The sequence below is a fragment of the Uloborus diversus genome, chromosome 1 (assembly GCF_026930045.1).
Source record: "Uloborus diversus isolate 005 chromosome 1, Udiv.v.3.1, whole genome shotgun sequence".
NCBI lineage: Eukaryota > Metazoa > Arthropoda > Arachnida > Araneae > Uloboridae > Uloborus > Uloborus diversus.
The window spans coordinates 242,230,591-242,302,679 of record NC_072731.1 but is presented as its reverse complement, the minus strand read 5'-3'; the positions used below and the strand labels follow the sequence as shown (position 1 = coordinate 242,302,679).

Below are 72,089 nucleotides of genomic sequence, written 5' to 3'. Positions count from 1 at the left end.
ATGAATAAGCTCGAGAATAAAATCAAAAATTAAAGGTGAATATTGAAAAATTATTTTCGAAACGGAAATGAAGTTTTTTATGTTACCATATGGGAACGTCTTTTACCCACTTTGATTGATTCATTACTTTTTTTTTTTTTTTTGTACTTTGTTTTAAACATTTTTAAAAACGCAAGGTAAATATAGTGGCCATTGCTTCAGTAGTGGCAACTTCAAGGTTTATAATTGAAAAAAATGCACGTTTGATGCAATTTTGAATCCATTGGGAGACCTGGGAATCCTATTTTTTCAAATATAAACCTTGAAGTGGCCACTACTGAAGCACTGGCCTCTACTGGTGTGTTTACCTTAGTTATTTTTGCAATCAAAAAAAAAATTTTTTTTTATTGAAAAAGGTTTAAATTCAAGTATTTTAACTATTAAGAAAAAATCATCCGCTTTTATTTTCTTAGCTTTTATGGAAAAAGTTTGGAAAATTATTAAAATATTGCTATTACAACTATCTTCCAATATTATTTAATTTTGGGAATATGTGTTATTTTATGTTTTGAGCAACGAAAGGAAACTTTTTTCCTCTTTTAAAATATGTCTAAGGCTGGTTTCTGTTAAACTATACGCTAAGTTTTCAAACCTGCCAAAAATATAAAGAGATCTTGATTTAGAAAAAAAAAAAAAAAAACCGCATAGTAAACGTTAACTGGTTCGTATACAGGCAAACCAAATGACCTTTTAATATTCTACTACGAGCAAAGCCGTGAGGGTACCGCTAAGTAAAAAAGCAAAGTTTTAATAATTTATTTTTAATGAAAAAATCTAAACTTTTTTTGGGTGCGATTTATTTTTGAAAAATAAATAAATAAAAGCCTGCGCTTTTGTGTATCCCTCTTCGACGCTTCTGTATGCTGTATCTCTCCTTACTTCTGTACAAATATATGATGTCACCTTTTGAAGCTTAAAGCTGGACAAGAGGACAAGGAAAACAGAACAATTGGTTTTCTTCATATTTCCTTCTTTTTTCTTTTTCCTCTCATAACTTACAATCAGTTGTATTGCAAAAGGAAACCTAAGTTAAAGCAACTAGCAGCGGTGTAACGAAAACCAGTTCTTTTTAATGTGTTATTTCGCTTCGCGCGGCGTTACTTACCAGTGTGTCTTATTTGCATGATCTGAAGAATTAATTCAGGAGGCGTTGATGAACTTGTCTGTTATGACGTGAAATCGGTAAGCTTGTGATTCAGTTATGTATCAAATTAGTTGTAAATTTCAATCAATCGGGTTGCGGGATGTTCACTATTTGAGTGAGTTTGTGTTCACTGATTTCACTTTTCATTCACTTTTTTTTTTTTCGATTGAAATAGCAAACATGTTTTTTTTTTTTTTTTTTTTTTTTTTTTTTTTTTTTAACGAAAAACGTTGTGCTCTTTAGATCAAAAGTTATGCATTTTAACTTCACTTTTTTATGGAAATAACACACATAATTTTTTTCACACACAAAAAAAAAGTTGTGCTCTTTAACAACTCTGCTCTTTAGATCAGTGAGTTTCAACCGGTGGTCCGGCGGACTGTCAACCGGTCCGCGGAAAAATTTAATTGGTCCTTATAGATTTTTGCTCGTTCTCGTTAAAAAAAATTTACTTAATCGAAAAAAAAAAAAACCTACGTGCCTTTAGAAAAAAAAAAAAAAAATGATCATCGCTTTCTACAATTGTTCTCGAATAATCTTTATTTACTTACTTATATTTGTTACGACAATTACTTATATTTTGATCTAAATATTTTTTTGTGACAGTTAATTAATAGAAAGCGACTTTTTTCTTAATTTTATTTTTAATAAGGGGGCAAAGTTTTAAACGGTCTACGTCTGCGAATCGATTTTATTGCTATTCGCAGTTCCAGAGCTCGAATACGCTACCTTGCGGTGATTAACAATACTACCGAAAAAGGTAAAACAGTCCATTCCGCGTGTTTTCTTTGGGATAAATTACAGCTTCAGACAGTTTGTGTTGTAATGTAATTTCAGAAGAACGAAGCCACATTGCCTGTTTGGTGATGTTTTGATAGTTGAAATTGTAACCGTAACTCCAGTGGATTAACCCTAAACTCCAATAGGTAGCGTTCATTGTTGACCATTTTTTCGTTTCTTCATTAACCTGAAATGACAGTCTTACCAGTAAAACAGTTAAGTGACCAGATCGAGTTCAGCCTTGTCACAATAAAGCCTTTCCCTGTACGTTAAACATTACCAAAACATCAAATTATCATGCCGTGGCGAGAGTTTCATTGCTCAAACACGCGCGTTATTACTAGATCAGCGGCTAACAGGGGTGCCCACAAGGGGGGATTATGGCGCAAGTTGCGCCATCAAAATTTTTGGGGGGGATTTTTTTTTTCCAGAAGGTTTTTTTTCTTTAGAACATGAAATTTTTAAATTTTGGAAAGAAAAAATATTTAAACTCATTCAACAAAAAATAGATGCATTAATAATACTTTTTCCACGTACTCTTCAGGGCAATCGCCGTAGCAACCCCCCCCCCCCCTTTCCCGTTTTTTAGAAGTGCGGCCAACAATTTCATTTTAGCGATGCAATTAACGAAGAAAAAGGAAAATTCTTCGTTGTTTAAAAAAAAATTTAAATAGTAATTATAAATGAACAAGTGAAATCATAGTGACAAAAGGTATTTTTTCTGTAAAATTTGAACAGAAAATGTAATTTTAAAATACAATTTAGGAACATCCATCATTCTCTTTTATTAAGAGTATCTAAGTAAGAGCCGCGGAAAAGTACACTTCAAATATTTTTATTAACGCAAGAAAAAGTATTCATCAGTACAGTACACTCTTCACTAGGCCGCAGAGTGCGTATGTCTGCCTAGTCGGAAACTATGGGCTCCGGCTCGAATTAAAGTATTGTGCATAGAGTAAAATTTGAATAATGGGAGGGGGGGAAAGACGACCAAACTAACGTGTTGCACGCTTTGTTTCTCAGCGGCCCTGGTTATGCAAAATCCTGCTTCATGGTTTCTGCAGTTTAAAAAAAAAAAATAAAAATAAAAATACATAAATAAATAGGATAGAGGTCGCCCATAGGATAGGGGTCGCAAAAATATTTTTATATATATATTTTTTTTGATGAAAAATGTTGTCCTGAAAATCATTGCTAAGTGGAGAACAATGTATGGATCGTCGAAATAAATTTGAAATAGCGAGATAGAGGGGGGAAAAACAGTTAAATGCAAAGAGAGATTCAAAGTATTATATAATGAATACTCACACCAAAAGGTCTAAATGTTTGAATGTAAAAATCGTAAGTAAATCAAATCTTGATCAAGAGATGCAGGTGGCATAGTTAAAATAAAATGGGTATAGAGACCTAAGGTATCGCAGAAAATTACCACACCCGTTCAAAATGTTAAAAGTCCTTTTTCTAAGGCCGCAAACGCTTGTATTGCAAGAAAACAAAAATATTATGCGGGAAATTGAAAACTTGATTATGGAAAATCCAAGCAAATAATCGTGTTTGGCAAAGGAAAATTGGAAAAAAATATTACCACAATATGTTTATCAATTATTGAAATTTACAATGAAGATAGGAGGGACGTAGCCAAACTGAAAAGAAGAGTGGGGAACTCTAAACCCTTCTTTTTACGTCCCCAAAGCTGGCCTGGAAGTGAGTTTTTAAAACTTAGGTTTTGAAATATCCCGGGAAAACATTCTCAAATCCCTTCCTTACCCTAAGGTCATTAAAGATGGCCTACACCTAAGTATTTAGGACTGCAATTTCGAAAAACCGTGAGAGTGCTCCCAACGTAACCTCCGAGAAACGTCCTCTCAATTAATCATTCATCATCATTCAAGATCGAATAAATTTCGTCTTTTGGACTTTAATTTAACAAAAAACTCTCCCCTCCGAAACTGTCGTTCTCCAAATATTACCGAAGATCCTCAAAAATTTCATTGTTAAGGCTTCAATTCAGAAAATTTTTCTGGGGAGATCTCCAATACCTTCTACTCTTCTAACAGTATTTAAAATCGTCTACGATTGCGTGAATTGAATTTCAATTTTGAAAATTTCCCAGGGGAGGACTCCGAATCTCTCCACCCATTAACATTACCAAAAATCTTCTATAACTGCGGTTTCAACAGATCGGAATTTTTTGGAGAAAATGCCTCTCTCTCGCCGACATCAACGAAAAATGTCTTAAATCTTGCTTTTAGTGCTTCAATTACGAAACATTTCTGGTCTCGACTCCCTTCAAAACTCCGCCTTCCCCCTTTCTTCGAAGGTTGGCTTAAATTACGGTTTCGGAGCTTTAATTTCAAGAATCTGGCGGTGCACTAAATTTTAAGAAAAAAAAAAAAGTCTATAATCGCATTTTTAGGGCTTCAAAATTTCCAAAAATTTCGGGGGGGGGGGGGACGCATCTCTCTTTCCTTTAATATCACTATCAGTGGCTTAGCTAGGGTGGGGCGGTTTAAAAAAAAAACTATTTTTTGAGGAGAAAGTTACAACAAGAGTAAGAAAAGTAAAAAGAGAGAGGTCTGAAATGGTGGGCAATTAATTACTCATCGGGGGGTAGCATAGCATATTCGGGGTAGCATTATCTGTTGCAAAAACTGCTTTAATTGGTCACTTATTACAAAACTTTTATTCAGACCTGAATGAATTTTATGTTTTATTTTATAAAAGTACTTACTCACAACTCAAATAATAACTACGTCTAATCTTACTGCTTTATATCAGCAAAATTCCTATAAACAGTGAGTTTCAAACTGCGACATTCATTTAAGCGGAAGGTCTTTGATTAGTGAATTGATGTCTAAGTATACCTTTCACATTCACATGGAAAGTAATGATTTTTGATGCACAACTTTTCCTTCTCATGAATCAGTATGGTTAATCGAACTTATAGGGATTATTAATCTTATCACCCTGTATCAGTGAAAAAGAAAACCATCCAAATTCTGTAATATAGCAGTATCGGATCTAGGAAAGCGGCGACTTCCGAGTTTTTCAACATTAAGGGAGGTACCCAAGCACGGATCCAAAAGGTAGTCATTATCCCCTTTGACAAGACCACAAAGAAACCATAAAATTTGCTTTTCTAGATCTTAAAAATTAGGAAAATTTCCTGCGCAGAGCACCGGCCCTCTAAGCTCCTGCCTGGTGTCACCAAAGTTTAAAATGCATTTTTAGGACTAATTTTGAAAATTTTTCTGAATAGAGCATATTCTTTATTTTTCTTCGTAATTTAAGTTCTTATTTTTCCTTTAAATACTTTTGACTGTTTCTTAACCAAAGGGCGGCAAATTGAGGAATCGCCCCGGGCGGCAGAAAGTATAGCTACGCCACTGATCACCATAGATCATCTAAAACTGCATTTTTCAAACTACAATTTTCATATTTTTCCCGGGAGAGAGCCCCCAGACCCTCTTTTACATGTCATAATCACAAATAATTCACAATTGGGAATGCGTACTTGAAAGTTTGCATTTTGAAAAATTAGTAGAACGATGACCCCGAGTCTCTTCCTCCCTTAACATCACCATAGGTCTTCTAAAACTGTGTTTTTTCGAATAACAATCTTTAAAATTCCCGGGGGGTGAGCCCCGGATCCCCTCTTCTGAACGTAATTAAATATAACGTACGATTGTGGTTGAGAAATTAAATTTGGAAAAATTATCGGGAGAGGCTATCCTGGACCTCCTCTCCCCCTTCATCCCAAACTTAAAATATAATCTAAAACTGCGTTTCTGTGTCTTCAATTTCAGAATAATGCAAGGAGGTAGCCCTCCGACACCCCCTAATTCTGACTGAATATTATCCTTACCATTTAATTTACATTGCCAGTACGAAGGTCTAGTAATATGACTATCCCTGCTAAACCAGAAGCCAAATCTTCTCTCTCTCTCTCTGCATATTGGAACATGCGTTTGAAACAATTAATGGGCCGCCAAAAGCGTACCCCCCCCCCTCCCCAGTTTCTTGACCTAGCGACGGTCCTGGTACTCTTTCCAAAATTTAATGACGTGCCTCTTTTTCAATGAAGGGAACATCATACACAGCATGGAGTTGGTGTCCGTTTCAAAGCTGGATCAGACGATTTGATTTCTTTTCAATTTCTTATAAATTTTCTGGAAGTAGCACAATTTTGCATGATGAATGCGTGTGTTAAAAATGATGAGAGGGGAGAGAGGTCAAAAATGTTTTATTCTTTGTAATAATTCTGACTAGTATGCTGTAGTCTTCCATTGATTCATTTGCACTCGACAATAGTTAAGGAACTAGTTTTGAAGTTTGCGAATAACATATTTTTTATCCCCTCCAATTGACAATTAATATAGTTTTTTCATTAACGAGCTTAAGCTTGTGAATAATTTTTCATTTCACTTTACTCCCATCTTCTCTACCATTTTTAAACTGATTCTTTAAATTTGTCATTAGATGATTTTTATTAAAACTTTCAGTGATGTTGGTTTTCGCTGATGGAGGTAGAACAGTCTGTTCTTAAGGTGTTTAAATTATTTTTCGTTAATCATATTTACTTGCTTCTATATCTAACATGTATTGAAGGATATTTGATTCATTCGAGTTCTGATTTTCAATGTGTGCTGGAATAGCTGAAACAGTTTTTGAGAATTTCCGAAGCATATCTGTCATGATGTGTCTGATCCATCTTTTTTGGATATGCAACTTCAATTTTCGAAAACTTCCAGGAGAGCGCTCTCCCCCCCCCCCCCCCAACTGTAGCGCCAGAATAACACCCTCTTTATCATCAAGAGTCATCTAAAACTGCGTTTGTAGTACTGCAATTTTGAAAAATTTATAGGAGAGAGCCCCTGATTCTCCCCTCTTTCCTTAACAAGATCAAAGACAAGCCTAGAATTGAGTTTTTGGAGTATCAATTTCAAACAATTGCCGGGGGAATGGGACCGAAATTCAATTTAACTAACATTATCAAGATCTATCAAAACTGCGTTTTTAAAGCTACAATTTCGAAAGTTTGAGTAGAGCGCTCCTTTCCAATCCCCTCCCCCCCCCCCCCATTCTCATCAACATTATTAAAAAATCGTGTTAAATTTGGGTTTCAAGGCTTCAATTTCGAGAAAATTCCGGGAGAGCTTCCGAAAGCTCTTTCCAAACGTCACAAAGGTCGGCTACAATTGCGATTTTAGAGCTTCAATTTCAGAAAACTGCTTTCCCCCCCCAACCATAAATAATATTTTTAAGACTTTAATTTTGAAAATTTTCCTGGGGTGAGCACTAGGATCTCTTCTTTCTCTAACATTATCACAGATAGTCTAAAACTGCGTTGTTGGAACTACAATTTTGAAGACAAAGGAAAGCCCTTTTTCACACAACGTTAGACTATCTACAATTGCGCTTTTAAAGTTTTACTATTGAAACATTACCGGGAAGGGCACACCAAACCTTTTATCCCCCTTACATCACCAGAGATCGTCTAAAACTGTGGTTTTAAAACTACAATTTCGAAAATTTTCTGGGGGAGAAACCCCTGGACCCCCTATCTAAGGGATATTAAAATAAGATTCATATTGTGTACATCTAGTAATGACTCCATCCCAAGCCAGAAAGATGAATCCACTCTTCCTGTAATTGTGTTCGTGCGTTTAAAAAAAAAAAAAGTAGCAAAATTCAGGGGTACCAAAAACTTGTTTACTCAAGGTGCACGTTGCAAAATTTGGGAAGGCAAGGCGGGTCAACAATCCAACAATATTTCAGTTCAAAATACTATTTGATAGCGCTACCAGCGATCCCTCCCCCCATGAATTTGACTGGAAATTAAACACTACTATAATCGGATTAAAGTATATTTAACCCGATTCGAAAGCGAGAAGACTTTGGGGGGGGGGGGGGGAATTTGCGCCATTGAGCTTGGGGGGATGGGCACCCCTGGCGGCTAATATATGAAAATTTAATTTAAAAAAAAAAAAAAAGAAAACCTTACGGGTCTGCGAAGTTTTTTCAAAATGTTTTGCCGGTCCGTGAGTCAAAAAAGGTTAAAAAACACTACTTTAGATCATAAATTGTGCATTTTCACTTTAACACTCTCTTTTGATGCGAATAGCTAACATTCTTACAAAAAAAAAAAAAAAAAAAAACGGTTGGGCTCTTCTTCACTTCACTACTCTTCAGCAAGGATGCAGCTCAAAATAGGTGATTATTCTGTCACGTTGCTCGTGTGGCACAAACTGGACTTAATTTTTACTTTCTTCTATATCTAATATATAGAAGAAAGTATTGGATTCGTGCAAAATTTCGAATTTCGAATTTTGACGGATTTGAACGTTTTGAGGTGTGCTGGGTCCATTTCGACTATTTTTGGAAAATGTCTGTCTGTCTGTGTGTGTATGTGTGTATGTATGTGTGTGTGTGTATCCGTGTGTGTGTCACGTCTGTGTGTGACCAGTTTTTTGTGGCCGCTCTACAGCAAAAACTACCGCATGAAATCGAACAAAATTTGGTACACATATGTGCCCCTATGTGAACTTGTGCCCATTGGTTTTTGGCGCGAATTCCTGCAAGGGGGGTGGAGCAATGGGACGTTTTTTGAGTTACGCGTGCTTGCTATTCCTCAGGAAGTAACTGGCGGAATCAAACAAAATTTGGTCCATATGTTTCCATTAACAGGAACAGGTGCTGATTCAATTTTGGTGTCAATAACTCAAACGGGGGTTGAGCTATAGAACGTTTTTTGTCGTCAATTGTGACTGCTGTATCTCAAGGAATAATGAACGGAATCAAATAAAAATTTATCGACAAGTAGCCGCTAGAGGGTATAAGTGCTGACTCTATTTTGTTGTCAATAGCTGAAAAGGGGGTGGCGCAATCGAACGATCTTTTTTTTTTTTATGTGAGTTCCGTATCTCAAGAAGTAATGCTAGCTTCTGGATGAAATTTGGAATAAATATAAATCCTTATGTAAACAGGCGTTGGTTCAATTTTGGCGCCAATTGCTCCATGGGGGGCTTTTTTTTGTGCGAATAAAAATAGCTTTATAAATGCAACAATAAGAAAGATAAATTGTAATAGACTGTCGTCTGCGTATTTCGCGTGATTTTAACTGTTGGAAAATAACCAGAAAATCGCGATGATTTAAAATTTTTAACTGTTGCCATCTTGCGTTTGTTAACAAATAAAATATCGGTAATTAATTCAAGCAAGGCTTTTAAAATAACTTTCAATTTTCGCTCTTTGCTTTGCTTTTGTAATAATTCAGACATTGGGATGGTCGTCAAGTTTTTGCATGTGTAATTTTGTTTTTGTTGGGAATATTGCTTCTTCGTCAAGCATGGGGAGGGATCAGAAAAAAGAGAAACATATAGAAGAAAGTTTCGTAATGGCCACAACATACTAGTTCTTATATATGTTAGTTATTTAAGGCTAAAGGTTAAAAGTCTGCTTAACTGTAGTGAAAGTACTTTACTTTTGCGATTTGTTAAGGAAAACATATACAGTATAACCCCGCATTATCCGGCATGCCGCAAAATTCCGGGACCACCAAATTTTCAATAACACTTGTCTATTCCTTTCCAGCATGCCGGAAAAATCGAGGTTAGGGAAAAAAATAGTACTATAAAAAATATATGTTCAGCTTAAAAATGAATATAATTTCTTACATATCTTTTTAGTATTAATAAACAGTTTAATTTTGTAAAAATATTTACTAACAATGTCATTTGTTATTTTAACAAGAAAAATATTGTTCAATAACGAATAATTTTATAAAAAATAAATTAAAACTAAGTAAGCAAACATTTAAGCAGTAGTAAGTTACCGAACCAAAACCAGTGCTTAAGAATTTACCATAACTATTCAATAAATAAAAATTAAACTTAACTCTCTCAAAGAAACCTAAAATAATTTATTTAAAAAAATTATGAACAAATCGCAGCAACGATGATTGTTTCTGAATTGATTACTTTATTATGTATAATTAAATCCATTAATAATGACCTATCATAAATAACAAGCACATACTATATGCAATACACATTTTTTTTTTTTTTTTTTTGAAAGAAGGTTACTTTCGGGATTTATTAATTTTTTCTGTACAGTGGTTTGCTTTCTGATTGGAACTGAATGGGGAAATTTACTTTTGTTTTGTTGCAAAATAAGACTCGAATTATCCGGCATGCCGGAAAATTCGAATTTCCCGGCATGCCGGATAATGCGGGGTAATACGGTATATTTAATACATACTTTTATTAGTAAATATCTTTTACGTCCTTTTTATCAATATTGAAGTTAGTTTTTCAAATATCTTTTTGATTGTTGTTTTGTTTACCTGTTACGTGCAGTTCACACTTTTGAACATCAGTTTTCGGCGTCACAATTCCAGCAAAGTTTCCTCCAAATCTACTGTTATTTTTAAAAATGTATCCTTCTATTTTCTACTGATTATTTTTCAGTGCTTGTTTCTTAGAGAAACAAATAGTGTGCCATTCCACAAAAAAAAAAAAAAAAAAATAAATAAATGAATAAATAAATAAAAAAAATAGACATTTTGTCCCGCATGCGACAGCTCTATATTTAATTACAAAAGTAGGTTATACAGTAGAAGATCGTTATAACGCCGGCCTGTATAACGCAATTCTCTATAAACCGCACTACTTTTCAGACGTAAACAATAGGTTTTGAAGTTTAAAAAATCCCTCTGTTTTGCTTTGCAAAAATAAAAATTGTTAGGCAAATTAAATTTTGAAAGTTTTTCATCTTTCCATCTTATTTCAAAGCTTTTAAATTGAAAATTAGTACCTTTATAGTAAACAGAAAATACCAGATGGCTCTTGAAAATGCAGCTGTTATGCAAACCATGAAGCTAGCAGAAGTGCAGGATTTTGATTGTGAAACATATTTATTTGTGAATAACTAATTGTAATATTGGTGCTTTAATACTCATTGCAGATAAAAATCATTCTGAAGTGCTAATATATAAATATATTCTGAATATTAGTTTCAAAATTTGAAATGATCTATATAACGCAAAAACCTGTATAACGCAAAAGCTCTGGTCCCAAGGTGTGCATTATAATGGTCTTCTACTGTACTTAAGAAATGAAAAAAAACAAAAACAAAAACAAAAATCTTTTACTGAATAAAAGCATAAGAAACGTATTTTCTGCACTAAATAGCTCCCCAAAGCAATGAACAGTCCCGTCACTTAAGAGGGTTGGGGGGAGGGGGTAATTGTCCCCCTTCCCCTTAACTTTAAGAAACCAATATATTGCATATTAGAGGGCGTTTTTTTTTTAAATGTCACTTTTCGATATATTTTTTTCATTGAATTTTTATTCTTTGCCTCCTCCGCCCCTCCATAGTAACTTCGAGTTTGCATCTCGGGGCGTTTTTTTTTTTTTTTTAAATTTCAAATTTATTTGTTTTTATTATTATTATTTTTTTTTTAAAGATTCAATTTCACCTAAATTACCTGTCAAAGGAATGAAATATTCCCCCCCCCCCCCCAAACATTCTATGTCACTCGAAAGAACTTTTTTTCTGCATCAGATTAAGCTTGTGCTAACTTCCTCAATTAATAAGAACAGCAAATATGAAGGTTTCTATTTTAGCGAAAGTCCTATGCTAAATTCAGTTGAAGCTCGAAATTAAAGCGCAAAATGCTACTAAAGATACCATAAATTCAAAAACTATTTTCCAAACGTAAAAAAATCCTGCTTTGTAATGCTCAGAAGCCCGTTAGTACCCACAGCTGTGCAAGTTGGTAAAAGTTAGTTCGGAAATCGGGAAAGGAGTGCTTTTTAAAGCGTTTGATTATTTTTTTTTTTTTAATGACTTGATAACGTGTATTTCCGTCAAGTTCTATTTGTCTTCGGTTGGGAGCGAGATTTTAATTTGATTATTATTCTGATGAGCTCTTTACTTAAAGTTTATTTTCGACGGGAGGAGGATTTTTTATTTTCGTAACGCATATTTCTGATTAAACACCTCACATGAGTGTTTGTTTTTCTTCTTCGGCGATTACTCATAATGTCATAATTACTTTTTTTTTTAATTTTTTTTTTTTTACGATGTCATAAAAAATTCTTCAACCTGTGAAGTATTATGGCCCAAAAACCGCATATTCATACGACAATTTGTTGCTTTTCAATACATTTTTAAAATAAGTCAAGAACTTTTCAAACACCCTGTACTTACTTTTTTTTTTTTAAATGTTGGAAATATAAATATTAAATATGCACCTTAGAGCAAGAACAACCTAAGTCAAAAATATTAGTTTTGAGGCAAGTGCTCGTCCAGGGGCGGATGCAGAAATAATTTTTAGAGGGGGCCTCAGAAATTGAAAAGCGTATCCCCATTGTATGGGCGCTATTACAATGTTTCATTACTAAGTATTCATGACTTTATTTTTAACACGCTTTTATTAGCTTCACCTGTATGTATGTATGTATGTATGTATCTTGTAACGGAATTTTGCAGCTCAAATTTCGCCCACATCCTGCGATCGAATTCTTTTGAAATTTGGTACGCGACCTCAGACCCGATGACAATGCAATATTCTATAATCAAATTAATTAATTAACTCTTTTAATTGTTAGTTTCCTCCAGTTTTAATCAATATTTTGGCATAAATCCAACAATGTAAAAAAGGAAAAATTTTAAAAAATACATTAAAAAATGCTCGCAAAAATTATTTTAAAATATCTACAAAAACCTTTAATTTTTCTGCATCAGACAAAATTTGTTCCAATGTTCCAAGGTAATGAGAACATGAAATATGATTGTTTTTAACTAATTTCATGCCAAAATTTAGGTGAGCCTTCAATTGGAAATTCATTGCTGATCAGACCATTGTTGAACAAAATTTTTATTCAAATGCATCATCTCAAATTTTCAAAGTAATATGAATATGATTTTTGCAAACATACATCGATGACTCACAGTAGCTTCCCATCGGGGTGCCCTTGTCTTAACTTTAAGATATTACTTCGCACTCGTTTCATAAATAATTTCGTCAATTAAGTCCCAATCTGATTCAAATTTTCATATACCGCACGGAAAAGAAAAAAAAAACTTTGATAATTCTCTAACATAAGATTAAAAAACAGAAAAATAAAATAATAGTTTAAAAAATTAAAAAAACACGCTTTCGTAGCAAAATGAACTAAAAAGTGAAAAATAATCTTCGGATGATAGTATTTGACCAATCACTTAATTTTAATGTAATACAAAAAAGCGTGGGGTGCTGTCTATATACATTTTTGCTTGGACAACAATTGGAAAAAATTCAAGACAACTGATAAGAAGCTCCCCACTTTTTTTTGTATTACATTAAAATTAAGTGATTGGTCAACTACTATCATACAAAGATTATTTTTCACTTTTTAGTTCATTTTGCTACGAAAGCGTTTTTTTTTTAGTTTTTTTAAACTATTATTTTTTAAACGTTTCTCGCTTCCAAGTACATAAATATTATGCACTAATATATTTTGAATGCGAACGTAAAATATCTTTAACATTTCAAAAAATTGAATACTAAACCCTATATAATTTCACCGAGATGCTATAAAATGAGCAGTTTTAATTTGGAACATTGTCATAATAATCATAACACGAGGCAAGGTTATTAAATAAACTCACACCTCATTTAAATTTTTATAAATTAATTTATATTTTAACTATAAAATATTATGTAACTAGCTATTGTACCCGTCTTCGCTCGGATTTGAAATGCAGCACGTCCGGCCCCCAGGATCTAAATAGTATTTTTAAAGTACTGTCCAACCACGGATTGCGTGGAATTTTCAAACGTCCAGATAAGACGAATCTATGTGAATAAAGGGGAAAAGTAAAAATTTGATGCGCGTATTCCGTTTATTTGAATGAGACTCTGCTTCTGCAAAAGCTGGCATCGGTAAAAAAAATAGATTCGTCCATTTCTGGCTGTAAAACGGATGTTTGTCTTTCCATACAGTAATAAGCCAATAAAATCGGTTCTGTGTAACCTAAATGCATCTTCAAAGTTCACAGTTCCTTAATACAAATGTAGCAGGTGAATAGAAGTTATTTTTTGATGTCAGTATATCATAATTAAGTCATAGTCATTAATACACGTCAGAAACGACAAAATTTGTACTTTAAGCCAGATTATTGTTAACTAGTGGCACCCGCACGGCTTCGCCCCTAATAGAAAAATTAAAGGTCTTTTGGTTCGCTTGTATATTTACAAATAATGTATGGTGAATATATGGTGAATTACAGTTCCACGTTATGATAATTTCGTATCTCGCCAATTGGCTTGTGCCCATGTTACGGTTCCACGTTATGATAATTTCGTAATTTATGATAGTTTTTTTCTTAAAATTGGAATAAAAAAAGAACCACATCGAATTTTCGAAAAATCGCTTCGAGGTTCACACCCCCATATACTAACTTTGTGCCAAATTTCATGAAAATCGGCCGAACGGTTTAGGCGCTATGCGCGTCACAGACATCCAGACATCCTACAGACATCCAGACATCCTCCGGACAGAGAGACTTTCTGCTTTATTATTAGTAAAGAAAACGAATAAATTTTGTATCATTCTGTTTGAAAGTACTTCGTGTTTAACATGATGAGTCCAATACTTAAATCTCGGATATCACAAATTTGCCATTTCAACTGAGCTTGCGCGCAGACTTAGCCTTTTGGGCTTTCTGTTTTAAGATTCTGTGTTGCTTGTTTGTATTTAGGCTGAGCTATAGTTCCAACAAATTAATGAATGCGATTAAAATAATTTCACAGTGATTTTGGCCCTGAAAAGGGCCTTTGTTTGATAGAAAAATAAGAATCCGAATCCATTAATAATTAAGATGCAAAACTCAATCTTTACCGAGGCCTAAAATCTAAATCAGAGAAAGTTTTGTAATTTCTAATTCTTATCTGTTGCCATCTCATATTTGTTAACGTATTTAAAATGTTTGTAATTAATTTAAGCAAGATTTTTGAAATTAGCTAAGTCCGTGCCTAAGCGCAGTTGAAATGGCAAATTTGTGATATCCGCGATTTAACGTCGAGTGTTTAAATCAAGTTCGAAAAATCTCACCTCTATTCCGATTATTGCTGTTTTATTTTTACGTTGCCATAGTTACGTCTTTTCGCTTCGTTTGTTTCTTCTTTCTTATTCACAAATTTTAATGGTTTCGATTTTAACGGATAATCTTAGGCTCAACTCAATTCAAGCCCCAAGCTAAAGAGCAAAATATATTACTAGAGACCACGAATATGAAAGCGACTTTTCAAACGTACGAAACTGCAGTTTTGCAACGCTCAGTATACAAGTTATTTTGAAACCCTGGGAAGGAGTACGATTTAAATCTTTGCGAGTATTTCGAAGCAATCTTCGGGGGTTGCTGAGCTTCAACGAGCAGGGAGCGGAGTCCCCCAGTATTTTAAATGTTAATAACAAGATCGTTTTCATTTTGTGATAACAAAAGTATTTTTTGACTTACAACAAAATATAACAATATAAGTATCAATTTTTAAAAAATAGCTTGTATTATCATAGGTTTGATCTTCAGGTATAACTTTTTCCGGACTAGAATAGACTACATGATTTGCTACATAGTTAAAATATTTCCAGATGGATAGCGCAAAAAACAGAATAAATATTTCACTATTTCACTTTGCTCCGCTGTTTCACTTTGCCGCTTTGCCCCGCTGTCTTACTTTTCCTCACACATTCCCCTTCTATAACTCAATACTACGGCGCTGCATCACATTGGTGGTTGTTGCATCGAAGAGTTTACTTCTTCGTGGATAGGTTTCTATCATTAACTAAATCTAGACAGTCTTACTTTCAATGAAAAATGATCAAATAGGTCTTGTGCTAAAATATAAAGTGAAAAACCAACGTGGATAAAGCACAAAGTTGCAAAAAAAAAAAAAAAAAAAAGAAAAGAAGCATTTTCCGTATTTTTCTTCAGAATATTTATTTAAAAATATTCTGAGAAATATTTATCAAAAAATGCTGTATTTTTCTTGAGAATTTGTGCTTTATCTACGTTGGTTTTTCACCTTTATTCGGGGTCTAACATTGGTTCTTTTTGCTCCCAAGTTGCAGATATATTTGCTTGATTTGGGGAAATTGCATTTTAAGATATTATCCCTATTGAAGTGAGCACTAATCGATCTTAAATTACGTTTTTTCGAGAACATTTAATAAAAACATTTATGCGTAACATAAATTAAGAACACGCGAGTTTTTTTTTTTTTTTTTTTTTTCAAATTAAGCTAATGTGGTTTTAATTATCGTTAAATGTTTGATTCGCAACTCCAATAAACTATAGAGGGCGCTGCAGCCACTGTCTAATGGCGGATGAAAAAGGTAAAACAAAACAAACAAATGCCGTATCTTATAACTTGCTTTGACGCTTAGTGAATGACAGTAATTTTTCATCGTGTTTGTGGGAAGCTTTCTTTTCTATTCTTCTGAAGTAATATTACGCCATAAATTGTCTGAAGCCTGTAATTTACCCCAAAGAAAACACGTGGAACGGAATGTTTTACCTTTTTCGGTAGTATTGTTAATCACCGCAAGGTAGCGTATTCGAGCTCTGGAGTTGCGAATACTGAAGCGATGCCAATCGAAAAGAAGTGCAGACGATTTTTTTCGGTCAAGTCGCCAATAACGTATTGTAGATTATTATGGAATATAGGAAGTACTTCATTTTCCTCATTCTCTTGCATTTTTGTTTGTTTACTGTTTTTTCGAAATACATAATTTAATAAGGAAATTCTTTTCTTGTTCCTCAAAACCTCTCTTCATTCAAAAATGAACTTTCTTCCAATAATTACAGGAAATATTAATTGAATTCTGTGGCGAATACGGAAAATTACATTTGCATCTGAAAACCAACTTAGATTTTTCTTTTGACACTGTTAAAAGTTTTCGTCAAACCAAGGTTGCAAAACCTGCCACCATTCGGGAGTTTTTTTTCCTCGTTTAATCAAGAGTGAAGCATTACTGGTCATTACAGAATGAGTAAGTAAAAGAATTTCTTTTAACGTAATTTAGAATGGGGTGGTTTCCTTCAGTCAAAAGTACATCTTTTAGTCATTGAAATGGATAGAATGAGCAAAAAAAAAAAAAAAACTAACATGGACCCAGAAAATATTTTCATTTTCCCAACAGTTTTTTTTTAAATTAATTTTTTAAAATGTCCGATTTTTCAAACAAGGCGTGGTCTTGATGACGTCACAAATGATGCACTTTGCTGCATCTTTCTACTACGTTTCCACGTTATGATAATCAAGCAGCGAATTAAATATTGCGCTCTGCGCTTGCTATCAACCCTATCGTTGACAATATACATGAGTGAAGATGCGAGTTAAAAATTTTGCACTGTGAATGGTAACACTGAATGGCATTTCATCATTTGTGATGTCATCGGCAGAAGCCGTAAACAATGAAAGCGCTCCGATTTAAGTTTTTTTTTTAAAAATATTAAACGTAAACAAATTTATCAAAAAATGGTCAGATCCTATGTTTTTAAGCACGCTCTTTCAGAAAAAAATACTTTTAAAATTTTGGAAACGATCCCATTTCAAAAGGTAGAATTTTTTAAGGAATTCAAAAATTAAAAGTTGAGCAAAATCCAATTGCGCCAAACCCTTTTTAAACTATCGATTGCTAATGATTTCGAAATCAACAATCATGTTTGTTTTTGTAACAATTTAAAAAAAAAGTCATTGACTTTTAAACAATTAAGAGAAATAAATTGTAATTTTATAAATCTGTACCTCAGAGCCAGACTGACGTTATTCCAAAAATTGCGATTTTCTGTTTATTAGTGCATCGTATGTAGAAGCCTATCCCGCATTGAGCCATGAGAATGTAATTCTTTTTTTAAAAAATCCTTTTCAATTTTTTGCCAGGGTTAAAAAAACGCGCGTCCCATCCTTTGCATGCGCCAGAAAAAAGTTTTTCTTCTCTCCAATAAAATTAGAGTAATGTGTTTTACGTGCCTCTGGCTGTGAGGTACGGAAATTTTGATTGGTTTTGTATTTAAAAGTATGTTAGAATTTTGTGAGGCGAGGTGAATAATTTACTATCAGGGGTGATAGTGCTTCGGTTGTACACCGGACGGAGTTAATTTTTTTTCCTCCTTGTTCCCCCCCCCCCCCCCCCCGTTTTTCAAGTATTAGCGATACATGAACGAAAAATGTGTGTGTCAAATAAGCTGTAATACGTCCCGTACGAAGAATACATTAAAAGTTTCTTCTCCACTTTCCACTATGCTTGAATATTTGAAAAATATGTATTCACACACAAGCACTAAACTGCTCTTTGCTCTGGGAAGATAAACAGCAATATTTGCAAATATATATGTATATATATATATATATATATATATATATATATATATATATATATATATATATATTTATATATATATATATATATATATATATATATATATATATATATATATATATATATATATATATATATATATATATATATATATATATATATATATATATATATAGATATATATAGATAGATAGATAGATAGTAGGACTCGACCGATGCATCGGCGCCGATGGTTCAACAATTTAGCCATCGGCATCGGCGGCCGATGCTAACTTGCAGGAAACATCGGCCCATCGGCCTTAAAAGCATCGAAAAGCCGATGGAATTGGCCGATGTTTTTGAAAAAAAAGGAGCTTTGTTGTTTTACCTTTTAATACAAAGTAAAGGGAGTTATTGTTTTCAAGCAAAATTGTTTACTTAAACTTCAGTATGAATTTCTATTTTAGTCACCCCTGGAAGAGATTTTAATACTGCATTCAGGTACCAAACAAGTTAATTATTGCGTTGTTTCTTGCAGCTGGATGTACGTACGTATGTATCTCTTGTAAGTCATAACTCAAAAATGGTAAGCTGTAGAAGGCTAAATTTTCGCATGTGGGATGTGAGCTCGTTCCAGTTGTGCACTTCCTTTTTTGTTTTCGATCGGGTGTTCTAAAAAGCCTATTAACTGATTTTTTATGGCTATTAATTACTTATTTCAACGCAAAACTAATATAGAGTCTCAGACTGACGATCATTTGGTGATATATTGCAGAATTGGAGACTATGGAAACAAATATGAGATGGCGAAACCGGTTTTGTTTCATTTTGTTAGATTCCCGTTGAACCGACGGTAATTTTTAATTTTTTGATATTTGTAATATGAACCACAATAATGCAGTCTTTTCTGTATCGCTTCGGCGGAGCTACAAGTTTGGGGCCCGTAGAAATACATTTTGGGGCCCTATTTCTCTATCACAGACGTTGTAAAACATTTATCATGAGCGTTTTTGTAACTCCTACGGTGCCCCTATGGTTATGGGGTCTCTCGCGCAATTGCAACATTTGCTATATTTTAAGTCCGCCACTGCGCGTCAAAACAAACTCGGGTGCACGTTTTAAAAGGGTTTTTCTGCTCAATGTTTATAATTATTTTGAATTATATTTTTTACGACTATTTTTTGTATTTCCGAGAACACTTGCGTGCCCCTCCTCCCACTCCCTTCATTTCTGAAATTAAAGTCTAGTTGTACTGCTGATTTGTTTAAAACTAACACCATTCATAAAATTAGAGAAATTTTTTTTCCAAGCTTCATCTATTGTTTAGGAAGAATTTGGAGCATTAATGTAAGAAATTGATTAAAGACGTTTAGAATGGTGACATAATTCGGAAAACAAAGGGACTTTTGAATTTTTTCTTCAGAAGTGCTGAAGTAGATTCAGAAACTCTCCCGAGGCGTTGGTGGTAGCGGTTCTGTACTAAAAAAATTAAGTCGAAGTTGGAGCCGAAGCTTAACGTTGTGAGTTACTCCAAAATCAGACCCCCCCCCCCCTAAACCACCCTCGTCGTTTCAAGCATTTCTTAAATACTTAGCAATTATTTATTTTTGTCAAGAAATGTCATTTTGCGTATTTCTTATACTTGTTTCACCTATATTTTGTAATGCGCCATCTTTTTTTGCATCACTAATAGCGATCGATTTTTTTTTCTGTTGTAAGTAACTATTTTTATATATTTATATAAAATCAATGAATAAGTTATTTTCGTGTTCATCATATGTTTAATAATATGTTATAGAAAAGTTTCAAGGATTTTCTATTATGCAATTTTTTTAAATTTCAGAAAATTATTGTTAAATTGAAAAATTTAATTTGAACTTGTTTGTAGTGCTTCATAAAAGATTAAACAATCAAATTGTTCAATATTACGCGTGCAAACATCAGATCAAGTAGTATATGTATTAAGTTATTATTAACTTGGTATAAATATCGAGTTTGTTTATTGTAGCTGCGTTTTAAGAGCCTCGCTCTTTTCATGACTATTTCTTTTTTCAGCAAAACTTTTGTTATTGTTATAGCTTTTATGAAAAATGCAAACTTTTCTATTCATAAATTTTAAATAAGTATAAAAATATTCATATTATGATTTAATATTGTAATTTATCTGTTACCTTTTTGTTTAATTTGATGACTAAAAAATGCCTACGTGCAGTCTTTCCACTTTAACTGCGTAATTTGTTGACGGTTTCGTAGTTTTATTATTATTATTATTTTTTTTTTGAATGATTAAGCAACATAATTTAATGTTTTTTAACTATGTTTCGTTTACCTAAATCCGTACATTATTACAATATTACTGAAATCTTAGTTATATGTTATATCAAAAAAAAAAAATCTATTGGTCATTAAACAGTTTTTCTTCCTTTTTTTTATTTTTTGGCTGTTCTTTGTCTTCCATCATACAGCAGTCAAAAAAGGAGAAGCATAACTACACCCTATACAGACTGTACGTAGTACGATCCAAAAGTTCGGGGGACAAGCTGCATAAAATTTTTCCCAGAATAGTTCACATTACCGAAGCACATCCACCTTCAAAAGGTCATCTTGAGGGACTATGTACTTCGGCCAGTGTTCATATAATTTTTGGAAACACTCCTGGAAGCCATTTTTCGCAACCTTCTGTGAAGCAGCTTTATCTTCTCCTGATGTAAGAAAGCGGCGTCCATGCAAATGTTTTTTTTTTTGCTGGGAACAGGTAAAAGTCACATGGAACTAAGTCCGACGAAACGGCATGTTATTTGTTTGTCATATCAGAGTATTGACCAATCGAACCGTGCGTCCTCAACATTAAAGTCGCCTTCTTCCCCACGATGAAGCTAAAGCAGCAGCGCAAGAGGCCTTACAGAGGGTTACGATAAATGTCTTCCAGGAGCAGGGACTGATTTACGGCGGGGCATTCGGGGCCCGGGCCCGGGGCACCAAATTTCTGTCATCATTTTTTTTTTTTTTTGAGCAAAAAGACAGAGTGCAAAAAGACAGAAAAAAACTCTAAAACAGTTTTATGATGGACAATGTGAAGAAGTCATATTAGACTCTAAGCAAAGTCTCAAGGTTTCCTGTTTTTATGTAATCTGTGATAATTTGGTTACAAAACTAAAATTCAAGATGTCAGCTTATGATGGCATATTAAAGAAATCTTCTTGCTTGTTTGAATGCAACAAGCAAAATATTCGAGAAAGTGCAAAAGATCTTTAAAAATCTTACTCCTGTGATTTGGAGGAATCTTTTCCTGATGACTTTATTCATATTAGTTCAGTCATCGAAAAAGAAAGTTTAATGACCGAAAAGTTAAAAAAAAATCCACGAACTTGGTAAATGGATACTTTTGCCAATGTAGATACAGCCCTGAAATTGTTTTTGACTTTGCCAATCTCCAATCGTAGTGGAGAACGATCATTTTTGCTATTGAAGAGAACTAAGTGTCCTTTGCGTACTCTCATTTATGATAGCAAATTATCTTCATTAGCTCTATTATCAACAGGAGGAAGTTTGATCGCAAAACTTGGTTATAAGGACATTACGGAAGAATTTACTACAAGAAAACAAAGGAACGCAGAAAGCACATTATAATTTACCTTAACCATCCTAGTTTCTCCATCTGCGACTGTAAAAAACTTTCTTACATGAAAATCAGAAATTTATTTTAGAGTTTTCTTTCTATCAAAATAATATCCAAAAATTACCTTCATATATATTTTTTTTTTGGGGGGGGGGGGCAGGATCGGACTGAGTCCTGAAAAAGGCGCATACCCCAATTTTTCTGAAAGCGCAAGCCAATGGGGGGGGGGGGGGGGGTCGCGGAAAGGATATAGACGATCATTTTAGGGGAGCGATCAGTGGCGGATCCAGACGATCCTGTTGAGAGGTTCGATTGAGTAATTCATTAAGGGGGGGGGGGACTAATGAAAATAAATTTTTTTTAAAGTTTAAAAACTGAAGCATGTTTTTTTTTTTTTTTTCGAATAATGTTCTTCGTTCAAAGAGTTTGAATGACAGTTATAAGTGTTTCGAGTATCACACACACAAGAATAAAAAATTGAAAAAAGAGTTTCTACTAATATTCTAGATCTATTATCTAAATCAGAGGTTCCCAACCGGTGGTTCGCGAACCCCCAGGGGTTCGCGAGGTGAAGGAAGGGGGTTCGCGAAAATTTCGGTGCAATGGCGGATTTTTCCTAGTTTGGTAAAAAATTATAAAATATTCATTTTGCACACATAGTTACTAATTTTTTTTTTATTTGAAAACGCGCCAGACTCTTGTATTAAGCTCAAAAAAAAAAAAAAAAAAAAAAAATCTTTCAGCGGTTTTATAATCTTTGTTAAAAAGAAATTTTCTCATTTTTTTTTTCGATAGACAACAAAAAGAGATATCCTTCCTTCTTTATTGCGAGGCGCCATGCAGAAACGTTGTATTAAGCTGTGGCGGGGATCACGATGACCTTAAAAAGGCGCCATCGCGTGGAGTCAATCAAACAATATACATAATATACATATGTCGAAAAAAATAAAGAATTCTCAAACAATGCATCATAGGGGTATTATTTCTAATCTGGTTGAAATACAACTCGGGAATTTCCGTCGAATTCAGTCATCGAATAGCAGACATGACAGCAAAAGGCTCCAAACTTAAAATTTATTACTGGATTTTACCCATCTGTTCGTTTTCAAAAATATATAACATCAGCATGCTCCTAGTTCTGGGGAAATAGTTGTTAACAGACGTATTTAGAGATACTTTAGAGATGCTTGAAAACAAGTGATTTTGTTTGCAATTGGTTTTGCTACGTGAACTTGCTACTCTGTTTGTGAAGTTATAATCGTGTTGGTAATTTTTATGATTTAATAACTTTCTGCTGTTATGGATCGATGGTTGAAAACTGGTAGTTTGGTTGAGCGACAAATGGGCAAGCAGTCAATCGATCAACCCTCAACATCAGCAGTAACTTTCGAATCAACACAGGATATTGAAATAGATAGCTGTAATGAACTGCCGCCTCCCCCGACTAAACAGAAAAATGAACTAGGGGAGAAAAAAGGAAAAAAGCGAAAATATGACAGTGACTATTTACAAATGGGCTTTTATTTTACTGGAGAAGAGTCTGAACCTAGACCGCTTTGTCTTCTCTGCAACGAAGTTCTAGCGAACAGCAGTTTGAAACCGTCACTTCTGAGAAGACACCTCGAAACAAAGCATCCGACACACAAGGGCAAACCTATCGAATATTTTAAAAGAAAATTGGAATATAATAAAAAGTGTAGCGTCTCTACGTTCCTGTTAGAATCCAACGAAGATAGTAAAATGGCCCTTGAAGCTTCATATCGAGTCAGTTATAGAATTGCAAGATCTGGACAGCCACATACAATTGCAGAAAATTTAATTGGACCGTGTGCTAAAGATATTGCTAAGTGTATGCTGGGAGAAAAGTCAGCAAAAAAAAAAATGACCTGGTTCCGCTATCAAACAACACAGTATCACGCAGAAATACTGATTTGGCAAGTAATGTGGAGAAAGAACTTGTGAATAGAATAAAAGAGAATAATTTTGCGATCCAGCTTGATGGGTCGACTGATGTAGCAAACGCTGCAATATTTCTTGTCTATGTTAGGTATATTTTTAACGATACAATTAAAGAAGATGTACTATTTGCAAAACCTTTGAAAACCAACACAACTGGAGAAGCAATTTTCGAACTGGTCAACAGTTACTTTGAAGAAAATGGAATAGATTGGTCTTTGTGTGTGGGTGTGTGCACGGATGGTGCAAAATCAATGACAGGAAAATTTGTTGGCTTTGTGGTGCGAGTAAAGAAGATCAACGAGAAAACTGAATGGACTCATTGCTGCATTCATAGACAAGCATTAGCATGTAAGCGTATTCCCGCAGAATTATCCGCTACTTTGAATGATGCGGTAAAAATTGTAAATTTCATAAAATCACGTGCCACAAACTGCCGTCTATTTCACGCGCTTTGTGAGGAATTGGGAAGCCTTCATGTTACTTTACTTCTTCACACAGAAGTTAGATGGCTTTCCCGTGGCAAAATTTTGACACGCTTATTTGAATTGAAGTCAGAAGTCCAAGCATTTTTTGTTGATCATCCATTTCACTCGTCCACTTGCATATTCGATCCTCTTTGGATGCAAAGGCTTGCATATTTAGCTGACATCTTTCCAAAATTAAATGAATTAAATCTATCCTTGCAAGGTGCAGTTGTTAATATTTTCGTTGTATATGATAAAATTGAAGCTATGGTAAAAAAATTGAATTTCTGGATCCAATGCCTGGAAATGGGCGAGTTTTCTTGTTTCACTTCTCTTAGTAGTTTTTTATCAGAAAATTCAATGAAGCTTGATGAAAGCGTTAAAAGAAATGTATGTGAACATCTGCAACATCTTGAACTAACTTTTGACGAGTATTTTCCTAATAGGCGTAACGTCCCTCTCTCAAACAACTGGACACGCAATCCTTTTGAAGGAAATCCATGCTTAGAGAACACCCTGACATTACCTGAAAAGGAAATGCTCATCGAGTTATCCTGTGATAATTCATTGAAAACTACCTTTAAAGAGCTCTCGTTAATTGACTTCTGGCTCAGTGTAAAAAAATGACTATACCGTTTTGTCCAAAAAAGCAATTCGAATTTTATTACCATTTTGTACAACATATCTGTGCGAGAAAGGATTTTCCTCCTATACTTATCTCAAAGATAAATACCGAAGCAGATTGAATGCAGAGCCTGATTTAAGACTCAAACTGTCAGACATTGAACCAAACTTTCAGTTTCTTTGTTCCGTCAAACAGCCACAAATATTGCATTAAGGATTTTTCCCCCAATTTAAAGTATGCTTAAAAAAAATAGTTGGTTTATAAAACTTCTTGTTTATAATTTTTCTTGTAGATGTAGTTTTATCTTTTTATTAATGTTTGCACTTAATGACAACGTTATTTTACAATTATATTTTTGTTTATTGCAATCAAATGCTGCAAAAAATGGAAAGCAAACATGCTGTTTTTTTTTATTGTTTCTTACATGTTACTAATTTCAACATCAGGGGGTTCGCGAACTTTTTTGCCTGTTCCAAGGGGTTCGCAAAGAGAAAAAGGTTGGGAACCGCTGATCTAAATTAAACCCTTTAACTTTTGGTTCGTTTGAAAACTCGTGAAGTTTTTTCAGTTGTTATTCAGGTCCTCAACTGTATTTTTTTTCCTTATAAAAGAAAGGTTGCAGCACCAAAAGCCTCTTTTTACCAGTTTACGTACCGAAGATAATGAAATACTAAAATTGCATTTGTAAGTAAAATTTGAAGATAGTTTTGAATTTGTTTGTTGATTGAGTTTTGTTTAATATTCGCCGAAAGGGAGGAGTGTTTGCAGTTTTTCTCCCGAAAATTTTTGTTCGGAACGCATTTTTAGGCTATTTGGAGGTTAACAAGTGGAAGGGAGGTTTGGGGGTCCCGTTCCGGATTTGTTTTTTGAAATTTAAGGGTATATTTTTGAAAACACAATAATTTGCTATCTTTGTGTTCTTGAAGGGAAAGATGAGAGACATGAGTTCACCCCAGTCGTTTTATGATAGCTTCAAAAACTCAAGTATTGCTAAAAAGGTTTTTAGTATGTTAGCCCCTGGTTTTTAGTATTGCTAAAAATCAGGGGGTTCGGGGGGAAAATTTTGGAATTGAAATCTTAAAAACGTAATTGTAGGCCATCTTTGATGAAGTAGCAGAAGACATGGGGTTCAGAACTTTTAATCAGAAACTTTTCGATGTAGCAGTTCCAAAAACGCTGTTTTAGACGATCTTTGAATGATGTTGAAAGATGAGGAAAGAAAGACGTGGGGGAAGACATTTTCCTCTCCGGAAATTTTTTGAAATTGAAGTCCCAAAAACGCAGTTGTAAGCCATCTTTTATGACGTAGGGGGAAGGAACGGGGTTTGGAACTTTCCATTAGAAATTGTTTTAAATTGGAGCTTTGAAATACGATGGTTAGCCATCTTTAGTAGCGTAAAGGAAAGGGATGGAATCAGGAGTAAACCGTCAAATTTTCAATATTGAAAGTTCAAAAGCATAATGTTAGTGGGTCTTCATTGACGTTAGGAGAAGGACTCGAGATCGAGGGCTCTCCCCCGGAATGTTTTCGGAATTAAAGTTTTAAACACATAATTGAAAGCCCTCATTAACGACATTTTCGAAAAAGTTTTCGATTCCGGCGATTTTTTCGAAATAAAAGCTCCAAAACTTCAAAAGTTTTGACAATCTTCGATGGCATTGGAGAGAGGGAGTTGCGGAACTCTCCCCTTCAAAATTTTTGGAATTAAAGTCATAAAAATACAGTTGTAGACGATTTTTGTGATGTGTTGGGGGTGGGGGAGAGAGAGAGTTTGGTGACCTTTTCCCGAAATTTTTTTAACACAATTTTAGACAATTTTTGTTTATTTGGGATAGGAGAGATTTTGTGGACATCCCATTGAAATTGTAAAAACTTGACTGTAGGCCATCTTTGTTAACTTTTAAGGGAAGGCACGTTTCACTAGTTTTTTCAATCAAGTGCCAAAAAACGGCAATTCACAAAAAATAATAAATAAGTACATTTGGAATTTCTGAAGTCGCCCACTGGTTTGATTTCGCATCTTTTGAGTGATATTTTTTCCACTAAGTGACATTGATGTCAAGTGGTCATGGTGTTATAAAATGCGCACTGCTACATATCTATACGAAATTCAACTTTTCCACTATAAAATTCATTAAAAGTAAGAGTAGAAAAACTCACTGACAAACGCCTAGACAACTGTATTCAAACGGCAACCTCTACCGACTCTACCAATAATAATAAACTTGTTCATGTAATTCAAAAATGCAGTTTTAGACTCACTTCGATGATGTTAGAAGATAAAGAGAGAAGGTCTAGTGGCCTCCACCTCTAGAATATTTTTTTTAATTTTAATCCTAAAACGTTATTGCCGTCCATCTTTAATGACGTTAGGGGAAAAAAATGCGATTTGAAACTTTCTTCCAGAACGTTTTCGAAATCAAAGTTCCAGAATAGGCAGTCTTTTTGATTGAAGATTCGAAGGTCTCTCCCTTTTCATTTTTTGAAATAAGAGTCTTAAAAACGCTCGTGTTGGTAATCTTTGGAAACATTACGGGAAGGAAGGGGATGGGATAGAAGGAACTTTTCCCGGCAATTTTTCGAAATTGAAACTCAAAAGACGGAAAATTTAAGACGATAACATTAGGGAAAGTGGGCTTGGAGGAAAATTTTCGAAACTTCAAAATGAGGGGAAGGTATGAGAGCTTTCAAATCAATTAGAAAATTTTTGTTCTGAATTTGCAAGACAAGTTTTTATTTTTGTTTTTCAGCGAAGGCGTTTGCATTGCATTTCATCTTAAAAAGTAGGAAGGGCGCACCTGCCCTCGGGCAGGTTGGCAGGTGGGCCAGTCCGAGCCTGGGGGGGGGGGGCACCATATTTGTCAGTGCCCCGGGGCATCCAAGTGTGTAAATCGGTCCCTGTCCTCGAGTCCTTCTAAAATCTATACGAACGTTGGCCGAAGTGCATAGTCGTTCAAAGTGACCATTTTGTAGATAGATGTACTTCGGTAATGTGAACTATTCACGGTAAATTTTTATACAACTTGTCTTCGAACTTTTAGAACATACTACGTACGTATGAGTTTTCAACTTACTATTTCATAACGTTTTTGAGTAATGTAAGTTTTCGCGCATGAAGACATCACAAGAGAATTTGCAATAATTAACTAAGGAGGCGTTCAAAATGGATATTTCGATCATCTATATGTTCTTATAGGTACATGTACATATGCGCCGAAAAAACTTGTGAAGTTTAAATTGGATGATCGTAAAATAAAAATTTAGGTCGATTTTTTTTTGGGGGGGGGGGGGATTACAATTCCTTATTAGTAGAAAAGAATAAAGTGAAATGAATCAATGATCCTTTAAATCCCTGACAATCTTATCAATTTATTTGTTAGATTTTTTTTTTTTTTTTGCCATCGATCAACAGCATCGGCCATAGGCCATCGGCAATCGGCCATTTGGAGGAAAACAATCGGCCATCGGCCATCTTTGAACAATCGGCCAACAATCGGCATCGGCCCATCGGCCAAAAAATGCCATCGGTCGAGCCCTAATAGATAGATAGATAGATAGATACTGGCAAAAATACCCGGCGTTGCCTGGGTCAGTAATAATTGTGAGAAACCATCGCTACTTTCTTTCGTTTTCTGTTTTAACTGAAAGAACTCAAAACATACCGCTCTGACGTGATTAAAAATCGACCTTCTTCCTTACCCATAAAAGTAAAATAGCAATAAGTATGAAGAACGAACGAGTATTCATGTAGAAACGAAAGCACGAATTCAAGCATATAAAACTTTGAAGAATTTCCAAAATATGAACTAGCAAAAACAAAGATCACTAAAAAAAACGTGCGCTTTATTTGATTAAATAGTGCACACACACAAAAAGAAAAGAAAAAAAAAGCTCTCTATGTTTCCCTAACTGTGCAAAAAGTAGAGTTTCCAAATGTTTAAATGACTTTAAACTCATGTTTGCTCCCGAGAAGCCTTGATTCAAAATTTTCATTACGATTACTTTTAATATTGCTGTTGTATGGCAACGAATTTTCGTAACAACGGGTTTTATATTTAATCATTTATTGGGGAAATTACATGACATTTACTGTTTTCAATCATAACGTTTTTAAACTAAGTTTTTTAGTAATAAATTATAGCCTAAGTTGCTCCCTGATAATGTAGCTATCTATGGTGGAAAAATGGTTAAAATTGGTTCAGTAGTTTTGAAGAGATTACCTCGGACCTACATACATACATACATACATACATACATACATACACATAGAAGTAGCCATTTATGTATAAAGATATATATATATATATATATATATATATATATATATATATATATATATATATATATATATATATATATATATATATATATATATATATATATATATATATATATATATTAAAAAATAAATAAGTAAATGTGCAAGAGTTTAGGTCCTACTGAGTTGGATTAGGCATTGCACTAGTCACCAATCTAAAATTCAGCACCTCTTCTTTATACTAATAATAAAGCTGAAAGTCTCTCTGTCCGGAGGATGTCTGGATGTCTGTAGGATGTCTGTAGGATGTCTGTGACGCGCATAGCGCCTAAACCGTTCGGCCGATTTTCATGAAATTTGGCACAAAGTTAGTTTGTAGCATGGGGGTGTGCACCTCGAAGCGATTTTTCAAAAATTCGATGTGGTTCTTTTTTTATTCCAATTTTAAGAAAAAAACTATCATAAATTACCAAATTATCATAACGTGGAACCGTAACATGGGCACAAGCCAATTGGCGAGATACGAAATTATCATAACGTGGAACTGTAACGTCGGTACAAGCCAATTGGCGAGAAATTCACCATACATTATTTGTAAATATACAGGAGAACCAAAAGACCTTTAATTTTTCTATTACGGGCGAAGCCGTGCGGGTGCCACTAGTTCTCAATAAAACTGATAAAGCTCACTGGGTAAAGTACTGAACATAATCCACAAACGTAACAAAATACACATACATGAATTATACAGTCTCCCTCTATAATGAACACCCCCATAATCTGAACACTTGTTTGGTTCCATGAGTGTTCAGAATAGAGAGAGTCCACTGTATTATGCCAAAAAGTGTCGCAAATTGTTTTGTTTAATGTTTCTTTTATTCAAAAGCTGTTTGGAGTAAATTTTCGGAAAATTTATCCCTTTGTATAGTTTGAGCCCCTGTTTTGTGTGGTCTCACTTAGATCGCTGCCAAAATATGTCCATTGAAGTTTCATTGCGGCAATACAGTGGTACCCATTCCGTGGGTTGCGACAAGTGAAGCCGATCCATTATTAGACCAATGATCTAAGGATCCATGCACCCCATTGTTTTGTTCATACTATCAGCCCCGCTTAAACGAATATCGTCGGTTCCAACACATTTTATTCGATTAAGAGAGATATTTGATTAAGCGGGGAATTTTTTTTTCCCTTCCAAATTGACATTTGTCTTAAAACATAATAATGATAAATCAATAGCTATCTAAACGAAGTAATTAATGTTAATGGTAAGAAGATTTTGAATAATCTAAGTAAACAGCAAAATAATATAACAGTTAAGTAATATAAAAGTACGTATGAAAATTATCTAAAAAAAAAAACTTTCAATTTAATTTAAATCTTTGTTTTGGCACCATTTTTTTTACTATTTTTTGAGAAAGTCCATCATAGTGAATTGCTTGCTCGAGGCCTTTTAGAAACACTAACTCCTTCTTTTTTCCCTCCTCGTCTGCCGTGTTTAACGTTTAATATCTATGGAATTATTACCATTAGCAATATTTATATTTCTTTGTGTTAGTTAATTTAATTATCGCCTATGCCATCATTGTTTTTTATTTTATTTTTTTTACTAGTGGTACCCGTACGGCTTTGCCCGTAATAGAAAATTAAAAGGTCTTTTGGTTCGTCTGTATATTTACAAATAATGTATTGTGAATTTTCTCGCCAATTGGCTTGTACCCATGTTACGGTTCCACGTTATGATAATTTCGTAATTTACTCGTCCATCTTATTATGACAGTTTTGTTCTTAAAATTGGATTGGAAAAAGAACCACATCGAATTTTTGAAAAATCGCTTCGAGGTGCACACCCCCATGCTACAAACTATGTGCCAAATTTCATGAAAATTGGCCGAACGGTCTAGGCGTTATGCGCGTCACAGATATCTTGACAGACAGAGATCCGGACAGACAGAGGGACATTCAGCTTTATTATTAGTAAAGATTTTTTTGTAATGTCAACGACAAAATAAATTAGATTGATTAGTGGAAACGTTTTGATTTGATGGAATGTGAAATGCTATTCGAATAATTCGTTTATCGGGTATTCGTTTATTCGTTACCCGATCAAGCGAGGCCGACAGAATTCAGAATCTGCAGAATTTTTTCAAAATTTTTTACTTCCTCCTGTAGGTGTTAAAAATTTCTGAGGTGTTCAAAAATAACTTTAAACTAGCTAAATCAAAAAACTCTTTTCAATACATCTTCTTCGTCAAGAGTCTAATAAAGTTTGTTTGAAGCCAACCCGTCTTTAAGTTCAGGATCTATGTTTGCCTTATTTCTTCGTAGATGCTAATGTTAAGTTGCTTTTTTTTTTTTTTCTTTTTTGAACTGTTCAAAATTGAACGAAAAATTGTTCAAACTAAAAAGTGGAAATATGGAAATGAGGTGTGCTTGCCGTGACCTTTCGAACAAAATAAAGTTTGTTCGAACCGGAATATTCACTCAAAAAGTTTTGGGTGTGGGGGAGGGGGTGGGGGCATCACTATCTACAAGAAGGCCTCATCAGTGGTTACCTTAAATAAGCGATGACGTACTAGAAAACGACGGAGTCTAATCTTTATTTGGCTGTTTAGCACTCTCAGCACTCGCCAACGCGAGCGCCAATCTCAAATTAAGTTTCGAATTATTTGCCTTTTTTTTCCACTAATGCTACTGTACTACAGAGTTCACTCTGATTTAGTAAAACTCCTTTTTTTAGTGAAATTAATTATGCAAAGATAAAAGCATTTTAGTAATATTACACTGCAATGAATAATAAAAAAGTAATAAAAATAATCTATCTTAATATATAAAAATCTTCTGTGCGAACGTTTGTCACCATAAGGCTTTTAAACGGCTGGTCCGATTTTCACTTTCCTTCTCGGAATGTAGGAAAAACCTTCGTGCCCAAGTATCTATCCCTGCCAAATTTGGTCGAGATCCGACGTAAACTGTGAATTTGTGTAGGGAACATATGGGAGTGGTCATTTATTATAGCTAGGGGGGGCCGGAAGCTATCTTGAGGGGTCACGAAAAATCAGGTATGATTTAAGGGTGGGTCATGGAGAAAATATGTTGCTTGAGGGGGGGGCCATGAAAATTTAGTTTGAGGGGAGGGGTCATGAAAAATTTTATCCAATTCAAAAGAAAAAAAATTAAGTCCGGGGCATCTTGTCAAGTAGTCAGAACAGTTTGACTCGAATGTGGAGTCAAAAGGGAAGCTATTCTGCCTTGAATACGGTAGATTTGTTTACCTGTGTTATGGTACAGAGTGGTTTTAGTACCACCACCACTAAAAATTTAACAATAGAAATGTTCCACGCAATGTTTCCAGTATCTTCAACGTCAAAAACTTCATACAGCCTAAGTTTTTTAAGCAGCTTCACCTGTCATTTACAATTACGTCTGCAGATCGCAAACCTTTCTATGCTATGTCACTTATTAACCGCAAGTACAATGCCAGAAGTGTTTGCAAAGAAGTTGCTAATCGCATAGAAGGTGCTCCTGGCCCTGGAGGATACTTAAAAGGTTTTGTTTCCAAATAAGCATGTGATCAGTTCTTTCACACTGATAATTTTAAGGAAAAAATAAAAGATCTCTCATATTTTAAGGCATTAAAATCTTTTATGGATTTGAATTTCAGGAAAGGAGAGAAATTTTTAGAATTTGTTAAAGAGTCCTGCCTAACAAAATTGGGTTATACTTGTGACTATTGTTTAAAATATCCTTTTGTTGGGCCAAAACTAAGCAGTATACCTGCTCCTGTGCCAAACACATCAAAATTGCCCAGTTTTAGGTATATGGATGTCAGAGTCACACCAACATCTATTAGTGATAAAGTCCGAAGTGTGGATGATTTCCAACCAAGAATACAGTTGAAGAAAGCTTTTACTTTAGGTCAAGTTGAAGACCAAAATTTTGTGGAAGCTTTTTCAACAAAATTTATTGTTGAAAAACAATTTGTTACCGCCTACCTTGAAAGACTCAAGCATTCCGATTTCCTCCAAAAAAAGAGACATGCTTCAAATGTGCAGCAAAAGGAGGAAGAGAGTAAAAAAGATTATGGAGAGTTTTTTTGGGTGGAACTGTATGAAAATCGCGAGTTAAGACAGCTCCGTGTCGATATTTTAAATAAGTACCTGCATCATCATGGTTTAATTAACTCAATGAAACTTTCAAAAGCCCAAAAAATAAAAATTATAGAGAATCATATAGCTTCCAGTTTGTTTCCCAACGTGCCATTTAAAAATAAAAAAGATACAGAATTCTCAGACTCTGATAATGATGAGTGTTCTGCAGAAAGTGACAATGATGAGGTGTTAAAAGTCATTAATGACTCTTCTACTGATGATGATAACAGTGATGGAAGTTTACAAGATTACGGGAAAGAGATCCAAACCCATACTAGAAGTGGGCGATTAGCAGGGACTTGGAAAACATTTAAATTTATATAGTTTAGCATAAGTTAACATATATTTCAGTTATTTTGTATATATGGTTTTTAGTAACCATTGGCACAGAGATTCCTCTTCCCTTTCTTTAAAGTATGTCATGCTTTTTAAAAATCAGAAGTTATGATTCATCTGTTCATTGCATCTAAAAAATTGCATTACTTTATTTCTTAGTCTGTTTTTATTATGCATAACTTTCTGCAAATGTTTAACTCATAATTGTTAATGTTTCTCATATTATTTCGGACTAAAAATTGTATTTAATAAAATTATCATTCATGTCGATTTTAAAATAATCCAAATCTTATTTCAGGATTATTAAAATTGTTTAATGGTGACAATTTGAAATGTTTAATGGTAGACAGCTGAATAGTTTGCAAAAAGCATAGATTTTAGACGTTTATTAAGAAATTTAACTATATTTTATGTACTATTTCATCTATATATAATTTGAAATATAGATGAAAAGTTCAAGTGTTGAAGGTTTTGTTAAAACTAATGTCATATTGAAATGAAAAAAAAAAAAAAAACTAATAACTATAATAGCACCTTAACTTCTGATAATTGAGTTAGTCTTCCCAAAGAAAGTTGCGGGACACTATATAGTGTATTTAGCACCTATGCAGTTTATCTTAGTTTGTTGCTTTAAATTTTTGTTTTGTATCCGTTGGATGAAATAGCTCTTAGCTATTTCTTTATATGTACACAGATTTTTTTTTTTTTTTTTTGTACTGATTTGTATAATGGGAAATAAAATTGATTAATAGTTTTCCGAACACTGATTTATAAGCTGAAAAAATACATATGCTGCTGTATGCTGATTAAAAAATAAATCTTATAATATAAATGTTGGTGGAGGGGGGGGTCATGAAAATATTTAAAATTTCATAGAGGGGTCATAAAAATAAAACAGAATCTTGAAGAGGGGTCACGTAATTTATTCAGTAAATAGATGCTCAGCTTCCGGCACCCCCCTGGCCGTAATAAATGACCACTCCCTATATAGATGCACACATTATTGATCTTCCATTATTTCTTTAAATTTATCGAATTCTGTAATCTTTTTACCATTTTAATTCACACATGATAAAAAATAAAAATGTTTTACAACTGACATGCGAAATCTCGCCGAGGGTTATTTTGCTCGCACAATACTAAAACTATTATAACGCTAAACTATAATCGCACTATTTTGGCGATAAAAATTCTCAGCGTTAAACATTTTTCATTTCGTTCTATGATAATATATTCAAGAAAATATTTTGTATACTGTTCATTCCAACTAAATGCTGCAGTAAAATAAGGTTAGTTAAATTAATTATTTTTAAACTAGGCGGAGAAAAAAGCCATTATTTTTCTGCTTAATGTCATAATGTCACCAAATCCTTCTTTCGAGCTTAAGATTAAAAAAAAAAAAGAAATTAATTTGAATTTTGACATCTTGAATTCAATTTATGTTTTTCGCAATCACGAGTGTGTGTATGTAGGCATGTGTGTTTGTGTGTGTGGGGGGGGGGGTGTTTGTGTGTACGGAGTATGTATGTTTGTGTCTGTGTGCAGGCAGGAATGTGTGGATAGTTGTGTGTATGTGTGTGTATGTATGCGTGTGTGTTTGTGTGTGTATGTGTTTGTGTGTGTAGGTGTATGTGTGTGTAGGTGTATGTGTTTGTGTGTGTGTGTAGTTGTGTATGTATGCGCGTGTGTGTAGGACATGGATGCAACCTGGAGACGGCTTTCGCTATAGGTGCAGCATCGTGAGGAGCCCGCCTGTCCACGGTGATGGTGCAGAGGGTGGCGGTGGGAAAAATCAAAGGAACGTCAAAAACAGTCAAATGAAAGCAATAAGCAATCGTGATTGCTCAAAAAAAAAAAACATATTCTTACTAAAATTCACACAAAACAATAATAATAATAATAATAATAAACCCTTGGTATAACGTTATTTCAAAGAAAAAAAAATGCATCGAATAGACGAGCATATTCGTTGATAATTTCATGCAATGCGTTAATAAATACTCATAACAAACTACTTATGTTTACCAACAGATACACGTGGAACGCAATGTTTACCTTTTTCTTTAATTTTGTAAATCACCTCAAGGTAGCGTATTCGAGCGCTGGAGTTGCGAATGGGCAAAGAGATGGAGGCTGTTTTCGTCTGAAGAGAATTGTGTAAAGTCGAAAGGGTCGGGTATAAATAAAATCGATTCTGCGGGACACGGAAAAATGGACATGAAAAGTGGGGACAGAATTCAGGAAATGTGACCCTCCTGTCTGTTTTAAAATGTTGGGCAACAAGTTAAAAATGGGGACTCGCCTCACTAAACGTTTGATCGGCTGATTTTTAACCTTCCAGAACCCCAATCTCAAAAATCAAATGCACAAACACTTGCTTGATCACTTGCTAAATCATAAAAAAAAGTGTCTTTGAAGAACTTTGTATAAAATTAGTCATTCTTACATTTCCCTTCATTAAATTGTTTTTGACATGCCTCAGTCAATCGAAGCCATACTTCTAGTCCGTTAACAATTTTTTGTAACTGTAGCTGCGTTACGTTTGTTTATTGTGAAAGTAATATTGCGTAATTGTACATATTTATTTGTAACTATTTCTCGTTTTATGTGCAAGTGTATTTGCAAAAGATGTTGGAAAAATAAATGCATACTATTTTTATTGAAAAGAAATGCTGGGTATTATTACATTTATTATTAAGGCAATTGATTTGATAATAAAAACACAAAGTATATTGCTATGTGGACATGATACATTATTTACAGTTATGTTTTTTCCATTTATATTGATTATTGGTTCTGTTTTAATGCTATAGTTTGTGTCAAAATGTAGAAATTTTATGCTTTAAAAATTGTTAGATTGAATGTTTTTTCGAAAGTATTTTTATCATTTTGTACTGAAAGTTGACCATTAAGTATGGGGAGGTGGGGCTCGTTGGACCGGTCTCAATAATTTTAATTAATATTTTTTATCTTAATTTATGACCAACAAATAGCCCCATAGTCTTACAAATCCTATTACAAAACCATGAAAAAATTTTATTGCTATTTTTCAGTGAGTAATTTTCATGAATCTGAAGCATAATTTTTTAAAAATGTTTTTTAACGAAAAATGGAGTAGGGGCTTTCCAAGGTATTTTTGACATTTATGTAGAGTCCGTAACGTGACCTTTCTTGCCATAACTTTTTAATTTACTGTTTGATTAGCATATTATTTTATTTTGATCTTTTCCTACCAACACACCAGCTCAAATTAAAATAATTTGCAAATCGAACGGTAAATTAAAAAGTTATGGCAAAAAAAGGTCACGTTACGGACTCTACATAATGTCAAAAATACCGTGGAATGCCCCAGTACTAAATTGAAATCCTCTCCTGAAGTAAGTTCTTTTAGTGTGTAATTATTTCTAGTTTCTTTATTTTTGCTATAAAGAAAAAAAATATGATAGCATTTCTTCAGACCAAGAATGCAATGTACGTGATTTACTTTAAGGAAATCCACAAAATACAAAAACTTTGAAGAGTTAGAAAAAAAAATTAGTACTAGAAAGTCGCCCGTCAAGGTATGACGGATGAAAATTGCTTCTATATTCGAACGAAGCAATTGCCTGTTTGATGATATTTTGATATTTGAAATTTAACCCTAACTCCAGTGGATTAACCCTAAGCTCCAGTAAATAGCGTTCATTGTTGACCATTTTTTCGTTTCTTCATTCCCCTGAAATGACAGTCTTACCAGTAAAGCAGTTACGTTACTGGGGGCCTCAAGTCCATAAAGAACCCAACGGCCCAAGAAATTTAAAAAAAATTAGCACTAAGACTTATATCCTTGCAAATATACACTACTGTCCTCTTGGGCTTACAGATTTTGTTGCAGGGGGGCCCAAAATTTATAGGTTGGGACCTGCATCCCATCCATGTTTTTGGCTTTAAATTTGTTTCGAATATTTTCCTTTTATATATTATCTGTGGAAAATAGCTTGTTGTATTGTAAAAAGCATTTTTAGCTATCTCGCAAGTTTAATCTAAAATCCTTTTGTGACGCTTACAACTTAGCTGGGAACAACTCTGAGGCTGAAAGTTTTAGTTTCTTTTTTTTTTTGAGCAATCACAAATTGCTAATTGTTTTCGCTTGTCACGAATGATGTCCGTCCTCTGATTTTATTTTTCTGTGCTTATAATGCAGGTGATCATGTGCTTCGGAATGACATTATTTTTAAACGACCATCGGGACTTTAGACAATCCTTTTTACTCAAAAACTGTAACCAGCACATAATATCCAGCATCCAACCCCTGGCATTCATTTGAATTTTGACGTCTCGAATTCAAATTGTGGTTGCAATAAAAACCATTAGCAGAAGCAAGGAACCCAACGAGTAGGGTCTATCGCAATTTGTGATGGTGAAAAAGATAATTTGAATTCAAGATCTGAAAATTCAAACTTTTTTTTAAAATTAATTAATTAATTTATTTTTTAATTTTTTGCTTTGCTTTGTTTCCAGCCATTTTGATTGAACTTTAAAAGTTATAAAAGAGCTATTTTGAATAAAGAAACTTTGTGAAAGGACCTCTTTTAAGATACAGAATTTTTCGCAGAGGCAGCTTTTAGGATGCAGAATTTTGTTAAGGGTCTAAGATAGAATTTGATCAAAAGGCCCACTATATGTTTGAACTGTGGGCATTAAAGAAATATATGGGACTATTTTTTTGGGAGGGGGGGGGTTGAACCCCTAAACTCCCCACTGGCTACAACCATGGGATTGGAAATCTGGGGTTGAAAATGAAAATTTTGGTTGCAAAATGTGACTAAACCACTATTTATTTCTGACACTGCTTTTCTTTTATATTATAATTATTTCTTTCCTTTACTTCAGCAACAGGTGTGAATTTTTTAAAGTTGTTGACGGTTCTACAAGAGTCTGATCCTATTCCTCTATGCTAAAAGAGCGTCCGGCCATGATCAATTACTTGTATGATATTGTTGAAAAAATTGGGAACTATACATATTCTTCTTTGCATCTGGAATATTTGGAGCAGTACGTAGATATCTATTTTGTTTCCTGGCTCATATGGTTGTTCACACCAATAGTGGTACGTAATCTCTCACTCTCTCTGATATGTATATGTAAACACTTTAGTGATGTGCCGGATCATCAAAAATGTCGATCCGCAGATACAAACACGGATATGGATCGTTCGTGTTTAGATCCATGGATATGGATAAGGAGCTCAACTTTTTTACAGAATTTAGTAACAGTCGAAATATAAAATTTGACAGAAGGTGTTCCCGTAAGGGTAAAGATACAAATTCTTTACAAAATCCATATTACATACGAAAACATTATCAAGAATATGATTTATTCGTAAAAGAAATATCCCCTAAGAAAAAGACATGGGCGCCCATATGCAAAATTTCAAGAGGGGGGGGGGTTCAGAAATTTCCCCATTGTTTAGCAGGATATTTTCCCTATAGACACCGATTTGAGTACAGATTAGACTTATCAAACTTTGACATTTTAAATAAATTATTCATTAATGGCTGGAAAAGAAATGTTGTTACATTTTTGCAAAGAAAAAAGTACTAAAAGCAAGGAAGTTCTAATTTCTAAGGGGAGGACTTGTGCCCCCCCCCCCCCGTTGCCCCCCTATATGGGCGCCCTTGGAAGAGGAGGCAAAAGTCGGAAGGAATGGGACAGCCCTGCATTTGTGGCAAAATAAAATGTGAAAAATTAGATCTCTATCTTTTCCATTATATGTAATAGCAAAAGTCTAAAGCTGCTACATCTGCTGGGAAAAACTAGAAGTAGTTTTTCACATTCTATTTCGCATGAATGCATATCTAACTTATTCTTCCCGACTCGCACCTCCACAAGCAATTACACAACCGGGAGCATCTATCTTTACAAACGGAGAATTTAGATTCATTTTTTACAAAGAATTCTTAGAAAAGCCAAAATGAGCAGTGGCGCACACAAGGGAGGGGTCCAAGGGGTCCGGACCCCTCCCATAGCTCTTGCCTTTTTTTTCTCGATTGATTATGATTCGATGTATTTTATACGTAAAATAATTCCAAACAAAGATAACAATCATTTCAGTTTTTATAAGTGAAAAGTAAAATCCTCTTGTTAAAATTTTTTTTTTTTAAATGTGCAGTTCTCCTGTAACGAACTGCACAAGCAAGAGATCTTTCTCGACTTTGAGAACAGTGTTGCCAGATGGCCAAATCCAGATTACCTCACTTCCCTTTCAACTTTTCCCCAAAAGGGGATGTTTTTTATTGAAATTCCCCAAATTAAAAAATTATTTTTCCATCTTTTCATAAAATGAATGTTCTTCGTATGAATTTTTTTTTTCTCTTTGATTCCCCCCCCCCCAAATAACTGAATTTTCTTCTAAAATTCCCCAGCTTTTTTTTTTCATTTTCGCTTTTTTTTTTGTCTTCATAAACACAAGCGCCTGCATCAAGAAAGAACTTTTACCCATATCGGATTTGATTGGATGGCCCTGGCCGACCGAGAAATTAGAAATAGCCGAATATTTTTCCTCTACTCGCATTTATTACTCGGCTTCTGTGCATTTAATTCATGAACTTTATATATATTTATCCAAGAACAATCTTCATCAGTCTCACTTATTTTCACCCGTTTCACGGATCAACTAGTTACTCACGCAGAAATACGCGAATTTAAATACGAAAAAAAAAAACTTTTTTCCTGAGGATTTTTTTTCCTCAGGTTTTCCGCAAGAAAAAATTTTCCCCAAAGAATTCCCCTCAAAACCCATTTCCTCAAAATTTCCCCCAATCTGGCAACACTGTTTGAGAAAGCTAAAAACATACTTAAGGACAACTAAGTATAATGAAGGTTTAATAGGGGTTCTTGCACTACTGAATTCAAGCAATGTCACCGTCACACACTCAGGAAGTTATAAATAAAATCGAAAAACGAACAAGAAAACTAGAATTTATTCTACGATATTTTCTAAGCCTATAGAGACAGACTGGTGTCTGTAAATGTAATAATCATGTTTTTAGTTTTGTGATTACAGATTAAAATGAGATTTTTCTTGGTCTTCAGACTCGGTGCTTCTAATAATGAATTTGAGTCGGTATTTTAATTTTTGAATAATGCATAAATTCTTGTGCTTTCTGGTGACTTAATTTAGTGTCTGTTATTAATGTTTTTGGATTAATTAGTGCTAAATATTTATTCAATAATTTATTTTCGATTTTTTTATTGTCGAGAATCAATAAAATCAAGTGAATATGATTGACTTATATTGGGGGGGGGGGGGGGATGAAAATGGGACTCTAAACTCTGGACCCTCCCCTTGCAAAATTCCTGTTTGCGCCACTGAAAATGAGGAATAATGCAAACTACAAATTAATAAAAATTGGGTACTTTGGTACTAAAATGATACTTTATGACCTTTATGAGAAGAAAAAACTGAATTAAAATGAATTTGATTGTATTTTATAGTTACCTATTCGTAGAATTTCAAATATGTCATAAAATTTAAGACTAAAAGATCTTTTTGATATCCGTCAAACATAAAACAGATAAGGATACTGATTTTCATTTTCCTTTGGATATCTGTAGATATGGATACAAATATCCTGCACATCACTAGAACACACACACACACATATATGCAGGGCCTGCGCTATTGACTCAAAATTGTTAGCCAGTAAGGAGTAAAGTAGCCAAATTTAAACAATATTAGCCAACGACTAATTTTATCAAATCAGAGAAAAAAGTCGCATTTCAGGAAGTATAAAATACCCCCCCCCCCCCCCGCCCTATCATTGCTATCAGACACCAAGCCCTGCTTGCTCTAACTTCATTGAAGATCTTCTAAAATTCCGATTTTGGAACTTCAAGTGATCTTGTAACCAGAGATCACCAAAGATTTACAACTTTGCTTATTTTGTAAAAGAAAAAAAAAAAAAACTTAAATACTGTATTTATCTCATCTGAAATTAGGACCCAATATTTCCGCCTTGAAGTTTTTAGTATATTGTTGACTACAGAATATGCAATCATTAATAAATGCTTTTTTGTAATGAGGGTTTTGCTTCAAAATCATTATCTTTAAAATGAATACATACATATTTTGAGTAAATTAGAATTGCATTCGAGTTTATAACATGGAGATAGTTTTTCCATATATGTTGCAATGGCAATGCTGCATTTCATTTGTTTCTTGTGTGTGTGTGTTTGATCTTTGTTCATTATAACTGAAATTCTTTTATGAAGATAATGCTTGGCAGTTGTCATGTATAGTATGTTATGTACCTTTATTCAGGAAATACCCCCCCCCCCCCAAGAATGAGGGTCCACTAGAAGGAAAAACACTGCTCCCTAAAAATCTCAATGATGCAGTCTGCGCCATGACCCCCTCCCTCCCCCCTGTCGGGCACTCTTACTCTGTTGAATTTTTGAAATAGTTTTTTGTCTTTGGAAGTAAAAGAGTTTGAGCTACACGGTTATACAAAAACTTGTTGCTGAAATTGTAATTAATGTATATTTTTTTTAAGTAAATAAGTGTTTAAAATACATTTTGTTATTTTTTTCTTTGAATAATTGTATATTTTAATTTCAGGTTGCATTCCTTTTTCCATTTGTCCTTTTCATCTTTTGTTTCCTGTGTGCCCTTTTTGTCCGTGTGTATCGGTTCAGGTATCGATTGCGTGATGCGTATAGCAGAGATGTTTGGGACGGTGCTAGAAACACATTAGCAACGGCATGGGATACCTTGGGCTGGATATGGCATGGTACTTTTATACATATAAATTCATATATGTATAGATATACTGTTGTTATATTAATTATATAAAAACTTGTCGGTTATTGTGCATATTTAAATCAGTACTTTAAAAAAAGCACAATTTGTGCTGTTGATAAAAATGAGGACATCTATGAAGGAATGTTTTGCATATTCATCATCATCATTGTAAAAATAAGAACATACATGTATTCATATTTTTACATTTTGATCCAATTTTTATTTAGTGTATTTTAATGCTATGTAATCAAAACTGAGAGGTGTTTGGTGATTTTTGATTATTGTGTATTTTTCAAAAAATCATGTTTCAAAAACATATGAACTTCAGTGCTTCATCTGTCATAATTTTTTGCTTAAATTTAATATGTCATTGCATAATCATTTTGCAATTTACAATAGTATCAATTTTTTAGCATTTAACTTACATTTTAGAAATGCAAGTTTAACAGAAATCTTTATTAATACATATTTATACATTTTAGCAAGCTTCTGCAAAAATTTGGATTCTTTTTTCAATACTGTGCAGTTTTTACATATGTGCTTCATTGGAAGGGGGCTATCATCAAACTAAGTTTGATCATTATAGCTATGACCGTATGTAATTTCTGTGCTTTCAAAGCCCTGAAAACTTATGTAATGAGAATTTTTATTTGAAAAAAAAAAAAAAAAAAGCTGATACACACAAGTTTTAAACTCAATAAATTTCATATTTATTAGAAGAAAAATTAAATAAATAGAGTTAAAATATTAATCATTGGTGTTGAAATTAGATTTATAATAATGGAGATTGCGGCTGTACAATAACTTTGTCCATTAGTTTGCTTTTTAAAATAATTTTAAATTTTATATAGCATTGCAATAAGAACACTATGTGTACTGTTTTAGATTTAGTAATAAAATTGTGTTGCTACCTTTAAAAATACCCTATAATATTAGTCCCCTCCTCCTCAATAAATAACAAAACCCAAAAAAATCCCAATTAGCCTCCTCTCCCCCCCCAAAAAAAAACTCATCTGGGTGAGGCTTTAAAAAAAATAAATTAGAAAAAAAAATGGTTTCAGTCCTGAAATGAGTGAAATATTTAATTTAAAATTACCAGATGTGTGTAAAACTGTTTACGGAAAACTTTTTTTTGCAGATCCTTGCATTAAATTTCTTATTACTGAAAAATCATGAAATTCTTGATGGTGAAAATGTTTTAGAACTTGTATGAAGTCGCACTTCCAAACATTTAACAGTGTAGTGTAATTATTTTCACTTGTAATCTCTTACTTGAGTGTGTGTATTTAGTTAATAAATTATCAGATTGTTTCCCTTTATGATTGCTTGCTCTTGTGTATTTTAGGGTATGAAATTGTTGGATTGGAAAATATTCCAGAGTCTAAAGAAGGAGGAGCTTTGTTAATATTCTACCATGGTGCCATACCCATTGATTATTATTTTATTCTAGCAAAAACTATTCTTATTAAAAAGAGATGTATTAGATCAGTTGGAGATCATTTTCTCTTTAAAATACCTGGTAAGTTAAAGTTATGAATTTGTTATTGAATATTGTATCGCCTCAACTTCTTTTGTTAAGGGCTTTGTTGGCTATTAGTTTGCCAGTTTTGTCTAACGGATGAATATGAACTATTTTTATTTAATCTTAATGTGAAAATTTCTGGGAAGAAAAAATGTTCTATGTGAGTTTTTGACCCATCTGATTTATTTACTGATTGAAATTTTAAGATAGGTGGATTGAATTAATTGGAATTTTCTTCTGAGAAACATTTGTTGAAACTATAATCCAGCATTGAAAGTAAGAATTCAAATTTAGAAGTCATGATGGCACCTGGGATACGTTTCTAGACATCAAAATGAGCAGTCTACAGCTAGGGCAAATTTAACCTGGAAGTGTTTATTGTAAAGGCTACGCAGATCCCCTAATCACAGCATTACAACACAGCCAGGTTAGGTTTGCCCCAACTATAGATGTCATTTGTAATGAATCAAATTGTGGCCCCACTAAATTTCGCTTATGGGCCGTGACAATCACTGAAACTCATGGTAACAAAGAGGGTGCTACAGAAAATCCATGTTTAACATTACATTGCCATTGATTGGTGGATGCCAGTGTTCCGTTCAGCGCCTCTTGTGGTCAAAATAAGTGACGTCCAATAAAAAATAAACCAACTTTGAAATTTGTCATTGATTGGTATCTTGGCACAGGATTCCATTCAATTTCAAGAACAGATCATAGTTGTGTCGGTTTAACTCAAAAAAGTCATAAATTGTCAAGGCCCAAAAGCCTCAGCACCATCTAGTGGGGCCATGATCAAATATATGCATGTCAGCACATATTTTTAAAAATACATATAATGTTGAATTGCTGCATATTCTCCGAAAATCTTCAAAGTATGCGAAATGAAATGACTTTTTATAAACATATTGTATTTTAAAATTATTTTACAAATGTATTCTTCAGTTCAATCAGGATGAATCAGGGGGCTTTGATGCAATTCCAAACTATTAGCTTCAACTTTTTGCTGTTAGACAATTTGACTGTTTAGTTATCAAATCAAAATTTTTGATCTCAAGTGTGACTAACAAGTTTATTTCTAATGCTGATATAATCACAAACCAATTTTTAAAAACAATGCATAGTGGAAATTGTCAGAATTAATTAGGTTTTTATTTCAGTTAATTTATGTTAAACTTTTGTTTTCAGGCTGGAATTTGTTGATGGATGTCTGCCATGTGTTTTCTGGCTCCTTCAACCTCTGTGTTCAGTATTTGAAAGAGGGTCATTTAGTTGCTTTGGCTCCAGGAGGAGTTTTAGAAGCTCAGTTTGGAGATGAAGAGTATCATTTGATATGGGGGAAAAGAATTGGGTTTGCAAAAGTTGCACTAGAAGCAAAAGTGGTAAGTTTTTTCTTCGAATGATATATTTTTGTTGTGTGTAAATACATATACATAAAAGTATAGAAGTAATGTTTAGAGGGGTGAGTAGGTTTCGCCAGGGGGAGGGATTTTTCTTCATTTAGAATTCTTTTTCTGTCCTTTTTAAAATTAAATTAAATTTCAGTTTGTTTACTGCTTCTTTTGTTGGGTCATTGAAGGTTTCATCCCTCCAAGGTGCTCATAAAGTTTTCCAATGTGACATCGGAATTATACCTTTACTAAGAATAAAGCTGAATGCCTGGATCCCTGTCTGGATGTCTGTGCCTCCTAGACCGTTCAGCCAATTTTCATGAAATTTAGCACAAAATTAGTTTGTAGCATAGGAGTGTGCTGTGCACCTCGAAGTGATTTTTTGAATCGATTTTGTTCTCATCTTTACTAATAATAAAGCTGAAAGTCTGTCTGTCAGGATCTCTGTCTGTCCGGATATCTGTCTTAAGTAGGGCAGGTTGGGAGACATAGTGGTGGGGGCACGTAGGGACAGTCCCAAGCTGCTCCACCAATGTACAGTATAGAAAAAGCCTATTTCATTGTAATCTTTACTAATAATAAAGCTGAAAGACTCTCTGTCCGGAGGATGTCTGTAGGATGTCTGGATCTCTGTGACGCGCATAGCGCCTAGACCGTTCGGCCCATTTTCATGAAATTTGGCACAAAGTTAGTTTGTAGCATGGGAGTGTGCACCTTGAAGCTATTTTTCGAAAATTCGATGTGGTTCTTTTTCTATTCCAATTTTAAGAACGAAATTATCATAAGATGGACAGGTAAATTACGAAATTATCATAACGTGGAACTGTAACATGGCACAAACCAATTGGCGAGATACGAAATTATCATAACGTGGAACCATAACATGGGTACAAGCCAATTGGCAAGAAAATTCACCATATATTATTTGTAAATATACAGGCGAACCAAAAGACCTTTTAATTTTTCTATTGCGGGCGAAGCTGTGCGGGTACCACTAGTTATGAATAAAGGACTTCCAGTTCTCATTAATTTTCATGTTAGGACACTAGTAATTCATTAGTGTTTCCATTAGTTTTAAAGTGATTCAGTTTTTAAATGTGTTTGTAAAAGTCATGGTGTCTAGCATTGTGAAAGTTTTTAAAAGTTTTTTTATGATTTGTTATTGTATTAAGGCAAAGCTGTGTAACTGTGTATTGTATTAAGGTTGCTGTGTTATGAGAAATTCTCACATTGTATTGTGTGAGCGTGTAACTGCTACAGGAGGACTGGACCTCCTGTACTTCCAAACTTTATGAAAATATTGAAAGTTTTAAAAACAATGATGTTTGTTATATAGTAATGCTCTCAAACATTTTTTATTTTAAATATGTTTTTTTCACAACCAATAAATACTTTTCATTAATTTTGTCTTGTTTTGTTTTTCTCTCTCTTATTTATCAGCGCAACTGCAATAAGTGAAAAATAATCACAATTTGAAGGATATTTTCTTTACTGATAACTAAAACAAAATGTTTTCAATTAAACAAACACATTTGTCAAATCCTTGTTATATTATATTACAAGCATTTATTCCATGAAAGTTGTGTTCTATATTTGTTATTTGATTGACTATAAATCCTGATACGTAAAAAATTGATGCCAGATAATTTCAACCACTTGTAATATCCCTCCTTCTTTTTATCTATTTTTTCTCCTATATTTATGAGCTACTAGTGTTTGTAAATTCAGGTTTATAGTTAAATTTTGATTATTTTACCCTTTAACTTCTATTTTGCCAATTCTAGAAATAAAGAAAAGCTTGATTGTTTATTTAACTCTTTCAGCCCATAATTCCTATTTTCACCCAGAATTTAAGGGAATCTTTCAGATCTCTCAAAACAGGAAGCCGTAAGTAACAGTTTATTAAATTCTGGTCAATGAATCCTATGTACAGTTTATTAAGTTATGGAATTTCAAAATTTACTCTCTTAAATTGTAGGCATTAGCAACATATTGTTTTTTATGTATTAAATGTTCTTAAGTTTGTTATTTAAGTAATAACACCAATATAAATTTTATGAAATTTAAAACTTATTGATTTTAACAGCATCTAATTTTGAATGTAACTTGCTCTTTACTGTTTATGTGTTAAGAGCATAGCAGATAGAAAATCAACAATGCTTTAATGCACAAAATTAGCAGATTACTGCCTACCCATGTTTCGGGTTTTAATGGAACCCCATTTTCAATGGAAAATAGTAAGCTTTTGAATGTAAAGACATCAAGATGTTCACCCGACAAAAGCCTGCTTCAACTGACAAAAGCTTCAAAAACTTTTGTTGGGTGTCTTTTCATCCAAAAGCTCACTATTTTTCATTGAAGAAGGGGTTCTCTGTAGACCCCAAAACAGGTATATGCAGTAATCTGCTATTTTTGTGCATTAAAACATTGTTGATTTCTTTTTCTTCTCTGAACAAAGGGATTTATTTATTTCTCATAACAGATAAGTCTGATTGGTAGATTAGCAAGCAGGGTTCAAAAATATGATATTTTCGAAAATATCCAATATTTTGATATGTATAGGATATTTTGATATATATCCGATATTTTCAACTAGCTCAAACTAAAGTCTTTAAAATACTAAATGCATTCTGAAATTACTCTTTATTTTCTTATATTACAATTACAATGTTTAGACTTTTAATTATGGTTTTTTTTCATTATTTATGTCTAGTATTTCATTTTACATTTCTATCAATTTTAATGGAGTTTATTTAGTATTAGCTGTTTTACTAATTTTTCTTCTGTTAGCTACTTTTACAAAGTTACATGACTCAGAAATAAAAAAAAATATGCATTAGTCCTTGCAGTAATAAGACATGTTCTTTTTTCTGAGCAATGTTTAATATTGATTAGACACTTTTGATATGATTTAAAATTGTTGCATTACTAATAATTTTATGAAGATAAAATACAAGTAAAAAAAATATTATATTACTTTGGTGTATTGGTTATTTTTAATAATAAATGAACAATATTACTATGATTAATATACTTTTGAAATTGAAAGTACGGTAGTTAGAAAAATAAATATGGAAAATATCAAAATATCATGATATTTTCAAAATAAATATCGGATATATATCGTGATATATATCATGATATATATCGACTGATATATATTGGCAAACCCTGTTAGCAAAACTTGACTAACTAGATTTGAAAAGTTTCTGATGTGGGTGATGATTTATAATTAAATGTCACACCTTTTAAATAATTTGATACATAACGTACAGTGGCTCCCAAAAGTCTTCGTACACCTACGACTTTCAACGAAATAGGCCTCAATCCATTGGTTAGAATTAATATTTCGGAATAGGTATTTAATTATAAGATCTATGATCATTTTTTAACAAAACTACATAAAAAGTTTTAAAAAAATATTAAAACTTAATTTTTAAAATTGAAAACCAAAAAGTGCTGGAAATTTTATCTCACAAAAGTCTTTGTACACTTTACAAAATGTCTATATATTATTGAATAATCTAACTTTTGATTAAGTTATTAATTAGCAGAACATCATGCAGCATTCATAACACCTTTTAAACGTCTAGGAATAAATTTTATTCTTTTTCTTTCTTTTTTTTTGTGTAATTTCTGAGTAAGTGTTCAACCACACTTCGAGTCTTACTGTTTCTAGCTCTATTTTCGTTTTAAAGCCCTATTTTCGTAATCTAGCCTCCAGATATCTCTAAATATGTTACATTAAGTTCAAATCTGGAGATTGAGGGGATATTTTCTAAACTTTAGGACAATTTTCGAGGCACTAGATGCATACGTTGGATACCGTGTGCTTCTTATCGTTACCTTGATAAAAAACAAAGTTGTTTCCAATAAATAAATTTTTGGCTAATAATTAAAATTGGTTTTTAAAATATTTAAAAGAACAGCATGATGCACTATTTCATCAAAAAATTCCAAACTACCAAGTCCTAATGCTGATATGCACCCTCACACTAGAACACCTCCACCATCCTGATTAACTGATCCAACTAAGTTCTTAAGATTAAGTTCCTAATTTTTTCTTCTACTTACAATTATACAACAATTTAAACAAAAATGTTGAATTAATTTTTATCTGTAAGTAAGGTGTAATTATAAAACGTTTTGAGCTTATTTATCATTGATTTTGCGGCAAAAAGCGTAAGCTTTTTGCTTTTTGCACGGTCAAGAAAATTTCTGCAGGAAGAGATCCCGTGTAATCCAGCTATTCAGAGAACTTGGCGAACAATTTTAGGTGAAAATTAAATTAAAAAATTTTCATTCAACTCTGCAGAAACTTTTACAGCACTCAAATGTATACCTTTCATAATTTTTTTAACTGTAAATCTCCGATCACGCTTTGTTAACTTTGCCTGTTGACCTTTTTTTGCCTTGTTTTCGATCCGATTCCTTTCTTTAAATCATTTCAGCAAGAACTTTACTATAGAATGAAATAAATTAACTAGTTTAGAGACATTTCAAACCAATTTACCGCTACTGTGAGGAAAGAATTCAACTTTCGAATGGTGTTTGTAGTTTTTTACGAATACCAGCCATTTTAAAGTAATAAGCCCAATATTAAGGAATAAATAAACGAAAAATTAAAGCCAAATGACAGTTAAGGGTCAACACAATGCAAAAATAATAAAAAAACGACATATGACAATTTTAATCATGAATTTATTCGAAAATATTTGAGTGTACGATGACTTTTGTGGCATGTTATTTCTCTGCCTCTTAGTTTTCTGACCCATTTCACAAAGGAGATCCGTCTATATTTTGAAAAAACCAATGGGTTGTATTTAGAATGACATAGGAATGATGTGAAAAAATATTGGACTTCATATTCGAATTCAGTTTCGAGTTACTTTGGTTTTACTAAAAAATTTCAAAGTGTACGAACACTTTTGGGACCCACTGTATATGAAAATACTAAATGAAATGATAACTGAATGTGCTTTTTAATCTAATAATCTACCACTTGTTCATTTAAGTGAATGAAAGCATGTATTATTTGTGAATTTTTAAATGAAATATTTTAGGCTGGCTTCGAAAATTATACGAGAAAACTAGACTTCCAGTTGTGCCTATTTATGGTGGCTTCCCTGTGAAAATGAGGTGAATTTTTTCCCCTTACCTTTTGTCAATTTACTTATTGATTGTTTAAAAGTATGTTGTAAATTTATATTAAGTATTTTATGACATTAAAATAAGTTATGCCTCTGTTATTAGTATAATTTGGATAAAAGCCTTTTCTACATCCAAAAGTTTTAATAATAAGCCTTTTTTTCTATTTTTTTTTTTTGAATTTAATCTTTATAAATATCTAAATGTTGGAATGTATAGTAACTTTTAACATTGCGTGAAACCTTTATTTATTCTACAGTGGTTAATTAATAAATTGTTATTTTTCAGAACATATATTGGCCCTCCTATTCCATATGATCCCAATTTAAGTCCTGAAGAATTAGCAGACAAGGTAACTTCAGAGAGAAAAATGTTCTTTATTCTTTGAGCTAGTCACTTAGTGTTCAGAATGATTTGTTTTGAATATAAAGACAGCAAGACAAATAACTATTGAATAGTAAACTTTTAATATGAAACTGAGTAAAACATATTTTCAAGGCACAGTGCTTTTTATGAAATTTTTTTATGATGGAAAATTTCCTAAAAGCTTCCATCCTTCAGTTATCAGCATTGTAAGGGAATAAAAAAGTATTCAAGAATAAGGAGTGGCACAAAAGTCTGAACTTTTAATGACTAAATTGCAATTCAAAGAGAAAACAAATATTAATCTGAAAATTGGGATTTTGCTTTATAAAAAAACTGCAAGCAGGCAGCATAATTGACCATGTCCTGCCTTAAAGAAAAGAATGTACATGCTCGTACCCTTAATACCCCAGGCTCAGGGCCTGACTGATAAAGTTTGGACCAAGTTCTGATTCTGCGTTCAGGCTCCCTCCCTCCTAAACCAGTATCTCAACTCCCTTTGATTCTTTATTTTTCAGGGTTCGTATGCCCTTAAAAAACCTTGAAAAGTGCTTGAAAAAAAATTTTCATTTTCAAGTGCTCGAAAACCTTGAAAAAGTTTCTTAGCTCTCAAATTATCTCAAAAATCATTGGATTGTGCTGAAAAGTTTTAAAATATTTTTTCACCAATGCAATTTTCTAAACATTTGTTCAATGTGCAACATCGCGAAAAATTACTTCCATGTTTGGGACTTCAATCCTTATGCATCTTGTAAATATTTTGATGTTTTTTACAATCCGGAAGATATTTTGACATATGGTACCTTAGATTAGTTTATTTTTTGTTTAATTTCATTAATTAACAAAGGAATCAATTTGGAAACCATGACAACATTGAACTTACTCTTATTTCGCGGAAAATCGCTCTTGTGTTTGAAATTTCAATCTTTTTGCATCCTGCAAATATTTAAATATTTTGGCTAATCAAATGTTATTTTCGCATATGCTACCTTAGATTAGTATATTTTTTGTTCAATTTCCATAAAAAACAAATAAATTTATTTTATGGAAAACAAGCTAACGTTGAGCGAACTCAGACTTCGCGAAAAATTGCTTCTTGTGTTTGAAATTTCAATCTTTTTGCATCTTGCAAATATTTAAATATATTGACTAATCGGATGTTATTTTCATATAAGCTACCTTAGATTAGCATATTTTATGTTTAATCTTAGTAAGATATAAGTTTATTTTAAGTGAAACATGACAACGTTGAACTTAATTCGCGAAAATTTGCTTCCCTTGTTTGAGATTTCAATCCTTTTGCATCTTGAAAATTTTTTTATATTTTTGGCAACTAGAAGTTATTTTGACACATGCTAAATCAGAATAGCTTATTTTACTTTTTATTTTAATAACTAAAGAATTAATTACTTTGGTCTTGTTTAATTATATGATTATTTATTTTTACAATTTTGAATTGAATTATCTTTAGCTAATTTTTGGTCATAACAGATTTTTTGAAAAAAAATTTAAATTCAAGCTAATGAGCACCTAACAAATTAATTTAAAGTTTGTACTTTAAATATAAAGTTGAATTATATAATTTTATAAAGTTGAATTTATAAGTACATCATTTACTTTATGCCTGCTAAAATAATTAAGGTATGTAGCAGTGGTGGTTGTGTTATGATAATTCACTGGAAATCCAGTAGTGTTCGTTATGCGTTTACCTTGCTATATCTCCAATTTTCCCCTTTACCTCAAATGTTCAAAATTACTACATTAGACCCTCATTTTACACGGGGGTTACGTTCCACAGAAATGCCGCATAAATCGAGACCTAATTATAGTGTAAAAATAGGGGTTTGGTTCTGGAGATAACAAAATACTTCATTCTAGTGATGACTAATTGTATAACTTTAATGTGTACTTATATCGACTTTTATGCACAACATGCATAAAGAAAAGAAATTAATTTTGTGTTCTGTTTATAAAGAGGAGCTGGCTGTGATAGTCTTTTGGCAGCCATTAAGAATTTTTCCCTGTAACTCTTTGCAGAGCATTAACGCATCCATGATCACTTATATCATTTCCATGATAGAATCTTCCTTCACTAACAAATCAGAAAGATCATTTCGATTGTCTAGCAGTGGCTCAAAGTTTTCAATGTGAACGTTTTTTGGTTGTACCTCACCGACGTCGCTTTCCTCGTTGGTTTTGGCCTCCTTTGTCACTCCTAAAAGCTCTTCTTCCTGCAGTTCTGAACTGTCTAAGTTTAATAACTTTACTTCTTGCCACATCCGCGTAAAACCAAAACTCATCCGCGTAAAATAAACTTCAAAAACTCCTCTCTGGCTATGCCATTGAACTTGGGTATTTTGGTTTCTGCCCATAAAAGTTAAAAGCACTCATGAAAGTTTTTTTTTTATATTAATTTCAGGGATAAAAATCTTTTGCAATTTTCCGCTTTTTGTATTTTTTTCATTTCCCTTCCACCGAGCATTTTCAAGCAATTGATCGCGATCATGACGTTCTTCCCATCAGGATTTTTACTGACTCACCTGTTCTTTCTAAGGTAGAAAGAAGAAAGGAACTTCGTTTCGTGGGTGGGGAGGGGAAAAGACTCGAGAATGACGTAGCATCAGTGTTTATGCATTTCGAAATCCGATTGCATCCGCTTCCATAACACTCACTTATTTTTGTCTACTATGCCATCCAATCACTTAAACCTTTATAACTTTTTGTAGACTATTATTTTTAACCCGTCTTGTATGTATTTTATTTTTTGCTGAGGACTTGTACGCTGATTATTTTGCCATGCCCATTTCACAGCCACTTTCTAGCGATCTGTAACACTCTCTCATTTTTATCTGCTATGCCATTCTACTGCTTAGACATTAATACCTTTTTGTAGATTAATATTTTCAACCCTTCTTATACTTTATTTATTCATTTTTTTTAATGAAGACTGCCATGCCAATTCAAAAATGTTTATCCTATTCCATCTGAGTTTATTTAAGCCCACATCATTCTTCAAATCTAGTTTTAATGCTTATCAGGCTTACCAAAGATATAGCTTTTGAAGACCTTAATAAATTCAATTTTATTTTAATTATATTGTGCTATTTTATTATGACAGACATGTAAATATAGGAAATTAAAGATGCTTATATTCTCAAATCATGACATAGTGTTTGAATCTTTTTTTATCAATTTAAAAATAATCATTTTTATGCTAGTGCTTAAAATGACCATCAAAGCTCAAAAAGTTTTAGATTGGGTTTAGTTTTTTTAATGATAAATACCCAGCTGCTCCACAAAATTTCAAAATGCTCCTCAAATTGTTTCTCCACTGATAATGTCATTTTGTAATTATGGTGTCCAATGATTCAGCTTGTATTAAGTGTTTAATTATATGGAAGTTTTATAGCATTAGATGTCACTCATCTGATTTGTGTATGGGAAATCGAAAGTGGTAAATGGAATTGATATATCTGTTAAAATGTCAAATAAATGCAAGCTTATTTTATTTATTCATTTGTTAGCATTTCTACTAGTATTAAAAAAAATATATCTATTAATATTTAAAAGACAGTATAGCATCAATATAATTTTGCATAATGTAAGAAATATATATACTTTGGGCTGTTTTCATCCCTATAATTACTGATTCTAGAAAATATACTACTTTGAATGTGGAGATTGCAAAATGATACCTATTGGGATCTGCCTCTCTTTATGACCAAAATTTTTAGACATTTTCAGAAAAACTTTTGACGCAGTAGATCTTTTATCAAAGTATCTCTTGTTGTAGAAAAAGCAATTTTGTTTTCAAATACTTTTTGTATTATTGCCTTATTTTTATGTTTGCAGTAAATGAAATGCATATTGTCTTGAAAAAAAATTTTTTTTGCCTTGAGAAAAACTTGAAAAGTACTTGAATTGTTTTCTCCCTGAAGGGTATGAACCCTGTTTTTTTACGTATTTTTCCCAGATGTTGATTCAATTTTACAAATAAGGAGTATTTGGATTAACATATAACAAATGCTTTTGAGCTTTCATTTAAAAAAAAATGTTTAAATAATTTTACTTTTAGTAATTTTTAGACCCTTTCTGATCTAAGGACCAGGACCCATGGGTCCCTGCAACAGTCGAGCCCTACCATGACATCTATATGTTAAAAGAATGTCTTACTAAAAAATAAAGCCAGTATGTTTGGACTAATTCACTGATCGATGTCACTCATTGTGATGCCATCAGAAAGCATCGTACATCTGATTAGCTCACAACAGAAGATAAATTTTACTTTAAAAAATGCAAGAAAAATATTTTTAAGCAAAAGTATGATAAATGTAAAATTAAAAATGAAACATGTAGTGTGTAATAGATTAAATAAAATTTGAAATTTAATGGAAATATTTGAAAATCATTCTGCACAATTGACATACACATTTTTTGCAAACCCTTTGATCCCTTTCAGGTGTCTGAACCCAAAAGGGTGTCACCCAGTAGAAACCGCACCCTCTTTAACCCAGTAATGACTCTACTGATTAAATCTAAGCAGCAATATTTTCTTAACAGAAACGTTTTTAATGCAGTGTTGCTCAAAAAAAAATTTTTTTTTTTTTTTTTGGCTTTCAACTTTGTTTTTTACTGATGTTTTTGAACTGTACAGCTTCATCGTTGAAGTATAATTTTTTTGGTTTTTTAGTAGAATCTTGTTTATCCGAATCAGATTAAAAAATACTGTTTACTAAGATAATTTTCAATTACGATGGTAGAAACATAACTGTAAGTACACTGAACATTCACTTTTTATTTTGATTAAATGTACAGTTCCTGCTTAGATTGTCGAGTAAACTACGGTAACGTAACCTAAAAAACACTACTGCTGCTGAACTACCATGTTGTTTGAATAAAGCGTTAGATTGCACAGTAAACTACGGTAACCTAGAAAACACTACTGCTGCTGAGCTACGATGTTGTTTGAATAAAGCGTTAGATTGCACAGTAAACTATGGTAACCTAAAAAACACTACTGCTGCTACCATGCTACCATGTTGTTTGAATAAAGCGTTAGATTGCACAGTAAACTGCAGTAATAGAAAAAACACCGTTGCTGCTGAACTACAATGTTCTTTGAATAAAGCATTAGACTGACCGTGCTTTCAGAAGACAGTAGACAAATTCTTTGTTGAGAAATGATGTGAAACATTGTTTTTACACTTTTTTTATGTCTTTTAAACCATTCTATGTAATGTTGCTACAAAATGAGGGGAGAGGGGGGGATCGTAATAAGACACCTGTCACCTAAATTCTCTTGTTATTTCTACCATTTGTTATACCCAACCTTGAATTAAATAATGGTTTTTAAGAGTAAATTATAAGTAAGTTCAATCATTTTAAAAAACATAATTGTGTATTTTATTTTATTGCAGACTGCTAAAGCCATTGAAAAGATGATAGTCATGTATCAAAGAGTTCCAGGAAGCATTCTTAAGGCTCTTCTTGATAGGGTATATGAAACGCCAAAGCAAAAGAATGTGTAATTTTATTGTGTTCTTTTTGGGAACAAATGTAAATGCATTTTAAAGTCTTATTGAAGACATGCCATGACAAATATCTTTATGCAAAGACAATTATTCATTGCATTTTTAGTAGGTGATCATCAAATGGACTGTAATTTATTTGAAATGTTTGTTTTATGTGTGTGTGTGATAGGAATAAGTGCGAATGTTTGCTTTCAAAAACACTTTACTTATGAATTACTTATTTAATTTTTATGTAAAAAGTGCTTAATTTACGTATTCTCTCACAAACTGCTGCATTTACTTGAAGATGTATTGCCGTACTTTTTTCTTACATCATTGTTATTAATGTATAATCACGTTTCGCCTCCCACTACATTTATTTCTATTGATGCAATGCCGATTTGATGGCCTGATGTAAATGTTTTCCTCTTTTTTCTTTTCTGTAATCATACATTATATTTTTGATATAATTCTAAGTGTCATTCCTTATAACTTATGATGGTGGGGCTAGTAGTTGCTGTGCTAAGAATTGCAGAGACAAACCAAAATGCATCAAATTAAGCTATTATACACAATGGAAAATGAAGTATCAACATTGATTAAAATCTTCTTTCAAAGCAGTGAAAACAAAAAAAAATCTCACAAGGAGCAAGGTATTCATATTAAAATAAACACTAACTTCAAAATTCTGATTGGGGAATGTCCTATTTTTAACTACAAAAATGAATGCAGAGTATGCACAATTAGCCTTGATCAAAATTTGGTTCATTTACAACCATTAAAACAAAACATATTGGCAAAATGACCATTATTATTTTTAATATCGTCGCCTTAGATCAACAGTAAGATATCTTAGTGTTATTTCTGAGATTAGATATCTTACTGTTGCTCTGAAGCAACGATATGCTTGTCAATGAGTCATAGTCAATGTTCGTGAATCAATAGGATCAAGTGTTTAAATGAAAACAAGGAGTACTTTATGTGTAAGAATTCATAATGTTTCAGTTTCTCCATACAAAGTAATATGGTTTTGTTTAAATTTCTTACTTTTGACAAAAAAGTAAAGTTTTATATATTCGACAATGGTATACGGCTCCTAAAGGGGCAGCAAAATATATTTTTAAGCATAGTTTAAAAACAAATACACATTTTTAACTGAAATTTTGGATGTCTATATAAAAGCTTTTCTTCATTAATAAGTTATGAAAACAATCACTTTTTTTTTTCAAATATTAAATTCTGAATTTATAACAAAACTTAATTTATTCCCACACAAAATATGTTTTTACATTTGGGTTGATTCTTAGTTTATACCAAATCAAACCAAAAAAAAAAAAAAAAAACTTCAGTTACCAGTAGTAAAGCCAGAAATTTCCTTTTTGGTGAGGTTTTTGGCCACAACCACCCTTATATGTATAAAAACTACTGTATTATGAATGTCAGTATGTATCCAAACCAAGAATCCTGGGAGGAGTTTTTATCTCAAAACCTCCCATGTGGCTACCACATTAGTTTATTCAATTCTAAAACTGTTTCTGAGCCAAATTACACAGCAATTGGTGCACATGGTCGAACTTTAAACAGCTACCACTACTGGGATATACTGCACTCACATACTCTTAACTTTAAAAAATATTTCATCATAAATAAAGGGTGAAGTTTTAAAATATCATGAATAGTTGAATTTTTCTCTTAGACTTTATCTAGGAATATATTGGTTAATATTGAAAAAGAGATCTTTTAACCAAGTGTTTATTCTTTCATTTATTTATTTTTTATTATTTACTTACCTAGTGTATTTGAATGTGGACTCTTTATAACATGCATTTAAAATTGATAATTGTACCCTATTGGTTCCATTAACTCTTTTATGTTTTACATTTATTTTACTATTTTAAATATTCTTCCCTTTATGAAGTAAACTTAATGCACAATCCAGTAAATGTCTTCAACACGTTCCATAAATCAGTATAAAAACTTGCATACAACCTTTAGCATAAAAATCCATTGTCCAAGTGGTTTTTTTTTTCCTCTTTTTTTTCGAGCTGGCATTCCAAGTTTTGCTTGCTACTTTACATTATTGGCCTATCCACTTAAATTTATGTTCAACCTTTTTACTAAAATAAATTCTCAATTTGTTACGCTCCATGTGTACAACATAACAAAAGCAAACTGGAATTTCTATTTCAGCAGATCAAATTTGACTACAATGCCCTAGTGTATGGTCATGTAGTACCCAAATACAGTAAAATCTCGCTATAATGCTATCCGATACTACAATAGTATTTCGTGGTCCCGGTGAACTCGCATAGGAATTAATGTTATCCTCCTCTCAATATTGAGATATTCTCTACAACGATAAACTAGTGTAAAACGATTTTTTTTTTTTTTTTTAAATTTTCAACTTCCCTTTATTACAAAAATTTGGTTTTCAAATAATAAAAATATCCTATTTTATCGAACTTTTGCCCTTTTTTTCCGTTTTTTTCCGACAAAAGAAGACATACTGCTTATTGTGTATTTATTCCTTTTCACCACTGTAAGAATTATTAAAATTGTTACATACCCATTTTTGAACTTCAAAGTTTTAGTAAGAACAGCAGACAAATCATATTAACAAAATGCTCAAGGAACCCAACAAAATGATAATAATAAACAGGGTTGTTGTACAACAAATTAAAAATTCCTTTTTTAAATTTATAATAATTGAACTCATTCCTAGGAAAGGAGAATGACAAGAAACCTGGGAACAAACTTTAAAATGACGTACCTTGATTATTTAAATAATTAAATTTAGTTCATGGATGTTATTTTACACCTTTAAGTATGCTTAATTTAAAACTACAAATTAAATTTGTAGAATGTTGGTATAACATTTTAAAATAGTTTCAGTAAAAATGAAGCAAATAGCAAATGAAGCAAATAGCAAGAAGCAAAGAAGCAAATGGGGACACACCAAAAGAGAGTGATTTTCTGGTTATTCAAAAATTTTTGTAGGAAAAATAAATGAGTTATTGTTTTAATAGGAATAGAATAACATCAAAAAAGTTATTTCTAACTATTAAAAAAAAGAAAAAAATTCTAGGCCAAACGTCCTTGTGTTTGGCTCCTGGGACATAATATTGTTAGGATTTTGGAGAATCACCCAAATACATTTATACCTAGGTAGTGCATATACTATAACATTAAAAAAACTCTATTGTATTCCCGAAATATGTAGGCCCTCGATATAACAATATATCCCTCTGCAACAATATATATCTTTGGTCCCCAAAATGTCGTTGTAGCGAGGTTTTACTGTACAATGTTTATTGGTGTCGGTTGTCATACTCAATTTTCTTGAAACAATGATTTAACACTTAAGTAACTTGCATAATTTGAATGATGCAATAAACTTGATACATCTATGTGACAAATATTATGTATTATTTTTTGTAGAACAGTATAATCAGGTACAAATTAGCAGTGAAAATTGAAGCTACATGCACATGTGAAGCACTCAGAAGCAAAGGGAAAAATTTGGAGCTAACCAGTGCAAATGGGGGAAGGTACAGTAAACTCTGGATTATCTGGGTTCTTTCACTTTCCAAAAAAAAAAATTCTATGGCAATAATTCACTGAATGTTGCAGAATGCACTTATTTCAACTTTGCAAATGCAAAATCTTATCTTTAGACATTTGGATTTCTTTATTCTTTCTCCTTCCAATAACATAAAGCATTCCAAAGTCACCATGACTAGTCAAAATTAGATTGACTTTCCCTTTTGCTTGTAAACGAATGACTGAACCAGTTTTGTTTCAAAAAATTCCCCTTACCTCCACTACACGTTTCTAGGCTAACCTAACATGATCTGTTTTTGTTCATCTGTTTCCACAATCAACTCGCATGTGTGCAGGCTTGGCTCTTGGGGTAGGCGGCCGCCTAGGGCGTCAAATTTCAAAATTGAAACATATTTTTTAAAAGTATGAATATCTGTTTTAGCATCATAAAATTCACTGCTTCAATGTTAAAAATAATAATAGTTTAGAGTGTGTACCAGTGCTTGGATATGCAAAACATAGTTCGGAATTAAACAAGAAATTCAATTTAGTTTCACAGGTGGCAAATTGCGTGACTTAAGAGTCTTTTAAAAATATTAATATCTGTTTCAGTAAAATAAATTGCACTATTTTAATGTTAAAAAAGACAATTTAAAGTGTGTACCAGTGCTTGGACATGCAAAACCTAGTTTGGAATTTAACTAGAAACTCACTTTAATTTTAAGCACTTTATAATTATTTTTATTCTATTAATATATTATTATTTTATATTATTATTATTCGATGGGAGGAGGGCGGCACTTGTCAATATTGCCTAGGGTGGCAGAACTACTAGAGCCAGCCTTGCATATGTGCAATAATGAGCAATTTTCTTTTACAGTCAAGCCCGCTTATTAGAATATCGGTTTAATAGAATATCCCGCTTATTGTAATACGTTTTCAATGTACCAAACAAATGTAATGTGTTATTTTTATCCCGGTTAATGGAATATCCCGCTTATTAGAATATTTTTTCGTGGCAAAATGGCTATTCCATTAAGCGGGTTCGACTGTAGTTTTACATTTTTAATATACACTGCTATTGTTTTAAACAATATTGTTTATGTATATCAGTATGTTTGTGATTTCTTTTTAGCTGTTGTATAAACTAGTTTCGCTTTTTATGTATCTTACGGATTATCCATGAGATTTGCTTATCCACGGTTACCATGTCGTCCTAGTCCGCAAATAATTGAGAGTTTCCTGTACTCAAAAGTTCTGGAGCAAAAGATGGTATTAACAAGTAACCCTATCCAAGTGTGAATCACTGATTGGAATAAAATTTTGTACCTCGATAGATCACTTAAAAATATTGAACCCGTGTTTTTTTTTCAAGCAATTTTTATCAGTAACAAGCACTTTTAACGAGGTGAAATTTTCCCCTAAATATTGGATAATTCGGAATTAGAAGGTACAGTATATTCTTTTATTTTAAATTTTAATTAAAAAATTTCAAATAATGATTGCAAATTTGAAAAAACTAAACAAACTAAAGTTGATGTGTTTCAGCATTTTTCTGAAAATACTTAAATCGTAAGAAGGTCATATTGTATATCAATAGAAAGCGCTATTTTTTAGCTTTACAAAATTTTTTGATTTTCATTCTACTATAGTTATAAGAGAAGTTAGTCATTTGTGAGAACACACTTTTCTCTCTCCCCCCGCACATTTTGAGTTTTTTTATTAGCTTATTTTTCAAACAATTTTCAAAATAGAAATCTAAAAATTGGCAGGATTACTTATCTTGCAATATATATCCTTCATGCCAAATTTTATTGAAATCTGAAATGACGAGGTAAAGAAGGTGGTTTTTCTAACATGAAATTGCTCATAGGCAACTAGCCTCACGATGGGGTAATATTGCAAGAATGGTTTTCCCCTAAAAATATTATTTTCAGAAAAATCCTGAAACACATCAACTTTAGTTTCCTTATGTTTTTCAAATGTCAATCCCTATTTCAATTTTTGTAATTAAAATTTAAAAAATAAAAGAGTAATAATATTTATTGTACCCTCTAATTCCCAATTACCCAATATTAAGGGGTAAATTTCACCCCATTAAATGTGTTTGTTGCTGATAAAAAAGAAACTTAGGTTCAATATTTTAGAGTGTTCTATCCATGTGCGAAGTTTTATTTCAATTGTGTGGTGATTCACACTTGGGTATTATGAAAGGATTCCGGGCTGTTGTGCCGTGGTCTGAGTGTATATTCTCCAAACGTTTCGGCTGCATCTGCGGCAGCCATCCTCAGTGGTTCCGAGTTCGTAACTTCCAGGGAAGAGACTTCTTGGCAACTGATGCAAGTGTCGAAGTGCTGTCAACATTTATAGGGCATGGGTCCTCTTGGTTCTGGACTGGGATTGGCTGGTGAACGTCTGTCTTCATCGCTTCCTGATTGGAGCTTAGGCTCTCCTTTTCCTGCTCGGGGATTGGCTGCTGGGGATTCAGCTGAAGGTCCGTCCTTGTTTCTGATTGGCTGGAGGTTCTTGTTGTTTTGATCCTTTTCAGTATGGGATGCCAGAGCTTGTTTATCTTTATTCCTTCTTCTTTTTTGTTGAAATTATTTGGATGTTTGAATATCTCGATGGCTTCTCTGTTCAATCTCGCATAATAATGGCAAGTCCTTGAAAGTATTTTTGTCTCTTTGAATTTGATGTCATGGTTCCCCTCACTAAAAGTGTGTTCTGCGACTGCTGACTTCTGAGTGTGGCCTAGTCGGCAATTTCTTTGATGTTCTTTGATTCTAGTGTTGACGCTTCTCTTAGTAGTAGGATGGCTGCCGCAGATGCAGCCGAAACATTTGGAGAATATACACTCAGACCACGGCACAACAGCCCGGAATCCTTTCATAATATTGACACCGGCCGTGAAAGCCTTCACTCTTACACTCACACTTGGGTAGTTGGTAAGAGCCCTCTGGAAAGTGCTGATTTAGAAAAAAAATCTATAAAACCACACCTATAGTCTGAACTTTGCACGCATTTTACTCAAAACTTTTTAGGAATCTATTTGCATCCCTTTGATCCTCACTGCATCATGTATACATAAAAAATTTTGATGCATAAAAAAGTGATAAATTAACTAATTAAAAAACAGAACTACCTATTTTCAAAATCAAGGGCCAATGTTTAAATAACAAACATTGATAATTTTCCACATGTAACACAGTTTATAGAAGCATTAATTCTTTTTATGCCTTATTGGTTGTAATAGAAAAAGAGAATGTGTAATTCTGAAATTTTTAACTGCAAAGTTGAACTACGAGTTCTTCCACATCCTTCCAAGAACATTTAATTAAAATCCACCAGTTGAATTTAAGTTGAAACGATCGAATCGAGTTGAATATATACATTAAATTGAATTGTGAATCTTGAATGTGTATTATATTGTGAGTCAAGTGTATTAAATTTTTTACATTCCCTTATTTGTCTTGAAATGTTCCAAGTGATTTTTAAAAAGTTTTATGAATATAAATGCACTTATTTTCTGTGATATTTATTAGAAAAATCTCCATTTTACAAAGTAATCATATTATTTTATTTTGTTTCAATCATAGCTATTCAGAGTATTATGTTTGAGTATTATTATGTTTGATTTGTAAGTTGAAAATGAATATTATAAGTTGTTCTAAAATTGAAAAATGCAAATAAAGTTCTAGTTTTAAATGTTGTTTCGTTTGAATAATTTTTAACTGTTATAATGCTGTGCTTTGTGCATTGGTTTCTATGGCTAAAAAAATAAGTTTAAGAGAAAAATAATGCATTTTTCTGTTTTGAAAATATTTAAAATTATATAGAAAAGTACAAATAGTTACTGTTTTTTAAATATAGCAGGAGGACATTTCGACTCCTAAGTGATTTAACTAGTTATTTATTTAGTATTATGTCAAATTTTAGCTAAATAAATAAAATAAAATCATATTGAAGTTTATACCCTTGCAGTCCAAGCTAATTTTGTACCAAATTTCAAGACTGTAAGTGCTAAGAGAAAAACTTTGGGATTTTTCGGGGATATCCTCCCATAGTTTTTGCATAATGGTCTTATGTAGCGTTTATAAAGTAGTTTTAAAATTTGCAATCCTCAATAACATCTACTCGCATTTTGCTCCGTTGTTTAGTTATATTACTGACTTTAGCAATGATTTTACTGAACTATAAACCCTTATATATTCTGTTCTAATTGAGAAAATTACAACAAACTTCAACTTGTGCAGAAAAATGCTCTTTTGAATGACATAAAAGTTTAAGGGGTGCAGGATTTTTTTTTTTTCCCCGCTCCATTTAAGTCTCATATAGAAATTTTAATGTGAAATTTTAGCCAAAAAAAATCAATGCCATCAAACTAATTTGAATTTTTTTAGAAAAAAAATTATTTTATTATATAAAGATAAATTAAATGTTTTTATCAACAAATTATTTGGCTTTTAATACACATTTAAATGCTTTTGCACAAAAACTAGAATAAAAATACTAAAACGGGAGATAAAAATACAGCTTTTAAACAAGTAACTAAAATTAAAAAAGAACCCCGACTGAGTCGCAAATGTAGAATCAGGAGGGAAAATTGAAAATCCTTTTTTAAATGCCTTATGCCATTAAAATCAATTACAAGTATTTTATTTTATAGACACTGGACACCAGATAAAAATTTTAAATCGTGTTTTCTTTCCGTCGGCCAACAATGAATTCGGTTACCCATCGTGTGAATAAAGGCTTAGCAAATAATTTAAAATCTGCTTTAAAAAAACGTTATAATTCGAATTCTATATAACGTGCAAGTTTCAAGCACATTCTATCATACGCAGAAAAAATTACTCTTTATTTTGGTCTTAAATTAGTAAATTTTTAAATATGTTTTCACTTCAAAAATTGTGAAAAACCTTCTAGAGGTTTTTAATTAATGTCATCCGAAGACGCAACCTAGCTAAGAACATTATCGATCAACTCTTCTTCCAAAATCGGTCCACCCGTTTAGGCGCTAGAGTGCCACAGACAGATACACAAACACGTCAAACCCCGTTCCTCGTGTGTCGGGGTTAAAAAGATAAAAATCACAACAAGTTTTGCTATCTAAGTAAAAAAACTTCAAAGATTAAATTAGTAGAAAAATTAGTAGGAATCGAGCTGGCAGGGAAAATGAAATACGTAATCCCAATTGCGCAAAAAAAGAGGAATTTTGCATGTGTGGCTTCTTCCCTGGACCAGCTTAATTCTACATACCAGTAGCGCACCCAAGAGGTGTGATGAAAAGCATTGCGCCCCATATAATCCTTTTTTTCTGAAAGGGAAAGCCATTTTAACTCTCAAAGAGAAAATTAATATTCTAATACATTTTTCAATTCTGATAAAATATGTACATTATATATCTATTTTGATTTAAAAAGGGAGAAAATTCCTCCCACTAGCATTCGTCTAAAACTTTTTATAGCTACAAGGAAATTTTTCTGGGACAGCGTCCTCCTCCCCCTTCTGGTAACATCATTCAAGAAATGATCGTCTAAAAACATTTTTGGCTTCAATTTCGAAAAGTTTCAGCGTAAGAGCCCGAAATTGGCTTCTCACAACATCATCAAAAGTCGACTAAAATTACATTTTTGGAGCTTCAATTTCGGAAAACTACCTAAGATTTCATATAATCCTGTTTTAAAAACTTCATTTTCGATAAGTTTCCGGGGAGGACCTTAAATTTATCCTCACAAAAGTCGTCTAAAACTGCGTTTTTAGAACTAAATTTCGAGAAAACCACAGGGGAGAAACTCCCAGGCCCCCTCATTTCTGAGTGAATATTATGCGAACGATTAAGTTCATATTGTACTATTCTTATAATAAGAAAGAATGTATAATGAGTTTTTGAAGACTTCGTTTTTCCCCTTTTGAAATGAACTTTTCTGGTGGGCATCGTTCCAAAAAAAAAATGTTTTTTTTTCGTAAGAAAAATTTTGCGAGTGTTTCTAATGAGAGTTATTATAAGACTTTAACCCTGAGTGTTTGAGTATTGTTGGGACAAAATTTCTATCATTGCTTGATAGTTGTTAAAAGAACTCTGCCATTTATACGCAAAGCTAAAACTTGCAGTTTTTGGTTTTCAGGAATTCTTACTAATTCCAGATAAGAATTGTGTATTTATCAAATAAAATTGTTATCACAATTTAGCCTTATGTTTAAAAAACCTGTCGATTTGTCGAAAAATGCATATTTCATGAATGCGCCCAATAAATTGCGATAATAATATTGTAACAAAAATAATGTAAAACATCAGCAGAAAATATATAAGCATTCCTGTTTTTTTTTTTTTTTTGCAGTGCCTTGCCATTGCGGTGCCAGCCTAATTTTTAATATATTGTAAGAATTAGAGAAGGGGGGAAAAAAGTTTTTTCAAAAAACTCTGAGGGGGCGTGTTTTGAGGTATTCAAGGTTAAAAGTCACGGTGAATGACATTTAAACTTAAATCTGTCGCAGAAAAATGAGAAGCTGTTTTCTTTATCCTAATAATAAGTTTTGAACTATAATTAGGACAGAAGTTATGGTCATTTGTAGGAACACACTTTTGAGTTTTTTTTCGCACATTTTGAGTTTTTTTACAGGCCTATATTTTGGAATATTTTTAAAACATAAATCTAAAAAAAGGCATGATTTATTTTCTTGTCATCTGCGTTCTTTATTCCAAATTTTATTAAAATCGGAAATGATGGCCTAAAAACTTTCTTTTATTGAATGATATGACATGGCTCATTTGGATAGGACCCCAACTAAAGTATAACTCTTTATTACATGTTTTGATTTTTTATTCATATAATAGAATCTTTGTAATGTCGATTTTTATTTTACATTTGCGTTTAAAATTCTTTTGTCTTTCTTTTAGTTGAATGTGTAAATTATGCTTAGTGTACATATTCTTCTTTCGGTGTTTCCAAATAACAAATTTAAAGCTGGGGGCCCTTCGGGAAAAAAATGCATTGTTTTAAATTTAACTGAAAAATTTATCCCGCCTGGTTTAAGAGCAAACATGATTGATCTTTAATAATGAATTGCAAATGTTGTTGATTATTTTTTTGAATTTCTACGAAATGGTGTGTGGGCGAGGGGGGGGGGGGTATCTTTAAAGTTCGCTAGTGGCGCTAAACCAATAGGTACGCCACTGACCACATTACGTAAGTTTTTAATAAATCTCTCGCTTTGTTGAAAAGTTAATAGTGTGGTAAATGTAACCTGAGCCACTATGCGTTTGCCGTAGTTGACTAGCATTTGTATAATAAATAGGAAAAAAAAAAAAAAACCGTTAAAAACTCATCTCAATAAACGCAGTTCTTTTGTAAAGTTTTAATGCCATAAATACACCAATTATGAGGTCGTTTCCAAAATTTTAAAAGTCTTTTTTTCAGAAAGAGCATGCTTAAAAATATAGCATCTGACCATTTTTTAAATAATTTGTTTAAGTTTAATATTGAAAAAAAAAAATTACTTAAATCGCTGCGCTTTCATATTTACGATTCTGTCGATGACATCACAAATGATGAAATGCCATTCAGTGTTGCCATTCACAGTGCAAAATATTTAATTCACATCTTTACTCACGTGTATTGTCAATGATAAGGTTGATAGCAAGCGTAGAGAGTAATTTTAATTCGCTTCTTGATTATCATAACGTGGAAAGGTGGTAGAAAGATGCGCCAAATAGTGTCATTTGTGACGTCATCAAGACCACGCCTTGTTTGTAAAATCGGACATTTTAAAAAATTAATTAAAAAATAACTATTGGGAAAATGAAAGCATTTTCTGGGTCCATGTTATTATTATTATTTTTTTTAACTTATTCTATCAATTTCAGTGACAAAAAGTACTACTTTTGACTGAAGGAAACAACTCCATTGCTTTTAGATGATTTATGCTTATAACTGTTGCCCACAAAATGTTACAAGTGAATTAACATCTCGTGTAACCTATGACACTGGTGTTTGAAATGTCTGAACACAAAAATTTTGCGATGGTAATAACAATTGATTAGGATTTGGCAGCTGTGTTACAATCGCTAGTTGAACGCTCGTGAGTCATCGAAAGATGATCTCTCAGATCCTTCTAAATTTTAAATACGAAAACAAATCATAAAATTTTTTCTCTACAAAAGAAAATCAAATTTATACTTACAAAGTAGGTGATGTTGATTTATATAAAAAATATATAAATAAATTTACAATAAATATACGCAGTCCGAGGCTTATTGGCATGCAACTGGTTTGATTCTTTGGGTTGAGCATGCTGTTTTAAAAACGACCAAATAATGTTGTCACGGCATATGGTTCAGTAAGGCAATGCATTCGGGGGATATTTTGATAATTTGAAATCTGGCGGGTCGTCTCATTTTTAGCACAAATAATTTTATTTTGGTAACCCTGCTAATTTATAGTAACCCTATGTGAATAAATGTTTCCGATCTCTTTGTTTTGATTCGCAAAGAAAAATATCTCGCGCAGGCGCATTAGCCAAAAATTGACGTCAATGAAGAAAGATCGCCAGATTCCCAAATTATCGAAACATCCCCAAATTCCCAATTGTCGAAATATCTCCTTTGTCAAGCTACAATGTAAACTTTTAAAAGTTGCCAAAATTTCGGGAATGTTTCGATAAGTGGGAATTTGACGGTTTTTATCTATTGCCGTAAAAGTTTTGGCACCGATACTTCATGAGGAATGTTTTTCCTTAGCATAAGTCGGTATACAGAGTAGGGAAAAACCTATTTGCATAGGGGTTATCGCAGAGCAACAAGGTTATAAGGGGATATTTCGATAATTGGGAATCTGGCGCTGTCGTCTCATTTTTGGCGTAAATAATTTTATTTTGGTAACCCTGCTGATTTAGAGTAATCCTATGTGAATAGATGTGTCCGGTCTTTTTGTTTAGATTTGAAAAGAAAAATACCTCTCGCGCAGGCGATGGAGCCAAAAATTGAAGCCAAAGAGGAAAAATCGCCAGATTCATAATTATCGAAATATCCCCGGTTAAAAAAAAAGTTAGTCACGCCAAAAATTTGGTGACCGCGCTAATTTTCCAACTATTGAAATATCACCAAGTTTTCAATCGCCAGGTTTCTGCACAAGAGTGTTTCACATGGATTTATTTCGAAAATCAATGGAAACGACAGTCTACATCACTACAAAGAACCGAAATTTAGGACAGAGCAAACAAATGTAAAACTAAAGGAGTAATATTGCAAATTTATAATGAGAGGAGGAGTCTCTATCACAAAGAGTTCATGATGGTTCTGGCATCCCAATACAGTTTGTTACTGTCCCTATTCTGGGAGCTTATGCCCAGACCATTGCAAAACAAAAGATATTTCAAATTTGTAGACTGTGCCAGTTCTGAAAATTGGGCATACTATGATGGAGGAGATTGTGCCTATTTGAAGAAATTTTCTGCCAAGTAATTATGTCAGGTCTGAAACCTAAAATTGGTTTTTGCTTCTTTTCGGAATTGTAGATTATAACTTTTGGAAATCTTGCATATCTAGCGAGGTTTTACCCTTCATTTTATTTAGCATATCAGTGTAGTTCACTTCACTTCGCTGGATTTATTAATAATTACAAAAGTATATCTTATATGACGGGATCCCCCCCCCCCGCCATGAAGACCTCCAAGAACATGATCCTCCCCAAAAATTACATTTAAAAAGACGCCCCCCCCAAAAAAAAAAAAAAAATCAATGGCGCAGTCTGCGCCATGAGCGCATGGAGGGCTGCCCTATTTTAAAGTGATTTTGAAGTAACAGGCGTATGATTTGTTTGATATTTGCTCAGTTTTTTGTTAACAAATCTCTTGTTCATTTTCTTCGATGAAAATTGAATAACACTAAGGACACCGGCGGGAATGAAATCGAAAACACGACCTCTGGCTTAGAAGACGAAGCTTCTACCACAGAACCATGAACGTCCATGGCTGCACATGTACAAACTCATTTTTTGTCACTTACTGTAAATGCATCACTCGTTTTCGCGGGTTCTTCAATCGTTAGAAAAATTTCATCGAGGCGGGAATGAAATCGAAAACACGACCTCTGGCTTAGAAGACGAAGCTTCTACCACAGAACCATGAACGTCCATGGCTGCACATGTACAAACTCATTTTTTGTCACTTACTGTAAATGCATCACTCGTTTTCGCGGGTTCTTCAATTGTTAGAAAAATTTCATCGATTAGGGCGACCCTTTGCTCGCTGTGTCGGAAACTTACGCTTTAATCTCATGAAATTTTAGAATATTTGGGAAAAAAAAAACTTAATTACACAAAAAGTTTAACCGGAGCATTTTTTGCGAAGCTATTTCGTCAATCACGACGGAAATTTAGAGAGATTTAGGGGTTTTGGGGGGGGGGGGAGTGTAGGTATTCATCATAAAAAAGAAAAATCTGGTGTTACCTTTCCAATTTATTTTAAATACAATTTTTTTTATTTCATCGACTTTTTGTTAACTTTTTACAATTTTTCATCGGTTGTAAAATAGGTATTAGTTTTACGATTTATCCCAAAACCTTCTCCCGGACTGTGTCGAGTAATTTTATTAGTTACAAAGTAGACACCTCGTTTTTTGCGGGTTTATTTTACTCGGATTTGATTATACGCGGTTTAAGATTTGACACCTTTATTTTATTTTATGCGGATGAATTTTGATTTTACGCGGATGCGGCTTCGCAAACAGATAAAATTTTCCTCTCTTTCCAAATGCAAATGCCTGAGATTGCAGATAACCCGAAATAAACTGCATTTTGGAGTGCTAATGAGCGAGCTTGGGCCACTGGAGACATGTTTGCGATTGGTTCCAGAGCTCTTTCCAGAAGTAAAGTTACCAAACTCACACAATTCAGAACCCACTGGAGGAAGAGCGTTTAGAAATGACAAAGGAAACGAAACCAACGAGGACAGCGACATCGCTGACACACAACCAAGAGCTTTCACCCTGAAAATTTTGAGCCACTCCTTGCCAATGGGAAATGATCTTTCTGATTTGTTAGTCAAATAAGACCTTGTCATGGAAATGACACGAGTGATTCCAAAAATATTAATGCCCAACAAAGAAGTACGGAAAAAAACTTAATGACTGAAAAAAGAATATCGTAAACAGCTTTTTTTTTAAATTAAAACTAAGTTAATTCATGACTACTTTATGCATGTCGTTCATATGTTCCGGAATAAGGACACATTAAACTTAATATATATATTCATCTATCTTCAGAATGCAGTATTTTTTTCATTTATGGAACCTGACCCCTATTTTAACACTACTATTAAGATTTAATTTATGTGGTTTTGATTTACGCGGCATTTCTGTTTAACGTTACCCCCGCGTAAAACGAGGGCCTACTGCAGTAAGAAGTTTTGTAAAAGTTGTTTCTCTGCAAGCACAGTATCAACACGGAGAAAAAAAACTTCTCACTACAGCTTTCTCTACCCACGGACCAGTTAATTAAGATGACATTTTTAAAAATCGGATATATATTTTCTTCACAAAAAAAAAAAAAAAAAAAAAAAAAAGAAAAAAAGAAACTGCATTAGGCATTAAGTTTTTGTACCATTTTTACTCTTAGAAATAAAAAAAACGTTTGAAACTTAATCATTCTTTCCGAATCACATTTATGTCCAAGACAGGAGTACTCAAACTGGGTGCCGTGGTAAGAGTCGAGGGTGCCGCGAAGTGTCTATATTATCAAAGAACGTATGTTAATTAGGTTTGCGAAATAAGGTCATACAGACCAATAAGGCCATCCCCCCGTTTTTTGATGTATCATGCTAAAAATTCATTAGATCGTGACATATCGTCATCAGAAATCCTAACTGATGATAAAGCTTTATGAACGAGCAGTTTTAATAACTGGGAGAAAGTTATTATAGAAGACTGATGTGTAAAAAGTACCTGAGCTTATTAACCCCCGTTATACAAAGGAAGGGGGTTATAAGTTTGACGTGTCTGTGTATCTGTCTGTGGTACTCTAGCGCCTAAACGGATAGACCGATTTTGAAAAAAAATTAAAGAAAAAAAAAAAAAAATTCGAAAGGAGAGTTGATGGAGAGCGTTTTTAGCTAGGT

The 72,089-nt window shown here is 33.0% G+C and overlaps 1 protein-coding gene across 1 annotated transcript; it reads left to right on the top strand.

The window, feature by feature from the left end:
* The first annotated feature begins 36,306 nt into the window (after positions 1 to 36,306).
* On the top strand, positions 36,307 to 56,453 carry LOC129226221 (transmembrane protein 68-like). The gene is made up of 9 exons (XM_054860823.1): positions 36,307 to 36,398; positions 38,595 to 38,811; positions 42,322 to 42,493; positions 43,850 to 44,023; positions 45,212 to 45,405; positions 47,238 to 47,301; positions 50,478 to 50,553; positions 50,851 to 50,914; positions 56,343 to 56,453. The coding sequence occupies exons 2-9, from the start codon at positions 38,656 to 38,658 to the stop codon at positions 56,451 to 56,453; spliced, it is 1,011 nt and encodes a 336-aa protein (XP_054716798.1). The 5' UTR covers positions 36,307 to 36,398; positions 38,595 to 38,655.
* The last annotated feature ends 15,636 nt before the right edge of the window (positions 56,454 to 72,089 follow it).

What these genes read in the sequence shown, in the direction of transcription:
- LOC129226221 (XM_054860823.1), top strand. Translation starts at nt 38,656, where the DNA reads ATGCTAAAAGAGCGTCCGGCCATGATCAATTACTTGTATGATATTGTT. An exon ending in ATCTCTCAAAACAGGAAGCC is followed by an intron (nt 47,302 to 50,477) that starts GTAAGTAACAGT and finishes GAAATATTTTAG; the next exon opens with GCTGGCTTCGAAAATTATAC. An exon ending in GGCTTCCCTGTGAAAATGAG is followed by an intron (nt 50,554 to 50,850) that starts GTGAATTTTTTC and finishes GTTATTTTTCAG; the next exon opens with AACATATATTGGCCCTCCTA.